The sequence below is a fragment of the Salvia miltiorrhiza genome, chromosome 8, assembly GCF_028751815.1.
Source record: "Salvia miltiorrhiza cultivar Shanhuang (shh) chromosome 8, IMPLAD_Smil_shh, whole genome shotgun sequence".
NCBI lineage: Eukaryota > Viridiplantae > Streptophyta > Magnoliopsida > Lamiales > Lamiaceae > Salvia > Salvia miltiorrhiza.
The window spans coordinates 6593606-6653417 of record NC_080394.1 but is presented as its reverse complement, the minus strand read 5'-3'; the positions used below and the strand labels follow the sequence as shown (position 1 = coordinate 6653417).

At 37.2% G+C, this 59812-nt stretch overlaps 7 protein-coding genes and 2 long non-coding RNA genes across 13 annotated transcripts; 7 read left to right on the top strand and 2 right to left on the bottom strand.

Annotated features, from left to right (window-relative positions):
- Positions 1-5502: 5502 nt before the first annotated feature.
- LOC131000486 (peptide chain release factor APG3, chloroplastic) lies at positions 5503-10962 on the top strand. The gene is made up of 15 exons (XM_057926406.1): positions 5503-5773; positions 5927-5983; positions 7030-7110; positions 7228-7285; positions 7391-7494; positions 7579-7630; positions 8039-8088; positions 8197-8262; positions 8332-8496; positions 8922-8994; positions 9111-9243; positions 9412-9469; positions 10110-10157; positions 10411-10494; positions 10665-10962. Exons 1-15 carry the CDS (start codon positions 5630-5632, stop codon positions 10734-10736), a joined length of 1245 nt encoding a protein of 414 aa, XP_057782389.1. The 5' UTR covers positions 5503-5629; the 3' UTR covers positions 10737-10962.
- Positions 10963-11746: 784 nt separating this feature from the next.
- LOC131000482 (uncharacterized) lies at positions 11747-16694 on the top strand. The gene is made up of 15 exons (XM_057926401.1): positions 11747-12148; positions 12267-12339; positions 12476-12497; positions 12603-12681; positions 12769-12801; positions 13235-13383; positions 13571-13727; positions 14223-14463; positions 14536-14774; positions 14839-15102; positions 15185-15295; positions 15404-15628; positions 15704-15904; positions 15974-16150; positions 16289-16694. The coding sequence occupies exons 1-15, from the start codon at positions 11882-11884 to the stop codon at positions 16472-16474; spliced, it is 2424 nt and encodes an 807-aa protein (XP_057782384.1). The 5' UTR covers positions 11747-11881; the 3' UTR covers positions 16475-16694.
- A 432-nt stretch (positions 16695-17126) lies between these two features.
- On the top strand, positions 17127-18165 carry LOC130997995 (uncharacterized). The gene is made up of 2 exons (XM_057923434.1): positions 17127-17732; positions 17782-18165. Exons 1-2 carry the CDS (start codon positions 17127-17129, stop codon positions 18148-18150), a joined length of 975 nt encoding a protein of 324 aa, XP_057779417.1. The 3' UTR covers positions 18151-18165.
- A 357-nt stretch (positions 18166-18522) lies between these two features.
- On the bottom strand, positions 18523-20234 carry LOC131000484 (chalcone--flavanone isomerase-like). 2 transcript variants are annotated; one of them, XM_057926405.1, is made up of 5 exons: positions 19522-19886; positions 19292-19450; positions 18993-19216; positions 18699-18927; positions 18523-18542 (listed from the first exon to the last, which is right to left on the bottom strand). In XM_057926405.1, exons 1-4 carry the CDS (start codon positions 19625-19627, stop codon positions 18739-18741), a joined length of 678 nt encoding a protein of 225 aa, XP_057782388.1. In that variant the 5' UTR covers positions 19628-19886; the 3' UTR covers positions 18523-18542; positions 18699-18738. The 2 variants fall into 2 exon arrangements, with proteins under 2 accessions (XP_057782388.1, XP_057782387.1); XM_057926404.1 differs by lacking the exon at positions 18523-18542 and adding an exon at positions 20219-20234 and having other exon boundaries at positions 18611-18927; positions 19522-19768.
- LOC131000483 (uncharacterized) lies at positions 19936-22863 on the top strand. 3 transcript variants are annotated; one of them, XR_009093746.1, is made up of 3 exons: positions 20071-21291; positions 21609-21684; positions 21789-22649. XR_009093746.1 is itself a non-coding variant. In XM_057926403.1 (2 exons), exon 1 carries the CDS (start codon positions 20089-20091, stop codon positions 21265-21267), a length of 1179 nt encoding a protein of 392 aa, XP_057782386.1. In that variant the 5' UTR covers positions 19936-20088; the 3' UTR covers positions 21268-21291; positions 22667-22863. The 3 variants fall into 3 exon arrangements, 2 of the variants coding, with proteins under 2 accessions (XP_057782386.1, XP_057782385.1); XM_057926403.1 differs by lacking the exons at positions 21609-21684; positions 21789-22649 and adding an exon at positions 22667-22863 and having other exon boundaries at positions 19936-21291; XM_057926402.1 differs by having other exon boundaries at positions 21609-22649.
- Positions 22864-31391: 8528 nt separating this feature from the next.
- On the top strand, positions 31392-32070 carry LOC131000481 (uncharacterized). The gene is made up of 2 exons (XR_009093745.1): positions 31392-31471; positions 31832-32070. It is a non-coding gene; the product is annotated as an uncharacterized LOC131000481 (long non-coding RNA).
- Positions 32071-32691: 621 nt separating this feature from the next.
- On the bottom strand, positions 32692-33179 carry LOC131000480 (uncharacterized). 2 transcript variants are annotated; one of them, XR_009093743.1, is made up of 3 exons: positions 33148-33179; positions 33016-33110; positions 32692-32871 (listed from the first exon to the last, which is right to left on the bottom strand). It is a non-coding gene; the product is annotated as an uncharacterized LOC131000480 (long non-coding RNA). The 2 variants fall into 2 exon arrangements; XR_009093744.1 differs by having other exon boundaries at positions 32692-32865.
- Positions 33180-43479: 10300 nt separating this feature from the next.
- On the top strand, positions 43480-46401 carry LOC131000479 (uncharacterized). Its single transcript, XM_057926400.1, has one exon. It carries the CDS (start codon positions 43509-43511, stop codon positions 44631-44633), a length of 1125 nt encoding a protein of 374 aa, XP_057782383.1. The 5' UTR covers positions 43480-43508; the 3' UTR covers positions 44634-46401.
- On the top strand, positions 44940-46401 carry LOC131000478 (transcription termination factor MTERF6, chloroplastic/mitochondrial-like). Its single transcript, XM_057926399.1, has one exon. It carries the CDS (start codon positions 44940-44942, stop codon positions 46125-46127), a length of 1188 nt encoding a protein of 395 aa, XP_057782382.1. The 3' UTR covers positions 46128-46401.
- Positions 46402-59812: the final 13411 nt, after the last annotated feature.

Sequence of the window (59812 nt, the reverse complement as noted above, 5' to 3'; positions counted from 1 at the left end):
ATTGCTATTTTTTGTGAGACCCTGAATAAAAGTGTTGAATAATGCAGTATGTAGTTTTGAATAACAATATTCGAAAAATTTATAAAATTTTCGTTAAATCCCGGATTCGAACCAAGTAAAAAAATTTCTTTTTCAAGTAAATATCAGTCATATGATACATTAAACCAACGCATATAAATCAATCTAATGATAGGTGACTAAAATCTAAAACGATTGTAAGGTTTTTCCTTTTTTTTTTTAATTAGGTACTGAAAAATATTAATTATTACCTAAACTACTTTTTTTACTTTGAAAATATTGCAAATGCTTCCTTCTGTGAAAGAGTGATACGTCGCTGACCATTTATAAAAGCATATTTGATCTTTCACGAACATAAGTACATAACTGACATTATATTTAATCCACGCCAGCATTTTTTTTAATATTATTTTTATTCTACTATCTTAAACATTATTATCGGAATCGTCAAATTTCAAAACAAATAAAAATCAAATCTCAATCTAGCTATTCTTCATTGTAGAGAGAGAGAGAGATGAATGAATTGAAGTTTGATTAATTTATGTACAATTTGTGATCTCATCCCAATAATAATGTATGAGATGTTAGAATAAGAAACAATGTTAAAAAAATTATTAATTCTACTATTGTCAACAATGCTTGGAGATCCCTCATCGCATTTAATATATACATATACCACATCTATATGTATATGATTAAATCTCTATATTAACCGAGGATGCCTTCATCGTCTGGATGTTCTCAAATAGACTAATAAAAATTACTCCATTATACACAAGATTTTTTGAGGCTCACAAATACATTAACATATAATGTGAATGTGCAGCAACTTATATAATCAGTGAAAATAAACCACAATTCGTATTTAAAACAAAAGTTGGAGATACTAATAACTCACGCAAAGCAACAATTAGTCGGCATGCATAGTTTATTAGAAAATAAAACAAACATTTTAGTGACATAAAGAAAATGACTATTTTAAATATAAAAAAAGAAAATAACTAATTAAATTTGATTATATGTTCATATAACAATGCAACATAAAATTCACAGTCGTAGACTCAAATCTGCAGTGGCATTTGCACGAGAGTATGATTAAAATTGCGTTGAAGACATGATAATTTGAGTGTTGGGCGTGAGTGTAATTTTGTAACTTTTTTTCTTATTTGTTTGGCATTCTATACTACTATTGTTTTATTGCTTCCTGTCGTTACTCTGTAACGCTTCGTCAGCCTTCAAAAAGGTTAACAGCAGTAGGTGCATTGATTGGGGGTGGGGGTAGGCACACCATACATGCTCAATATCGTCTTGCTCGCCTACGGCTTTGGGTACAACTTGTAATTTTTTATATCATACGATGCCCCACTTTGTATTTCATTTTTAATTTTATTTATTTTCTTATAAAAAAATTTAATTTTTTAAAATAAAAATCAAATATAATTCATAGTATCATAATAAATTATATTTTTAAAATAATAGATATAAGAATGGGACACAATGACACACATAAAATTGTGGGACACTGAATCTCATCCCTACGAATACACGCTATATATACGTACGAAATTAATGAATTACAATATATTGTATTTGTATTCTTATGACGTAAGAGTATAATAATTTTATACTGTGTTTGTATCAAATTCATATAGTTCTTATATAATACGATAATTAAATTTGTGTTTGTAAGTGTTATTTTTATACAATATATACTCTCTCAATTTCATAAGAGCGTGGACGACACATGTTTTAACAAATGTTAGGTGAACGCGTTATTAGTGGAAGAAGGACACACTTTTATGAAGGGCCCACTTTTATTGATAGAATAATGTTCTAAAATTGAAAAGTACACACTCTTGAGAGACGTCTTAAAATAGCAAAAAAATGCACACTTTTATGGGAATGAGGGAATATAATTAATATTATTTAAAATTTATTTTTATTATTACGGTTTGAATTTGTCATGTTGTGTCAGCGTTATATCATTAGGGCCCGTTTGATTTTCAGTATTGGATTAATCAGGATATAAATTATCCTGATAATTTAGTGTGGATTAGTCATGATTTCTAATCTCAGATAGGTGTTTGATATCATTGGTAATTAATCCCAAAAAGTGTTTGGTATCCATTGAAATAAATTGGATTAACATATCAAATACCTAAATTAGTAGCCTATGGAGGGGGTGGAATAATTAGTGTGGGTTAATCCCATGGGGGAGGTGGGATAATTAGTGTGGGTTAATCCCACAAAATAAGCTAGGGTCTTGGGATAAACCTAGAGTTGACCATATTAGTTTTTTTTTTTTGATTAGGAAAGATGGAAATTAAATTAACCAGAGGGAAAGTTTGGTACCAGCAGTACCAGAGAGAACAAAAGCAGCACAAGGCCTCAAAAAGAGGGAAAAAGAAATGAAACATGGGGAAGGAACCAAACAACATCACTCAGTCAAACCAGCGTGCATCAACCAAGATCGAAAATCCGGGGAGAAAATTTTCAGATTGAAGACATTCTTCCAGCTCCACAGCGTTGTCTTAATATCAAGAATCAGCTTTTCTTTACTCCAAGAGCCATTGTTGAAAATACATTCGTTCCTCGTTTTCCAAATACATCCCACAGTGCAAATCCACAAGCTTGAGAGCAGTAGAGTCGTTTCTTTCGTCCCAAGGCTCGAGAAAGCTCGGAGGTGATCTTTTGCGCAGCAGTGCAGGACCGACTGAATCCCAAGCCATTTGAGAAGATCAAACCAGATATTCATGACACTACATAAATCCATATTAATTTAACTTATCCTGCTAGTGTATCGTGTCAACACTATCAAATATGTGTCTTCTTCGTGTTACATGTATTAACGTTTGTGCAAGTCGTGTTCATCGTGTCAAGCATATCCTTAATAAATCATGTTTGTGTTTATTTTATTGTATCGTGTCGACACCATAACAACACATCACAACAATAGAATTATCCAAATTCAAATCAATTCATATATATTGAACAAGACATACGTAATTTTATTGATATCTTAATATTTAAATTCGAATAACGCATACGTCATTCGACGAATACTAATTCATCATGTTGTCTTACATAACATATTAACATCCACCTTCATTTCAGAGGGAAAAAAGTAAAAAAAAAAAAAAACACCTTAGTATAAATATATTTTTCATATAAATTTCGTGGAAGTTGAACTTGTTTATGCCGTTCGAATATATGAGTTAATTTGAATTTGGATGATTTGAAATTTTTTAAAAAAATGATTTACAATTTGAATAAAATTACATATGTTATTTTTTTAGGAGAAATTACATATGTCATTAGATATATACATAAGTAAATCTGAATTTTGATATTCGATCCATCTAACAAATTTTGACCCGTCAAACAATTCTGCAAAAAAAATTTGCATTATAGTTAAAGTGGGCATTGGTAAAATGATACTTTGTTCGTCTCTTAAAAATATGTTTTTTTTTTTTTTATATTATTTTTGCACGTTCTGTAAAATTATGTATTTTCCACTTTTTGACATTATCCCTACAATAAATCTCTTACTATTTTGTTCAACTGATGCTATTCCGGCACAATATGGCTCGCTGTAATTTTGGTTCAAATAAAAATTGATTCATTTGATTTAGTAAAATATTTTATTTACCTAAAAGCATTATATCCATGAAACTGAAAAAAAAAAAAATAATACCCACATTTATAAAAACGTATAAAAAATGCTCATGAGAGAGTGGAGTTTTTTTTTTTTGGATGAGTAGAATAGACGACTAATAGCTTTTTTTGTATTTTTTATTCATTAAAAGTAAAATATTTTCTCATACAAAAAATAAGTAATTTTTATATGTTTTTAGAGTGATGTATATAATTTATTTTTACTATATAAAATTGAGTATTTCTTAATATTAAACTTACTTTTATTATATTTTATATTTTATTTTCTCTATTTATAATACATTCACCTAATATTTTTTAAAATTCATCTTATTAAAAGCGATTAATATTTTTAAAGATAGATAAAGTATTTTTGAATAATTTAAAAGAGTGATGTGTGACTTACTCTTCACATTCAAATTGTCTCAAATTATTGCACATTTGCACCGACATGAAATGGGTCCCAATTTGTTAGCATCAACTGGTACGTGGACTACAGAGATATGATTATGATACAAATAAATAACGACGAAAATCAGATGCGGTCTGAATAAATTCAAGCAATTACAACTTTACAACATATATAATGGTTAAAGAAATATTATAATTTGAGTGATTTTTTTTTTGAGATCAATAATTTGAGTGATTGGCAACAAATAAACACATACCTCGTCGCGTGCATTTTAGGTGGATTTCATATGAGGGTATTCCATTCCCCCCTCCACCAAATCTTTACCCTTTTCAAAATTGTTAAAATTTGATTAACGGGTTTATGATGTAGCAATGAAGAAAAATAAAAAAAAATAATATTTAAAATTTTACATGATTCAATCGTAAAAATTCACATTCACATAAAATCATCAAAAAAAATTCACTATCAATAACAAAAAAAATAATGACAAAAAAAAAATACAATTACAAGATTGAGCAAAAAATGCTCTCAATATTATCTATCTCTAACTTTGCTCTATTTATCTCAAAGATTATTATATGATATGCACTCCATTTATATCTAATGAACCGTGGGTATGGTTATTAATAGAATTTAAAGTAATCGTCATTCAACAACAAATTTCATTAATTAGCAATCTCGTATCAGCATCCCATCAACATTCAACAATATTTAATATTATGTTAAGCTAACCCTTCAACAATCATAAAAAATATCAACATCAGTTGAAAACTTCGATTGTTTACCATCTATATGCTGATTCACAATTATTCTTTTAGTATTTCTCATTAGTTTGCCACCTGAAACTAATTTCTTCAAATTATTGTCAACAATTACAAGAATGATGCGAATATTTTTTTGAGGGAAGAATGATACGAATTTTAATAAAAAAGATTGAATGTATTTTGAGTGGAATAAAAATTCTACTTATATTATCAGTTTGTGTTAAGCAATTTTACTAAAATTAGAAAGGAGTATAAATTTAAGAGACATAACTAAAATAACAAAAGGAGTAAACATTTGAGGGAAATTGAAAATATAGTTTACTGTTATATATTTTGTGGGGTTCAGATTCAGTGAGAATGCTATATTATTTGAGAAATAAGAATAACGAATAAGCTATTTGTAATGCATGAATACCTATAATTCAATTAATGTGGTTAAATTTTTGCAAATCATTTGGAATAAAATATAAAATCTTAACAGATGCGAAAAAAAAATTAAACAATCAGCGGAAGAAATTATTGATACTTGGCGGTAGTTTGATCACAGGCTTCTACCCTTTCCAAACAACCCGACCCGCCTCTCAGGCCACAAATATCCTATCCGGATCCAACCCTTTATCTATCCACAGTTTACAAAATTCCGCTGCTTAATTCTAAAATCGCTACTGCTAACCTACGATTTATTCTTTAATAGTAGTATATAGTACGGAAAATATAAAAGATTGTGAAAATATTCATTCGCGCGTTTTATCCAATTATCCTAAACTCAGCCGCTAGCACGATGACCAGTTTAACGGCGAGCTTCGCCGCTCGTTTCTCCTCCGCCACCGCGCATTTGCCGGCGGGGAGTCGCGTTCCGCGGCGTGCGTTCTTCCTGCAGCCTCCGACCCGACGCTGTCGTTCGGGAAGAATAGTGTGCTCGGCGGTAATTAGTTAATAGTTCGTACAGTATAGTGATAGCTTATTTGTGTGAAGAAGATAGGGTTGAACTAGGGGGGTGGGGTTGATTTTTTCGGTATTTTTGTTGAGATTACTGTTGTTGCTCTGCTGCTGATGTTGTGTTTTGTTGGAAATGTAGGAACCATATTTAATATCGAAATTAGAGTCCGCTGAGAAGACGTGGAAGGAATTATCGGTACGATTTGGGTCTTTATATTTTCTTGCGAATATTTTTGAGCTTGATACCGCTTACGTGCTTTCGATTTTGATTGACTCTGTTTTTTTGTTTTTAGGATTTTAATGCCTTCTTTTGCCTACTAATTGGAAAATTTGTTACGTAGTTATGAAAATATGTTAGTAGTTGATTAGAGCCAGTGTAGTGACTTTTTAGTATCATGTATATGTATATGTATATAATGGTAACATCAATGTAAATCATTATTGATAATGCTAATTTGCTCAGGACCACTAATTGTGAAAGTAACTGTGGAGAAAACTTTTAATTGAATGGTATTAGCTAGGGCCTAGGGGGTATGGACCCTTAGCATCCTTGGCTGAGGTCTAATAGTGTTATAATCATCTTGAGTTCTCAAGTCTAAATTCATTAGGCCCTACCTGTAAGTATGCGTGGTTTGTGTCTTTCCCAATCTCTGTACGTGCACTTTTTATCAGTTTGTTGTGCTAACATGGTAATTTGACGTATTAGAAGAAATACCTAGAGTACCATTCATATTAGTTGCAATTGTTGCGAGGAAAAATGAATGCTTCTATTTGTTTTTTTTAATTTTATCATATTATCTGCTGATCTGCTCTATTTTGTTTGATGGTGCTCTAAGTTTTAAAGCCCTGTACACACTAAATACTAAAAAATGTTTTGGTAGGTAAAGATTTACGATCGAATCAGGAAAGGTGTATTTATGCTTTACCCAATTCTTAGATTACCTTTCTTTCCACGGAAAGGTCCAAGTAGAGATCATCTATGGTGAAATAAGCATAAGTGCATAACTACATTTGCATATCTGGAACTGGAACCAAGAGGCATAATCATTGTGGCTCGTGATGTGTCTTAGATGTTTTCATGTTTATGGTCATTTATGCTATGGCTATTGGAGTGCATCTTTATGTGATCTACTATTCATTTATTTCCAAATGATCTATTTGGCACTTTACTTTTTCCTCTTATTTGAGAACAACTTCCAAAGTTTGAATGAAGTTTTCTATTTACATGCAAACAAAAATTAGGTTAGACTGGCTGATCCAGATGTAGCCTCAAATCCAAGTGAGTATCAGAAATTAGCACAATCTTTGGCGGAGCTTGATGAGGTAACGTGCTTTGAAAAGTCTACTGAGATCTGTTTCTCAAGCATAGAGCTATTCAATCTAGTACTTTTTTTATTATGTATTTTAACACATTAAAAAGCGGATTCTTTGCACTAGTAGGTCGTGGAGACATTTAGAAGCTTCAAGGATTGTCAGAAGCAGCTAGAGGAAGCAAAAGGTTTACGTCGTTTTATGTTTCTCTTTGGTTGAAGGAATTTTGGAGATCCCCTTTTTGCTTTAGTTTGCATATCTATTTGCTGACTTAATCTAACTTTAAAATCAGCTTTGGCAAAAGAGGCGGGTAATGATGAAGACATGGTTGAGATGATAAATTCAGAAATCGCAAGTTTAGCCAATCAAATTAAAGAGCTTGAAGAGAGGCTAAAGGTTATCCATTCTTTTTGCTAGCTGGTTGTTTTCTAAAATTTTGTCCTAATTCATCAATTGAAACCTCTTTGCTATGTCATACAGCTCTTGCTACTCCCAACAGATCCTCTTGATGCAAGAAATATATTGCTTGAAGGTTAGTTATTTTATTTTGCTTTATGTCAATAGGTAGAAAATTTATGAACTGTAATCAACTTGTTAAGGTAAGGTTATTCTCTAACTTGAAGGGGAGAAGTTTTAGTTCAGCATAATGCAACCTTACAGTGAGTACAACCCTGTCATCAATTCTTCTTCTGGATAAATGGAGTATGCATATTTTTGTCATTTCTTATCCCAAGCGCTTTGCATGAGAAGGTTGCTATTCATTTAAGCGATCGTATTCAGTAGATGAAATATAATTGAGCAGTTCTGAGCTGTCTTATGTCTTTCTTATGGTTTTGAAGCTCTCCGAGCAAGATCATGTTCTGTGACCCCTTAGTGGTGTTTTCTTGGTACAGGTTTAGTTGATACGAGGTACTAAGGTGTTTGATGTTCTTATATACAGTGAGAGCTGGTACTGGTGGAGATGAGGCTGGACTTTGGGCTGGTGATCTTGTAGGTACATGTTTCACTTTTTCTTTGTGATGACTATGTTTTTTCTGGAATTTCCATTAGCATGAATATATGAATTAAATTTGTTTTTACCTTCTTAATCTATGATAGGTACGCATGTATGAGAAGTATAGTGAACGTAACTCTTGGAAATTCTCTCCTGTCTCCAGCTCCGAGGTATTGCATGTTTGCATTCCTGTTCTGATACTATCTTTGCAGATAGCTTAATTATCTTCTGCTTTCAAGGCTGAATATGGTGGATATAAGACATATGTAATGGAGATAAAAGGGAAACGTGTTTATAGCAAACTGAAGTATGAGTCAGGTGTTCATCGAGTTCAACGTGTCCCGAGAACAGAAACTCAAGGTCGTGTACATACATCTACAGCAACTGTTGCTATCATGCCAGAGGTAACTTTTATTTTTTCTGTAAACTGACTGAGTCATTCTGCTACAGAACTTTGATAGAGTTGCATGCTTATTTTCTAAGTCGACAACGTAATAAAATTTTGTGCCATTTATATGATCAATAAATAGAATGGACAAAGGCCATATGTCCTAAACATATTGATTGCATATGAACTGATCCAATTTAGTTTACTTGGTACCTGAATATTTCAAATTGTTTTTATCATATACCCATGTGGCCAATATTTTGGGGTGCGCCAGTTATTATTATTTAGCATCATCTGAAGCAGTAGCTGAATGCTGTCTGATGGCAATCTATGATAGAATTTTGTCTAATTTGAAGCTATTGCTATGTTTGTTGACTTTGATCTATATATTCTCTATCTGCGTTGAACTCATTCTTCGTACCAATGCTGCATGGGGGTCAGGCTGATGAAGTCGATGTGGAAATTGACCCGAAGGATATTGAGCTTACCACGGCAAGATCTGGTGGTGCTGGAGGTATGCTTCCCTTAAGTCTTTGTGATAAACTATTTACAACAGTTAGATTTTCTTGTGACAAGTCACCTTGTCTCTTTAAATCTCCCTTTGGTCTGATGCATGTATTCCTATTGCAGGGCAAAATGTTAACAAGGTGGAGACTGCTGCTGACCTTTACCACAAACCAACTGGAATAAGAATCTTTTGCACAGAAGAAAGATCTCAGCTAAAAAATAAGAATCGTGCAATGCAACTTTTGCGAGCAAAACTGTAAGGCGCAATACACTGAAGTCATGTTATATCTCCTAGTTTTTGTGATTCGTTCTAGATCGATGTCCTGGTCTCATGAATCAACTGTCTAAATGAAATGTGTGTGGAAAAACTAGATTGACTGTGTGACAGATAGCTGATGGCTCTTACTGGGTAACATTGTTCCAGGTATGAGATGAAAGTAAGAGAACAACAACAGAAGTTGAGCAGCCAGCGAAAGATGCAGGTTTGAAATATTCTTCATTTCCATCCATGCTTCATGCATCTTGTTCTCAAATCGTTCTCTATCGAAGCAGGGGCAGAACACAACACTAAACTAGTTCGATGATTTGTTATTTTATTTTTTGGAAAGACACTGGAGTAAATTTATTTGAACATGAACTTCCCCCACACCCCCTTAAGAAAACTAGAAAAGTCTCTTTCTTTTTTCCTTTATGAGGATTCTGCCTTCAATAGTGTGGTCTTTACTAGTAAAATGCTTCGGCAGGTCAACTGCCTTAGGTGACTTGTACAAGAGAATACCTAAAAATTGGCCGTTTTATACTATTATCATCATTGAGCTTTATATCCTGTTGTTATATGCTTTCTAGAGGTCTTCAGTGGGTAAGGAGTAAAGCAAACTGCCATACAAACAAAAATGTATGAAAACGAATATTTCCAACTTGGTGTAATTGATTGCTCCAATGGATTAATAGCATCTCCGCCCTCGTGTATAATTGCTGAAGTAACTTAAATTACCATATCCTGTATCATTGCATGCCCACAAGGCTTCTCATTCCTGTCATGCAGTATTATAACTGCAATAGTTATGCACTATTTTCTCTGGCTGTAAACCCCTAATTAGACTAATATCAAACATATGGCAGGTAGGTACTGGTGCTCGATCAGAAAAGATTAGAACATACAACTATAAGGTATTCCCAGCATTTTGCTACCTTGGGTTTGAATTGCTCAATTGCTTAGTAAATTTTAGGTATCTATAAGCAAAACTGAGAAATTCTGTAAATGATTGTCCTCTTTACTTCCATCATGCTTTATTGATGCGAAAATCTCTGGCAAGATTGATTTCCAGTAGTGTTCAAGGAAGCAGAAATCTTACGAATTGGTGGATATAACTTTAAAGGTTGTTGGGTGCCAAGTTAATTCTTTCTACTCCCTGAATTGCAGGACAATAGAGTTACGGATCACAGACTAAAAATGAACTTCGAGCTCACTTCATTTCTCGATGGGGACATTGAGACGGCCGTTCAGGTGCATGATTTTCACATGCTTTCTCTTGTTTATTTCTTGGCTTGTCTTCTCTGATCTAACTTGTTGAATCCACCATTTGTACTCTTCTTGACATAACCTGTGGGCTTCGAGAAAATTATGGCTGATCTTAATGAGCAGATGTTTCTCCGTGCTAATGCTTTTATATGCAGTCTTGTGCTACGCTGGAGCAGAAGGAATTACTGGAGGAACTTGCCTTGTCTGCAGGTGCCATGGCTACATGATCGTCGTGTTGCTTCACATCTCAACCTCAACGTGCTTTATAGAGCAGTTGCAGAGTTCAGTTCTAAGCATGTACCAGTTGAACTGTCTCTTCACTGCAACATTTTCCCTTTAGGTATATAGCCATCGATCGACCCAAATTTGGTTGCAACATATTGATGCACACGTGATAATGGATATGGGAATTTTTGTTCAGCCATCAATCTAAAAATGCAGTTTTGATTTCTAGCATTTGAGTTTGTATGGGATTTGTAGTTTTGCTAATTATAATATCTCGTTCACCACAAACTGATATGGTTCAGTATGGTAAGGAGGTTGATGGAAAATCGCAACTGAATAATTGTTTCTTCTCATGTTTGTCAAATCTTGTGCATCAGTTTAACAACTCAATATGGTTACAGATTACAGGCGGTAAAAGGTATATAGATAAGTGCAACTGAAGTAATTTTTATTTCAAATGTTAATTTTATAAAATGTTACTAAATTATGGTATTTTTGTTTCAAAATGAATACTAAATTTACTCATTTATAATGACACAATTTTATTTTTAATTTGTCTCATTTATAATGACAATTTTTAAAAATAGAATGTGATTTTTATCTACTTTACATTCTTATGAATCTTAACACTTTTGCTTAATCTCTACGCCTAGAAAAATTATCATTTTGTACACGACAGTGAGATTAATGTGGCCTACTTATTCTGTCAACCAGAATTTAAATTTTACTTGGCTCCTCGTTGTGGATTTGTACATCTACACCTTCGTGCTAAAAATAAATAAAATAATTTAAATGGGACAATAAAAATATAAATGCAATATTTATTTTTAAAGAATTTAAATTTACTAGTCAATTTAATACAATCCAATAATTTAATCACACATTTTATGAAATTAACCTAAATATTAACCAGACTAATTTAATGATATTATTAGTAATGGAAAATGGATTGATCTATGAGTGAAGCGCTTGGTAGTGGCTATATCCTAGTTCTAACTACTCCAACTGTCCATTTTTCTGCCACGTACAACATCAGCTTCGTCACCACTACCAAATGGCAATTGTCAAACTCCCTCCCTAATTTTCTTTCGGCAACTCTATAAATTCTCTACATTTTCGATCAATTCCTTTTCTTTTCTTCACTAATATGCTCAAAAGACTTCTCATTTCTCGCCGCTTCATCTGTCATTACAAACCCACCTATAATTCGGCGAAGAAACCCGACAATTCGGAATCCTTTCCATTTTCTTGGCCGTTATCGGTGGTTTCTTGCCGGCCCATCAACTTTTCTAGAGTTCTTGCCATGGCGGATGGCGGGTCCCCCCCTAAAACCGCGTCGTCGAAGCCCCAGAAGCACACTAACCGGCTTGCAGCGGAGCACAGTCCTTACCTTCTTCAACATGCCCATAATCCTGTAATTTCGCCTCAGAATTTTGTGAAATTAATAAAAAAATTGCATCTTTTTAAGTGGGCTCGCAGTTATGATTTCAGGTGAATCCGTAGAAATATGGTTATTTGTGTTGTGTGAATAGGTTGATTGGTATCCATGGGGTGAGGAGGCGTTTGCAGAAGCTCGTAAAAGAGATACCCCTATCTTCCTGTCAAGTATGGCGTGTTTTACAGCCTAGTTATTGAAAAATTAATTTATTTTTAGCGATAATTATGTTTTGTGGGAGTCATTAGAATAACGTGCTGGGTGTTTTGCATTGTTGCTGTTTACGCGGCTGGCTTGCATTTGAAGTTGGTTACAGCACTTGCCATTGGTATGTATTTTTGGATCAGTTGTGTGTTACATGGATCTTGAACTTTATCATTGAGTTGCAAGTGCAATAAATATCTGAAGGCTGCAATGATCTTTTAATTTTTAGGTGTCATGTAATGGAAGTTGAATCATTTGAGGATGAAGAGGTGGCGAAATTGCTTAATGATTGGTTTGTCAGTATCAAGGTGTGTTTCTCAACTCCTTAGAAGTTAGGAGACTCTTCCTCTGTTCTTTTTTTTTTTTTTAATTGACTAGAGATGTATGTTTGTCAGGTGGATCGTGAAGAAAGACCAGATGTAGATAAGGTATAATCTGTATTGCTTCATTTCTGTCTGCTTTCTTCCATTCGGATTACTTTATGATGGATTTCACTAGTTCCTTTATATACATATAAATTTAAGTGTGTGTGCGAGAGAGAGAGAGAGAGAGAGTCTTCCACCAGTGTAGATCATCATAACATGCTTACTTGGCGTATTCTTTTGTTAGTTAAGCACTAAAATGGCCAAAATTTTAATCTTACTTTTGAAACTATTGGTGTTCGACCAATGTTCCTAGAATAGAAATGTGATAATATCTTACGTCGTCATCCTCCATAGATCTTTATGTACAATTTCTTTAAATAAATTATAATATCTAATGTGCAAGATACTATTTGCCAAACTTGAGGTACCATTATGGGGCAATCATTATGTTTCAATGGTTCTTTATGTTGCTCAGTTTTCCCCATTACTTTTCTAGGTATACATGACTTACGTACAAGCATTATATGGTGGTGGTGGTTGGCCGTTAAGCGTCTTCCTTTCGCCTGACCTAAATCCTTTGATGGGTGGCACTTACTTTCCTCCAGATGATAAATACGGAAGGCCCGGCTTCAAAACTGTACTTAGGTAACAGATATCCGATCCAATTAGTTCTAGGTAGTTGAATATTTGTCTCAGTGAAATTTACCCGGTACCTTTTTTTGTTTATTTATTTAATGGAAAGAAGTACTTATTCTTTGTCCACAAGAACCCTTCATGTTTTTTGTATTTTCAAAGGATTTTCTGTAGTTTGAGGAAATATTTTATCTAATAGGAAGGTTAAAGAAGCTTGGGACACTAAGAAGGAATCCATGGTCAAAGGTGGGGCATTTGCTATAGAACAACTCTCAGAAGCATTAGCTGCCGTTGCGATGTCAGAAAAGCTTCCAGACGGACTTCCAGAGAGGGCAGTCCAGAAATGTGCTGAACAGGTAGAACTTTGGGGGACAAAATTATTTGTTTTGAGCTTTAACTTCTTCTTACATTCGTTTGACAGATTGAGCTCGAACCTTTTTCATCTCTATTTGTGATTTTAGTGTGGTGTCTTCTTCCACCTTGTTCTTTCTTTCTTTATCTTTCATCATTAATTGTTTGTGCTGTTTTTGCCTTTTGCATACATCAGTTGGATTCAAGAATACTCTTTTGCTTAGGTGGCTATATTGAGTCTGCTGCATCATGTTCTTCTTCTTGCTCATAATGTGTTGGCAGTCGTAAAAAAGGACCATGTGTTGTGGACGAGAAATTGAAGCAATATCTTTGTTTGTTTGACTACAAACCAACATCGTTAATTTTAAATGGTTCATTTATTATATGGCAACAAAAAATGGGACTCTAATGTAGCTTCTACTTTGTATTTCTCATCAGTTCTCAAAATATTATACATAGTAAGAGTTGAGTAATACCTAATTTTCTATATTCTGTCATAGCTTGCGGATAGTTATGATTCCAAGTTTGGTGGTTTTGGCTCTGCTCCAAAATTCCCAAGACCTGTTGAAATCCAGCTGATGCTTTATCATAAAAAGAAGTTGAAGGATAACCAAATGCGGGGCGAGGCAAAGCATGACCTGAGTATGGTGGCACTGACCCTGCAGTGCATGGCTAGGGGTGGTATCCACGATCACGTTGGAGGCGGTTTTCACAGATATAGTGTCGATGAATGCTGGCATGGTTAGTTTGTTAACGAGTAGCATACAGTTTTCTCTTCTGGTTATTTGATCAGCATCTTTTGTCTCGTTGCAGTACCTCATTTTGAGAAGATGCTATACGATCAAGGGCAACTTGTTAATGTTTATCTGGATGTTTTCTCGCTTACGAAAGATGTGTTCTATTCAAGCACGTCGAGGGACATTCTTGATTACTTGCGGAGAGAGATGATCGGCCCTAGTGGGGAGATATTTTCGGCTGAGGATGCAGATAGTGCGGAATTTGAAGGTGCCCCGAGGAAGGAGGGTGCCTTCTATGTCTGGACCAGCCAAGAGGTACACATTCGTCGTCATTCATTTGTTTTGTATAAATCTGTTCATATATTTCTTTTGTGTATAGATTGACAACATACTTGGAGAGCATGCTCCACTCTTTAAAGAGCACTATTACATTAAATCGTCAGGCAATTGCGATCTATCAAGAATGAGCGACCCTCACGACGAGTTCAAGGGTAAGAATGTGCTTATAGAGCGAGACAGTACTTCTGCGATGGCGTCGAAATCCGGTATGCCACTGGAGGTGTACCTAGAGATCTTGGGTACTTGTAGAAAGAAGCTTTATGACGTTCGGTCGAAACGCCCGAGGCCATCTTTGGATGATAAGGTAGCACATATCTTATATGTAAATAGACCATTAGCATCTTACTACATATAAGATGATGTCTATTTTATGTTGGATTTCTCAGGTCATCGTGTCGTGGAACGGACTGGCAATTTCTGCATTTGCTAGAGCGTCAAAAATCCTAAAGGACGAACCAGAAGGAACGCAGTTCCACTTTCCCGTCGTTGGAACCAACGTAAGTTGTGGGACTACAAATTTAAAGCATGCATCGTGCGAATTTCTGCAATAATTAATCACTTGAGTTGATTATTATATTTCCTTGATTTATCGTGGTGAACTACAGCCAAAGGAGTATATGGAAGTAGCGGAGAAGGCAGCAGCTTTTATCCGGAAGCATCTATATGACGAGCAGACGAGAAGACTGCAGCACAGTTTCAGGAATGGACCGTCTACGGCACCCGGATTTTTAGATGATTATGCCTTCCTGATCTCTGGTCTTCTAGATATGTATGAATGTGGGAGTTCAACAAATTGGCTAGCTTGGGCTATTGATCTTCAGCAAACCCAGGTAAGGTGTTGATAAATTGCAAAGTAACATGTTGTTTCCGGCTTCTCTAATCTCGTACGAACCCTATATTTTCAGGACAAGCTGTTTCTTGACAAGGAGGGCGGAGGATATTTCAATACCCCCGGGGAGGACCCCTCGGTCCTCCTCCGCGTCAAAGAGGACCACGATGGTGCAGAACCGTCAGGGAACTCTGTTGCAGTGATCAATTTAGTGAGACTGGCATCACTGGTAGCTCCAGCTTCTGATCGTTACAGGCGAAATGCTGAAGTTCTGCTGGTACTTTCTTTGCTTTTCTCTGCAACCCTCTCTCTCTTACTCCTTTGACACTCTCCGTCTCTCTTTCAGGCTGTGTTCGAGAAGAGGTTGAGAGAAACAGCAATGGCCATGCCTCTGATGTGCTGCGGCGCAGATATGCTTGGTGTCCCTTCGAGAAAGCAAGTCGTCGTGGTCGGACACAAATCGTCCGACGAATTCAACAAAATGATAGCTGCTGCCCACTCATCATATAATCCCAATAAAACAGTAAGTCATAAGTACCGCTTTGATATTTTCATGAGATGAGTTTTGCGTAAGACAGCAGATCCGTTACAGAATACCAGTAAAATTACAAATATGCCATCTGATACGAGCTTAAAGTCGCGTGCTTTGATGTTGACACAGGTGATTCATATAGACCCTACAGATGAAGAGGAAATGGGTTTCTGGGAGGAAAATAATGAGAAGATTGCGGTTATGGCGAAGAGCAACTTTGCATCCGACAAGGTCGTTGCGCTCGTGTGCCAGAATTTTACGTGCAGTCCTCCGGTGTACGACCCGAGTTTGCTGGGATCTCAGCTGGATAAGTGAGTAGAGATGTGGACACAGAGACTGCAACAAGTTAGGTCTTTGTTTTAATAAGATGCAGCTGTTTTCGTTTTTGTCCATAGTTTCTTGTATAGGTTGGATAGGAAGAAGCATGTCATGTAAAATTAAGGTTTCACCAAACTACATGTGCTCATCTACATTGCTTACAGTTTACTTATATTAAAACGATCTATACTATCTTAAACGTTTTTCTTTACTAAAATTTGCTTTTGTTAATTTAGAAACAGCAGATCATGCAATTGATATTAATAGGATATTCCTCAATAAATTGTTCATGTTTTTAAATCTTCTGCCAATGCCAGGTTCGTTTCTTCGGTATATGGATATCGGTGGCAATCGAGAATCTACAGATATTCAGATAAAATGATTTCTTAAAAACTTTTTGTTCAGATTTTTCGATTTCAAATTAGGGTTTCTATATTTTGTAGTATAGTACCTAAAGAATACATACTACGGGTAAGTAGGGGCACTTTTTCATGAGCAGCAATTTTTTAATTAAATTTTACAAATAAAATTTAAATTATTTAACAATATAAATATTCGATCGATTAATTTTCTTTATAGTATATCGAAGTCATTAATCAAAGATTCATTCCATTAGCGACCCCCAGATTTTCTCAGGTGTTAGAATCAAATGTTGCTTCGTTCAATTCTTTCAAGTTTGCTGAAAAATGAAGGCTTCCCCAGTATCTGGGTTTGTAGAAATGGAGTAACCACTCTCGCAAGCGCAGAAAACTCATTTTCTCCATCCGTTTCGGGAGAAGAAACGCTACAAAAAGGGTATGTTTTATCCTACCTTCTAAATTCATGTGGATTGTCACCGGAAAAGGCGATTTCCGCTTCTAAATTTGTTCAATTTGACGCCCCTGATAAACCCATCGCTGTTCTCAAATTCCTCGAAAAACAAGGGTTTACTAGATCCCAAATCGCCAATTTAGTCGCAAAATTTCCTGCGGTTTTAGTATACGATCCTCAAATGTCCCTCTCTCCCAAGTTCGAATTTCTGCGCTCCACCGGAATTTCTGAACTGGAAATTCCCACCATTGTGTCGAGATACCCCGACTTACTAACCAGATCGTTCAAACGTAGAGTAGCACCTGTTTATAACTACATTAAGGGCATAATTGGTGCTGCTAATGCTAATACTCTTCTAAGGAGAGGGTCTTGGATTTTTAATCTTGATATTGAGAGTAGGATTGTACCAAATGTGGATTTGTTGAGGGAGGTAGGTGTGCCCCAATAGTTTTATCAAGTTTGCATTGCTAAATTGCACCAACATTTTCTTCCAGGATCGTGTCGAGTTGAAGAGAGTTGCTGATGAGGTGAAGCAGTTAGGGTTTGATCCGTTGAAGTCGACCTTCATATTGGCAATAAATGCGCGAAAGGGGGAAGGAAGTGTATGGGACAAATGCAATGGAGTTTATAGTAAATGGGGCTGGTGGGAGGATGATATTCGAATGGCATTTAAGAAGCATCCCTCTTGTATGCTTTTATCCGAGAAGAAGATATCAGCAGCTATGGATTTTCTAGTTAACAAGATAGGTCGGGAGTCGAGAGTGATTGCAAAGTCTCCGCAAGTTCTTTTCTATAGCCTGAAGGAGAGGATAGTTCCTAGGTGCTCCGTTGTTCGTCTTTGGTTGAGAAAGATTGGAACTTGAGCAGTGTGCTTTCTCCTGTTGAGAGCAAGTTCTTGGACAAATATGTGTCGAGATACACTGAGAAAATGCCCAACTTTATGATGTTTATCTGTCGTATAAAGCGAGTGGCGTGCTTGCTTAACGCCTTCTTCAACTTGTGCAATGTTGGTTATATTCTGCAGCTCAATGTTTTGATTGTTCAATGCTTAGTTATTTCTATTAACACTATAATGTGAGAGTTAATTAAGAGTTCAATGACAGGCACATGCCCTACTTATGCTTCTAGTGTTTCTATTTGGTTTATTGAAACAAAAGGTCTGGTTCAGGACCATGCCTTGAGCTAATAATGTAGCTGTTGTTTAACGTTATGCTTTATGATTGAGAAGAAAATCTCAGTAGTCAGTTGAAGATGTCTGCATAAGAACATGCTCGTTGTCACGATGAAGCTTTGGTAGACGAAATCATCCGTGGAGAAATCAGGTAACAGCAGAATCACAATCATTGATTACTGATAAGCATTCAAATTTGAGTGAAAATTACAGAATACCAACATATGCGAAGCCTATTACAATTTTATTTATGGTGATGATCTTATTCATGTTTCTTGATTCATTGTGCCTCAGCAGCGAGCGAAGTCTGCTTCAACAACTTGGAAACTCTCGCGGCCAAGCTCTGCCTCGCGGTAGGCGATACTCCTTGCTTCCCGATGATGGACTCGAGAATCGCCTCTGCTAGCAGTTTGTTCTCTATCACAGCTTTGCCTTGCTCTGGAATGGAACCATCTTTGGAGAAGGCAATCTGCAGGACAAAACTCTGTTAAAAATCGGACGTTGAGTCGAACAACAACGGTGGGAAATGGTTACCGTGAGTGAGCCAGCAGGTGATTGAGTGAAGAGGATGGATGCCCCAGGTGAGAAGCTTTCATCCTTGAAGACTTGAAGAAATTCCTCTACTGCTTTGCCCTCTGCGTCTGTGTATTTCCCAACTGCTTTCCAGTAAGCAGTGCAGTTCTCTGCAACTTTCTCCGAGTATTGCTGCCCCGTTAGCGGCAGAATCATCGTCACTTTCGTCAGTTTCTCAAACGGACCTAACAAAATTTATGATTTTTCATCAAGTAGTGTTAAAAATGGTGGCAAACAATTGCTAGGGCTGTTGCCATTACCGGCGATGATTTCGCGAATGAAGTCGGCGGAATCGGCCAGTTCATCGACGGTTTTGGCGCCCCACTTGGGCGCGAGCGCGGGGATGGCGGTGCCCTCCATGTAGACGGCGATGGCGGTGAATTTGACGAAATTCCCTTGGATCTCCATCCCTCGCACCCCTGCGCACATTAGCCACGACCGCCGCTCGGAACAGTGAAAGTGTGATCGTAAGATGTGAGAGGGGACTAACCTGCGCCGCCGAGGAATAACGTCTTGTCGGAGCCCGGTGGCTTCGCTGTGGGTGGGAATACCACGGACTCCACTTGGAGCTGTGTTACGGTTGGCGTTGCAGACATTTTCTCGCAGTCGGAGTATGTTGCAGAGTTGAAGGTGAAGGTGAAGATGAAGGTGGTTAATAACAATGGGGTGTAGGGAGCTGAGGTTAGGTTAGTAACGTCACGCTAGGCGATAGCCACCACGAGTTTTACCTACCAGCCCTGTTCATTCATGAATACTCATTCAACCAATTAAATACTTTGGTGGAAATCAGCATTTGTTCAAATATCAGAAAGATTTGATTCTACATCATAATTATTCACTGGTACCACTAATTTTCATAATCCTTATCCTTCTTTCGATTCGATTGCACTTACCTCGAATTAGTGACCTAACCTAACTAATCATCCGATGTTACAAAGTTCTTCAAATAAAGTTAATTAGATATTGATATTAATAAGCTCATTCTAATTAAAATATTTGTTGAGTTGAAATTTAATAAGCTTAGAGGTCGACCGATTTGCAGCACTTTTGATTTTCCATGATTATAAATTATCAAGTGATTCAAATGTTTGCAATTATTCATTGCAGCAGGCTGATTAGGGTTCCGACGAGAGATGCCATTAACGTCGCCCCACAATTTGTCGCGCATTTCTCCTCTCGAAAACTACCTTCAGATTTCAGCCGCGGCGACGCCACTTTCACCATCAGTTACCTCACAAATTCATGTGGATTGTCGTTGAAAGACGCCTTCTCCATATCCGCGAAATTGTGCGTCAAATCGCGGGAGAATTCAGATGCAATATTGCAGCTGCTCAAAAGGTACGGATTCACAAATGCTCAGATCTCCAGACTGGTCAGGAAATGGCCGGGCGTTCTTCAATCCAGCGCCGACAAAACCCTATCGCCGAAGCTCGAATTCTTCCGCTCAATCGGCGTTCCGCCCGCCGCCTTGCCGCAGAAGCTCTCTGAATACCCGTTTCTGTTGCGGCGGAGCTTCGACAACTATTTCACCCCATGGTACAATTACTTGAAAAGCATCGTTCAATCTGACAAAAACGTGGTCGCCGTGTTTCTCAGCAGTCCAAGGGCGTTCACACACGGCTGGCCGGAAAGGATTCCTTCCAACATCGGTATTCTGAGAGAGAGAGGGGTACCCGAGTCTTCAATCACTTCGTTGATAGTGAACAAGCCATCGATGATGATTCTGAAACAGGACAAGTTCGGCGCCTGTGTTGATCGGGCTGCCGAATTGGGACTCGCGCCGTCGAAGGTTGTGTTCGTTCGCGCCCTCCAAGTGTTCGGTAGATTGTCTGAGTCGACTGTGAAGCATAAAATGGACGTTTACAGAAGGTGCGGTTGGTCCGAATGTGATCTAAATGCTGCATTTTTAAGGCATCCCCTTTGCTTGAAACTTTCCCAGAAAAAGATCAGAAGGAACATGGATTTTCTTGTGAAAGAGATGAGAATGAAGGCGAGTGAGGTCGCGCAATGCCCCTCTGTTCTTGATTACAACTGCGACACAAGAATGAGGCCGAGGTGGATGGTTGTGAGAGTTCTGAAAGCAAGAGGGTTGATGAAGGAATCAAGGAGCATCACCAGCTTGTTTCATATGTCGGAGGTCAATTTCTTCAACAGATACATCGCTCATCACCACAAGGAATTTCCCGAGCTGTTGGATATCTATCGAGGCTCAAATGCGATATCCAAATCAACTTGATTTTGCTGCTCATCACAAATGTTGGTGTGTTCTCGCTCTCAATTCTTATCATATTTCAATTTTTGACTTCTTTGATGATCCATGATTGAGAACCAAATGTCTAGTGGGACATTAATTCGTCATTCATGACAATCTGAATGGCATGTTGCTATGTAGCTTATTCTATATATTCAACATTTAAATTCCATCACCCAAACTAAAGGCTTTTTATGTTCTAAATGTGTTAATTTTGTTTGTTCACAAAAATATATTCCAACTCGTTCTTGAAAATAATCTCACTAATTTCTGAAAGGAAAATATGGTGTTAAATCGGGTTATCTTTGTGCTACCCATTTTTACAGCTCTCATGAGAATTCGTCAAGCTCGGGGTCAGAGAAATGGTGGAAGTTTTTCTGGGCTCTCGATCTCCCACCTAAGGTGCTCCATTTTGCTTGGAGAGCCTTACATGATTTGATTGCTATGAATGTGAACCTTGCCAATCATCATGTCCCTACACATGCTATTTGTTTTTGGTGTAACAGGGATTGGGGAACTACCTGTCATGGGCTTTTGTGGTGTTCGAGAGTTAGAGAGTACTGGAAGCAAACGGTTTTTTGGGAAGATATCAAACCTCTGCAACGTCTTACTCTGATGGATATTTGCCGAGCTGTGACATGCAAGCGGGGGCAGAAAGGTCTAGAACTTTGGCTTTTCCTTCTTTGGATGACTTGGAATTTTCTATGTGACCTCAAACATGGTAAGCGTAAGGCCACAAATTCTCTCAACTTGATCGAAGGACAGCGGTTTTTGGAGGCTTTTCAGCAAGTCCGAGACCGTGTTTTGATTGAGCATCAGCTGCTGCCAAAGGAGGGTACTCGTCACTGGTACCCGCCGCCTCCGGGGGTTCTTCGTGTTGATGTGGATGTGGCGTTTCAGGAGGCGGGCAGTCGTGTTGGAGTGGGCTTCATCCTTCGAAATTCTGGAGGATCTATCATTGCCGCTGGGTGTCAAAAAATCGGCTTCTCAGCTACGGTGTTATTGGGTGAACTTCATGCTTTGTTGTTGGCGGTGGGTTTTTGCTTGGAAATGGATTCGGGGCCGGTGGTTATGTTTTCGGATTCTCTTCTCGCTATACATGTTCTTCAAGATAACCATCACGGGTCGGACTCTCTTTGTGACGATCTCTATGAGGCCTTTGCTCATGCCCGTCAGTCCTTTGTTCTTGATTTCTTTCACGCTCGTCGTGAAGCTAATCGTGCAGCTCACGAGCTTGCCCGTTTTTCTTTGTCTACTTCTGATGTAATTATCTGGAAGGCCGACTTTCCAAGTTGGCTTCTTGATATTGTTGCTTCGGATTTGCTTGTATAATATGCTCTACTTTCCCCTCAAAAAAAAAATTATTACCTTTTTCTTGTGATAGGTTGATTAATTTTGGTCTTCTTTTGTCATCAAATTCTTCAAATACTCGAGACTTTGGCGGTGATTGGTGATAATTAATTAATTAATTAATTGTATTTTAAGATGAGATGGGCTGTAATGGAAATAAGAAGGCCCGAACTAAAGTGAAGAATTTTCAACACAATTTCAATCTTTCTTCGGTTTTCTTATTTATGTAAATGGGATTAATAGCAGATTTTTTTTTATTTATTTGCCTTTTTTATTTAAGCAAATGGGATGAATATTTTGTATGGCTAGTTATAAATTTTGAGCAAGTTTCTATTAAAAATAATAATAAAAGGAACAATTCATGGCTCTTCCTTTCCTTTTAATGGGTAAAAAATAAAATTCATAAAATAAAAATAGTTTACAACATACTAGGATATATCTTAGAAATTATAACAAAAGACCCTAAGATAGTTTACATAAAATAAAAATAGTTTACAACATACTAGGATATAGTTTAAACCCTTCATCTGAGCTGAGCAAAACCTCAAAAAACAAAAAAGACCAAAAAAAAAAAAATAGCATAGAGAGAGGCATGGATAGAACTTAAGAGAGAAACACAACACTCCTACGCCAGAAACATAAAGCAAAGGGAGCAACCTCCGAACAAGTCCCTCCTTATTATGGGAAGATGACGTAAACCAGGGGGCTTAGCCCACTGACCACCGGGTCCTCACTTAAGTGAAGTGACCCGGGTTCGATCCCTCTTGGGAACGAATTGGTGATTGGAGATATAAGGTGGAGTTTGGTGAATGGAGAGATAAGGTGGTTCTTGGAGTGGATGGAGAACTAACTACTAACATCTAACATGACTTTGACCGATCAAAAAAAAAAAAAAAAAATTATGGGAAGATGACGTAAGCTGTAATGGGCCCAGCCCAAACACAAATAGCAGTTCTACCACACCGAAAAAGCAGGAAATATAGACCACTTTATAAATGGGCTGGGTAGCTAAGAGGTTGCCGGGCCTGGTCGCGCGGGCCTGTGACCTAAGCAGGGGCATTAAGGCGGGATCGGAGGTTGAAGAAGTGGGCTGAACCCACCCAGGCTGAACTTGGCCCCGATAGAAACTCCCTCTCATAGAGAAGGGCCCAGCTGCGGGAAAGGCGTAAAGCCCAAGGACTGTGACGCAAAAGCTCGATTCTCGAGCGGATTGGATCAATCCTCTCATAGAGAGAGGCCCGTCTCGATTGACGAGTTGCATCAATGTGTCTGGGGTTGTGTTCTGTAACACGTAAATTGAGCTGACTTGGCAGAGCAGCGTGCGCCGATTTGGTGGGGCCTTGTTGATGATCCACAGCCGGGGTGGGTTAAGACCTCTCCCTTCAACCGAACCTCGACCTTTTGCCATCTTTACTTTAATACAATTTCAACTTTTTGCTATTTCGATGTTTCTCTTTTTTCTTTAAAAAAAAAATTAATAGTACAAGAGATATCTGAATATAATCAATTATGCAATTATACAATACATACGCAGACGGGACTTCAACACCACACAACGGTGAAAAAATAGCACCGCATGTAGATGGAAATACAACACTATCCCAAAGTGGGAAAACATCACCGTACGCGTGTGGGATTGAACCCCAGAGCTCTCACAAATGAGAATCTTTGGGTGCCTCAGCTTTATTTTTATTTTTTCCTTTCACATAATTAGATTATACTATATTACTAAATTAAAAAGACTATATGTTGGTAATAAATACTCCTTCAATTGTGACATTCTATTCTTTGTAAATGACCCTACAAACTTCTCATTTCAATATTTATAAAAAAGTATCATACTCAATCTCCACTCAAATACAATTATCATATTTTTTCTTAACACTCGTGTCATCTTTATTGGGTCACAATTTTTAGGAACGGATGGAGTATCTAATATGTTACTCCATCCATTAATAATGACTCATTTCACTTTTCATTTGTCCTAAAAAAAGAATCTATTTTTTTTTATAAAAAGTTGTGGACACTGCCACTTCTTTCTTTATCTTTGTAGATTTGTAGTCTCACTTATTTCTCTTCCTCGTAGTAGAAGTTAAATATCTAAAATTTAAAAATTCAAGTGACACATCAGAATTTTATAAACTAAGACGACACGGCTTAACTTCAAAAATTGAGAAGATTTCATGACACGTTTAGAAAAATAAAAAATTACATTTTTTGAAGGTTATGACTATAGACTATAGAGTATTTAATTTGAGGCCTATGAATTATAAGATATTTAATTTAGAAGCTATGAACTATAAATCAAAATGATAAATTTATAATAATAATAATAATTATTATTATTATTATTATTATTATTATAAATGATGGAATGTTATGGATAAATCGGAGACTAGGAATTGAATCGACCATTAACTAATTGCATTTCCAGATGAGATGGACTGTAATGGAACTAAGAGGGTGTTTGGCTAAGCTTATAAGCTCCTTCAAAGTGTTTGACAAAATAAGTTCCTAAACAGCTTATAAGCTCCAAAAATAAGCTTTAAGAGCTTATAAGCTCCCAAAAAAATAAGTTTCTCTACCCCAACTTATTTTTGTATAATCTCATATGCAACAATCTTTTTACAAATATTTTTCAACTATAATTTATTATTTTCATCATATATCATTTAAGTTCATTTTTCTTCGATTTTTTCTCTAAAAAAATATTTTCTCTCTCTAGCTTATAAGATCAATTATCTAAACACTTTGACAACTTATAAGCTCTTAAAAATGATATTTTATAAATTCTTGAAACATCTTATAAGCTATAAGAGCTTATAAGAGCATCAGCATCGCTGGGTGCGAAGGCCGGATCGAACCCGACCTATCGCACCCAGCGCCGTTGCTGCACCCGGGAGCGAAGGGAGGGGGGCGATGGGTCGCACTCGGCAATAGTGGGAGCGAAGGAGGGGGCGTGTAAACACGCGTCCCTTTTCAAACCACTTCTATTGCACCCACTATGGGTACAAGCGTTGCTGGAGTGGGTGCAAGCGTTGGAAGCGTTGGAGGTGCAAGCGTTGCTGGAGTGGGTGCAAGCGTTGGAGGTGCTCTAAGCTCTTTAAAATAAGTGGTGAAGCACAGAATCACCAACACCTAAACTAGAAACTAGAAAACAATAAACGGCACACAGATTTACGTGGTTCGGCCATCAAGGCCTACATCCACGGGAGGTTCTTCCTTCGTTTCACTATACTTTGAGAGAGAGTTACATATTACAAGTGTGTTGCTTGAATGAGTTAATCCCCGAGTTTTCCAATAGATGTGCTATTTATAGTTTGTGAGCAAACCCTAATTCTAAAAGCCCACTCATCTAGTCAATTGGGCCCAAAACTCAGTACAATGGTCTTATTCCCTGTGACAGCCCGCACTCAATTTATTTATTTAAAATTGTTTATCTTTGAATTATTTAAATTTTAATTGTTATGAAGTCATTGAAAATTTTATTATACTCAGTTTATGAATTTTCTAGTCGCGCTCCTAGTTGGATATAAGACTTTGAATTATAGATTAATGTCTATAAATATAGAAATTTATATCCTTACTTTTCTTTTAAATTTGGACCTAATAATCTACTATGTTAAGCATTTTATTTTACATTGGGCCTGATAGTGTACATTGGGCCTCTTTATATATTTGACCAGCTTATGTATAAATTTGGTGAATAAATGTTTGTTTGATTTTAATTCTGAGATGTAGTTTGACGTGCTGTTCAATTCCAATAGCCACCTGATCTTACTTCACCATTTTTCAGCCACGTATCACTCCAATTCTTATCTCATTTAAATTACCTCATCTCCATCAGCCCTTACCATTTCATCTCTGGAAAATTTCGTGAAGCCTCAAACTTGTTTCAGTAAATTCCTGCGATCATCATCTTCTATAGAACTTTCAGTTTGGGTAAATTTATCTTCGGTGATTTTAAAACATCAAAGCAAATTCTATTTTTCTGCCTTTCTAAGAAATTTCTGTTCTTGAATCAAATCCAGCATAGACATGTTTATAATCAAATATTTTATTCCTGAAACATTTATCTAATTCATGAGAAAACATAGATGTTGAGTATTGACCCTCGTCGTCGTTGTTGAAAGCTTCCTTCTCCGGGGCAGCAAAGCAGCGGCAACACAGCGGCGGAACAGCAGCAGGGACGGCGGCGGCAGGGACAGCAGCAGCGGTGGCTGTCCTCCGGCAACAACGCAGCAGCAACAGCGGCGCAGCAACGAGGTAGCAGCAGCCTCGACAACCTGCAAGGAAAAACACACAAAGAGAGGAACAAGGGGCGTCGATCTTCTCGGCTCAGGTACAGCTCTCTTCCTCTCGATCACGCACACACTAAGCCACGAAGAATCACAAAGGGGACGTTGCTCTCGCCGGCACCACAATCGGCCAACAAGCCTTACACCTTCACCGGTAGCACCTCCACACAAACGAAGAACACTAAGCAATTTTCGTCCACACTACAGCCACAGACCAAGGGCTCCTTAAATAGCCTACCATAGAAGGATCTAGAGAAGGAAGGTGAAGAGGTTCATGGGGGAGAAGAAGCGCAGGGGTCACAGCCCCAAAAGGGCACTAATTTTCGACTGGAAGGGGGGAAATGGGAGGGCTGCCAAAATAAGGAGGATAGGGCATGGGCTTGTTGGGCCAAATTTGGGCCAACTAACAATATCTCCACCTTTGGCCCAATCACGGTATTGTGTGCATCAAAGAGGAAGCTGTACCATAATCATCATCGCCGAGCCCCCTGTTAAATCACAAAGAAATAACAGGGAAACACAAGACCACAAAGGTCAACGGGTAAACTAACCAAGTCAATTCCTGCAAAACACAAACAAGAGAAAGACAACCACCAAGCACGAAGCACACTAACACAAAGTTAGTCTAGCACAAAGGGCCACAAAGAGCTAGCACAGATCACAAAGTACACATGATCACGAAGATAACATGCGACACAAACGGTCATCACAAAGTAAAACTCACAAAGCCACATAGACACAAAGCTACATAGTCACAAAGCCTAAACAATCACAAAGAACAACACTAAGGCATTAAGAAAGAGCTCCACCTTAGAACACATCACTATTGGTTTCATTACCAATTACATTAGCATGCTCTACATCTTGTTTTTTCTTAGGGTGAGGACAATCCTTAATATAGTGACCAGTTTCACCACAGTTATAGCACTTCCTAGGCTTATATCTATGATTAGACTTATCATTAAATCTCTTTTCACCCCTAACATGCATGACTTTGTCCGGTTCTTGAACACAAATATTAGAATTTAAATCTAATTCCTTATTCTTTAAAGCACTCACAACAGTGTCAAGCATCACATTATCTCTACCATACTTAATAGCAGATTTAACATCACTGTAAGAGTCAGGAATAGCATTTAAAAGAGCATACGGAGCATACTCATCAATATGTTTATCACCCGTCAGTTTTATATCTTGAACTAACTTAGTGAATTCATCAACATTTTCATCAATTTTCTTATTCAAATCAAGTTTGAAACGGAAAAAACCTTTCAATCAAAAATATCTTAGACGGCAACGAGGTTCCAGTGTACAACTCCTCTAACTTAGACCATAGTTCTTTAGCAGAAGTCATTCTCCCTACTTTTCTAAGAACACACTCAGACAAGTTGAGAACAATAGCAGACAAGGCAAGACGATTCAATTGAGTTTTCTTTTTCTCATCAACATCTTCATCATACGAATCATCAATTACTTGATAAACATTTTGTTGAATTAAAATACATTCCATTTTCTGCTGCCAAAAACCGAAGTCCGTTTTACCATTAAAATGAGCTAAACCATAATTTGCCAAAGAAGACATCGCAACACGAAGCAAATAATCACAAAGACTCACAAAGATTGACAACCACAGAGTTTACAGCGGAAGTAAAAATAAGAGACCAAAAACACTATTCACGAAATCACTATTCACGTGAATAGTAACAGCGAAAAAAAAAATTAGATCAGAAAACAGAATTCGACACACGAATCCTAGATATCTACCAGCAGATAAGCACCAAGCCTAAACTGCACCAGATGGCAGCAACTAGAAATTGAAAAACAAGAGAGGTTTAAGCCGCTTTACCAGAGCGGGATCCTAAGGTCAGGACCCCGACTTACCAATGCGACGACGAGGTCAACCGTGGCTCTGATACCACTGTTGAGTATTGACCCTCGTCGTCGTTGTTGAAAGCTTCCTTCTCCGGGGCAGCAAAGCAGCGGCAACACAGCGGCGGAACAGCAGCAGGGACGGCGGCGGCAGGGACAGCAGCAGCGGTGGCTGTCCTCCGGCAACAACGCAGCAGCAACAGCGGCGCAGCAACGAGGTAGCAGCAGCCTCGACAACCTGCAAGGAAAAACACACAAAGAGAGGAACAAGGGGCGTCGATCTTCTCGGCTCAGGTACAGCTCTCTTCCTCTCGATCACGCACACACTAAGCCACGAAGAATCACAAAGGGGACGTTGCTCTCGCCGGCACCACAATCGGCCAACAAGCCTTACACCTTCACCGGTAGCACCTCCACACAAACGAAGAACACTAAGCAATTTTCGTCCACACTACAGCCACAGACCAAGGGCTCCTTAAATAGCCTACCATAAAAGGATCTAGAGAAGGAAGGTGAAGAGGTTCATGGGGGAGAAGAAGCGCAGGGGTCACAGCCCCAAAAGGGCACTAATTTTCGACTGGAAGGGGGGAAATGGGAGGGCTGCCAAAATAAGGAGGATAGGGCATGAGCTTGTTGGGCCAAATTTGGGCCAACTAACAATAATAGAGAGTAAAATTCTGCTACTTTTCCAGTAAAGAAATTAGAAAACTAAGAAATGGAAAATAGAAGAAGTTGAAGTGGATTTTGGGGTAGATAGGGGAGGGGTGTCTGAACGGCGCCGGTGTGGAGAGAAGGCAGGCAGCGCCCTCGCCGGAGAAACAGGGGTGGCGGCGGTGCCAGATCTGGAAAAGGGGAGGAGGCACCGAAGCAGCTGTGCTGTCCGTCGAGGTGATGGCGGCGGCACCCGCTGCTTCCAGTCGAAGAAAGAAGGGGACCACGCCGGGCTGGAGGAGACGGCGTCGGGCGTAGCGGCGGCGATGGCTGGCTGGGGGAGTGGCGTCGTGGCCGTCTGGCCGAGAGGGTGAGAAGGGTCGGGAGAGAGGTTGAGGAGTCAGAAAGAGGGAGGCTGGGAGAGAGAGATAGGCTGGGAAAGAGAGGAGAGGCGCCGGGCGGCGGCGGCGGGAAGGCTGAGAGAGGGAGAGAGGGTGGTGAGCTGGTGTTGTGTGCGTGTGTGAGAGTGTTTGTGGGTGCGTGTGTAGTGAGTTGAGAGTGAAGATTTATGGATGAAGAAAAATGAATGTTGGGTTTTTAATTCATGGGCCTAACTTAATTAATTATTTGGGCTAAGATTTGTAGTTTTTATTATTGAATTGTTGGGCCATAAACTGGATCTTATATATGTTTAATAACTGGGCCTTATATTTTAAGGGTGTGTTTGATATATAAAGTGAGATAAGGGATGCTAAATAAGATCTAGATAAATAATATAGATTAAGTGAGATTGTTAATATTTTATAAGTGTTTGATAAATAAGATATAAATACTAAGATAACTAATATTATTGTTTGATACAAAAGATACAACTATAGATTAAAGAGTAAAGTACAATTTTAACCTTATATATAAATAAATAAACTAAATAAAAGAAAATTTTAAAAACAATTATCTAATCCCATCCCACCACCACCACCCCCTACCAGCCGCCCCCACCCGTCCAAAGTTTTACTTGATAGTAACAATTACCGACAATGGATCTCTTTGGAATTTCACGCATGCAAATTTCCAATGGAAAATTTGTTCATATGTATCAAATTGACATAAGTAAAAAAAGTGTATACAAAGTAAAAAATGGTAGTACTATTTATTTCAACAAATCATGAGTCAAAAACAGCTGCGGAGGTCGCCGGAGCCCATCAAATACGGCGACCACCCCCGTCACCAGACCACGCCTCCCCCCCTCCCCCTAAGTCTAACAACATCACCGCTCCTCCTCTTCCTCAGAATTCTTTCACCTTTTCCCATCCTCGCCGCGGCACCCCCAAATTTGCGAAAATGAACAACCCTTCAAATTTTGTTGCAGACCAAATTAATCTCTTCCCCCACCCTCCGACAGCCCAAATTTCTCCACCTTGGAAAATCGTTCCCAGCCACCGCTGCAAAAAGGGATCGGCGACCCTTCCCTCGAATTTCTTGCTGCGCCGACAACCCCTCAAAATCGTTCCCCTCCGTCCAAAAAGAAAAACCAGCAGTCCCCAACTCCATTGAAGTAATTTTAGGGAGAAAATTGGAAACACAAAACTAATCTAAATCACTGTTCAAAGTGAGAAAACCTATCTGGGAGGGGGGGCCGGATGTATTTTCTAAATGCTACAGTGGATTTGGTGTGGGCTTCAGCTTTTTTACGGGCCTGAAAGATTACCAGAATTGCCTATCAATCATACAGATATGGTGAGAAATATTATCTATCTCACCTAATAAACCCTATCAAACACACCCTAAGTATATATTAGGTCCAATTTTATTTTTATACTAAAAGATCTCTTATAAACTATTAGACCAATGATTTAAAATAAATTCTTAATATTTATATTTATATTTATATTTATATTATTTCTAAATTTCAAGTAGCTCCTTATATTGGTTATTTGAATGTTATCTGACTAGGTGCGGCGCGACTAGGACGTGGACTGTGATTTTGAATTATCGAAGTTAAATTTTCAAGTCAAGTTAAGGTGTGGGATTTATTTTAGTACATGCCGTGGTTAATTCTTGTCCATTTTAATAATATGTGTTTACCATATGTGTTGTGACGTATATTTTGAGGATATCGCTAGGGGCCCGTAAATAGGGTCCAGGACTTCACCGTCCTTGGGTTGCCACAATGCGATTTGAGGTATATTTTGAGGATGTCGCCAGGGGCCCGTAAATAGGGTCCGGGACTTTAATAGTCCTTGGATTGCCACAGTGCGAATATTGAGGATATATATGAAGTGACCGTATGTGTTACCGTTTTATTAACGTGGATAATTATTGCATGATATCCCACACTAAGTATACTTTGTATGCTTATTTCCCTTATTTAACATTTTCAGGTAACTGATGTTGGAGACGCGTGGAGGGTCGAATGGGCGCGTCGAATCTTTTTGAGTCAAAAGAAATTATCTTCTTTTGAACCTTGTACAGTATCAGATACTTTTGTTTTAGTAATAGCGTTGGATTTTCAAACTGTTTTCCAGGTCATGTTTGACTTTGTACGTTATAGTATCGTTGTGTTATGTATATATTAGGGTTTGATATTTTTGAAGTTATAAAAAATTATTGATTATACGATGTTAGGTGTTAAATAGTTTCTTTAATTTATATTTTATTCTTTAGTTAGATAGGGTGTTACATTCCCGAAGTTGAACTATCATACGTAGCTGCGCAGGAAAGGCACTTTGGTGGCGCTGCTCTGACTGCGCAGCGCTGCCGCGCTGCTTTGGTCTGCGCTGCTCTGCTCTGGTCTGCGCTGCTCTGGTCTGGCTGCGCAGGAAGGCACCTTGGCTGCGTGGGAAGGTTTCTGTGTGCAATCATTCTTCACTCCATCTACTTAGGTGGATTTCTTACTCTTTTATCCAAGATATCCGATAGTACCTGCGCTGTTAGTTTCTGTAATAATAATAATAATAATAATACTCCCTCCGTCCGCCAAGATTATGTAAAAATTACTATATTTGGCGTCCGCCAAAATTATGTCACTTTCCTTTTATGGCAATGGTCCCACCATCTTTTTTAATATTTTATCATTACTAACACTCTTTATTTACAAAAAACCCACTCAAAATTCAATCTCAACCACACATCTCATAAAGTGGTGGGACCATTTCTCCACTACATCAAAATCATCACCAATTTTATTAAATCTCGTGCCCAAGCAATTTTACATAATTTTGGCGGACGGAGGGAGTAATAATAATAAGGTAAAATAGGCTTAGATTGCTAAGCACAGCGCTGATGGGAATTACAGTCCTCATCAGCTACTCCCCCCTAGTCTAGTTGAACAGCGTTCTCTTTGTTCAACTAGTGGTGTGTGGTGTGAAGTCAGCGCTGTGCTGCTCTCCCGTGTCAATTAAGCATACACGATTCCCTGCGACTTATTAGACAAGAACTGTCAATCTTTGCAAAAATGATAAAGACAAAGTATTTTAATGCTAGAAATAAGCTGAGATAAAAGAGATAGCAATTATTCCTTTTGATTCGTCGAACATCATTAAAGATAATAAAGGGCTTAGATAACCTGTGCTGGGAAGACTCAAGTGATCTGCGTTGACAACCTCGCGCTGACTGCGCTGCACCGACTGCGCTGACAACCCCGCGCTGACTGCACTGCACCTACTGCGCTGACAACCCCGCGCTGACTGCGCTGCACTACCTGCACTGACAAAGATGATACACTCCCGCAGCGCGGCCCTTGCGGCCCTTAAGATGGTACATTTCCGCAGCGCGGCCCTTAAGATGGTACATTTCCGCAGCACGGTCCTTAAGATGGTACACCCCTGTCTAACTTTTGCGGCTTACGATATTCCTGCGCGGAGCATAGACATTCTGAACTGACAACGGCTCGGACATTCTGCGCTGAAAACTACTGAGATAACTGAGATAGCTGCGCTGAGATAAATGTCCTGACTGCGCTGAGATAACTGCGCTGAGGTAGCTGAGATAACTAGATAGCTGCTCTGAGATAGCTGAGATAGCTGCCCTGACTGTGCTGAGATAACTGCGCTGAGATAGATGCGCTGAGGTAGCTGCCCTGAGGTAGCTAAGATAACTGAGATAGCTGCGCTGAGATAGCTGCGCTGAGATAACTGTGCAGAGGTAGCTGAGATAAATATCCTGACTGCGCTGAGAAGACCCAAATTCTACTTAAGGTTTTCCCCTCCGAAGCGTGGCTGAATTGCCACTAAAGCTCATTTTCTGCCGAAGCAGGTTTTCCAGCATTGTTAACCATTACTGATGTGCTGTAAATTTTCAAGAAAAATACAGATGGCAACATATACCCTACTCCCTCCCTCTTAGTAACATGTGCATGATTAAAATAAACATGTTATGTATATGCTTGTGATTGGTGTTCCTACTTGTGATGCTAGTGACAGGGCTAGTATGACTCTATGGTCCCAAAGTATGTTATCCAAATTATGTTCCAAGCCCTAGCACGTATGCAGAAGGTGTGCAGCTTCGTATACTTAGTCAATTCATATTTTAGACCTAGGCACATATGCAGAAGGTGTGCAACTTCCAAGACATAATATCAAATTCTCAAATCCCTTCAAGAGATAATATAAATCGTGATTTTTCTCAAGTGGTAAAGTATAACATTTTCCAAATCCTAATCATGTTTTCATGCTTCGATGAAATAACTTAAGATCATGTTTCATACTTACATGCTTTGGTGGAGTAACTTAACATCACGTTTCATTCATACTTACATGCTTCGATAAGACACCTTAAGATCATGTAGTGAGAAATTTCAGTTATGCGAAGTACCTGGATCACCACTAGTTAGTGGGTTACCTTTGTTACATTACGGCTTAGACATTCTGTGCTGGGATGTAGAGTTCCTGTGTTGAAGACCAACTTAGATATCCCACAGCACCGCTTAGAAAATTATGCAGCGCAACTTTAGTAACTCTTCTTGCTTTCATTCCTGCGCAGCTTAATAATTTTACTTCATCTTGCTATTCCACTAATTCCTCCTTTTCCTTTGTTGTTGTATCTTTCTTCGCATGATCCTCGCATTCATCAACGAACAATCACAATTAGTTTTCAACTTCGTAACATATTCTCATATGAATAAGAAATAAATTTTAAATCATCATTCGTTTGGTCCTGTCCAGATTTAAGAGTTGAATTCCACCACAACAAGATATCAGCAATAACAACAATTACATTTCATTTACCCCAACCATGATCCATTTTCACAAGAAAATGCGCTGCAAATTCAGTTGAATCCCAAGTTAAAAATTCACGATTTCATCAACTTACTAAGTACCCAAATAAGGTAAGAGATAGTGGCACAATCCCAAATTCAGTTATTGAAATTCAAATGGCATATTCAATGAATAATATCAATATATTTGAACAAAAAATCAACCCCAAAGACAGTAAAAAATTATTCATCATTATGATAGATTGATAGGGTGACTCTAAACGCGGCAATTGGTTTAATCCATGCTGCCATTTACTCAAGGCAGCTGCGCTGCCCTTCGGTGTATCTTCCAACCTGCGCTGCTCGAAACCCCGGCCCTTGCCCAAATTGAAGGCTGAGTGGTTTATGCATGTAATAGCGCACATACTCATGAGTGTTAAAGAAGACAACATTTCCAATAGATTCCTTGGAAAACGTTGCGCTCCCTCCACGAAAAATACCCTGCGCAGCCCTGAATTTGTAAAGAAAAGTAGAACAAAGTCAGTCTAAAAAACGAGACATGGATAACCCCAAAATCAGCAGATGCAATCCCCAATTAAAGCAAAATTAATCCTGAAATATCAGGATTTTTGAAACGGCAGAGCTGGAATCCCGCTGTGTTGAGAGAACCCTGTGCGGGGCTGAAATCCCCTAGCGTCAAAAAAAGTCCTGCGCAGGCCCGTTCACCCAAAGCAGCTACGTTGCCCTTCGGATCCAAAAATTCCCTGAAAAAAAATGCAATATTTTTTATGCAGCGCTGCAAGCGAAATGAACTACCCTCTCCCTCCCTGCGCTGCTTCGGCGAGCTGATGAACTACACCTCTCCCTACTTGCGCTGCATCAGCGCAGTTGGTGAACTGCCCTCTCGTGCGTCTCCATGAACCCATGAACCTGCGCTGAATATTGAGAATCTCTTCCCAGGCTGAGCAGCAAGACTGAATCTTCCTTGTGAGCCTGCGCTGCCTATTTAGTCTTTTTTTTTTTTTCGTGAACCTGCGCTGCCTTCAAAGACTATCGTATTGCGCTGCCCTCGAGGATTACCGCCATGTCTGCGCTGCCCTTAAAGGCCCTCGCCTGCGCTGCCCTCTCCAGCGCTGAGCTAAGATCAAAGCCAAATCATAGCCGTCAGTCCAAACTTTGAGCCAAACCACAGCAATATCTGGCCCGAAACCAGAAGAAAACCATAGCAATATCAGGCTCACAAACTCAAGAATCTGTACACAGATATATATAATTCCTGCGCTGTACTATTAAAAGAATGTCAACGTCGATATTTAAACTACATATTCAGATCCTAAATAGTAGACTTCAAGCAACGTAATCAAACATAATCCCACAGATCGATATTCATGATAGACTGACAATAAATAGCTTAGCATAAACGTATAAACAAGATTACAACCCCTCTCAAGCAATATTGAAACTATAGATATAGAAACAAAAATAGAGATATATGCCAACACTTAATGAAAGATTCTTCCCTGATATAATTTTAGCATAGTGAATGTTGTAAGTTTAGAATGTCCATCGGCTTGAACGGCGCAGGGTAGCAACAGAGAACACCAGAGATTGAATGGTGGCGCTGGCGATTGTGGCTATCGCCACCGTCCTTAAAAGAGATTGAAAGATCCGTCATCTTTGTCAATCCGCATTGAGGGCTACATCAAGAGTGTCCAAACTTCAAAGGCATTCCATGACTGTTTTTATTGCGTTGTATCCCTTCTCACGTCAAAGAAGCTTCACGTGATTCACAACATAATACACATGTCGCTAATCAGCTATATCAGTCGAGCCATCTTCCTTGAAAACTCATCCAGCATCGATAGTATTCCAAAATAATGCAATCTCGGGAATTGAATAAATACATCCATAGGATTTAAAAGACTTAGCTTATGATAGGGAGAAAGGCAGCTGTTCTGTTCGGTTGAAGCCAAGACAATGCTGACAATGGCAGGCCCTTGCTGCCTCGTCGGACTCTGGTTAATCCGCGATAGATATAACTTGGTGGCTAGCGTTTGTCACCCTCAAGGTATTGTGAAGCGCATATAGCCCTTAACTTATGGTTTTTCTAGTGATTAAATCAACAATAATTGATCTCCAATTAGTATCTCCAATTAGTCCCAACAGCAGCAGTCTCAGGCAAACTACAACAAATAGAGCAAGATTATAATGAATTTTTAAGTTGGTTACTCAAGGCTTAAATCAGGAGAAGAGATCATCGGCAAATATATAAGTGAACATAGCAGACGATATTAAAAAAAAAAATTCTCAAGAAAATTCACAGCTCAACCAAATATTTAATAGCCACGTTCTCTATAAAATTAGGATAGTCACCAAAGCATGAATCATCATTCTTCAATCGGATATATCATGATGGGATGATCCCGATTGGACAAGTGTTCGAAATCAACAGTATTAGACCCAAAATTAACCCAAAAATCACAGCAATATCAGCCTCAATTAAACCTCACAAAATCAGATGTCATTCACCCCATTTTTCCTGACTAATTCCAATAGACTGATTCAATGTTAATGTCTCTAATGATCAGAGCATTAACATGAACTCCCTTGACTCAGATAACTATAGCATGAATTCCAATAATAAATATGCATAATCCAATTATTTCCTGGATTTCAACTAAGAAAGATAACTCGTGATTTTTCAAGAATTCCCATAACTGGTCTAGTAATCGGCCCCTTGATGTGCCCATACCAACAAAAGAGTATTCACATATGCAACTTCGTAACATACGCAAGCATAATCATAATGCTATTTGTCCTAAAATCAGAACCAAATTGTAACAGTTTGAACCAAATCAGAATTTTGTGTAAACTCAAATGAAAAGTTTAAACCCCTAAGAACGCAATTAAGTTCACCCAACACATATCAAGATCCCACATCAGAGAAATGAAGCATCAAATACATAGCAGGTAGCGGACTTAGCTTAGGGAGAGGCAGAGCGGGCTGCTTTGTTCAATCGAGCCCCCACACTACGGTCCGATGGCGCATAGCGGCGACCGAGCCCTGCTGTTCTTGAAGCTTGGCGAAATTGTTGAGAAGTAGCTTTTGTTTTGAAGGACTATCAGGCTTAGTTTTGTGGGCTAGGACGACAAAATCTGGAGCTAGCAGGCTGTGTACCCATTCCTTCGAGTTGAGAGGGGTGCCTGCCCTGCTCCATCAAACCAGGGAAGCAGTAGCTTCGACTCCGACATGAGAGATGAGAGAACCTGTTGGTGCGGCTGTCGGTGATGCAGCTCACGTCTAGAACTTCGTCGGCGGCGGAGCTTATTGTTGTAGTAGCGATGGTCGAGTCCAAGAGACATCCCCAGATAGGGATGTCAATCGGGCCAGCCCACCGGGTTTTCGGGCTAGCCCTATCGGGTTTCGGGTTAGTCGGGTGCGGGCTAATCGGGTTGGAGATTTTTTCAGGTTGTAAATCTTCAACCCTAACCCTAAACTTTCGGGTTTCGGGCTAGCCCATCGGGCTAATCAGGTTAAAGGCGTAAAAATAAAATTATCATTTGTATTTTATTATTCCTAATGATCTAATGTATAATGTATAAAATATACATAGATATTAAAGATATAAATTATATAGCAAAGCATGAAATGCAAAAATATAAGATATTCAAGATTACATAAACAAAATTATATTAAAATGAGATAGTAAAATTTAACATGTATCAATGCACTAGAATCAATCTGGATTATTACTGAATAATTAGTGGATTTGCCATGCACGTCTCATTGACAGACAAAAAAAAAAATGGTAATACTTTAAAATGAGATACTAATAATTAATTTCTAACTAATGAGATACTAATAATCAATTTCTACAAAAAATCCAAATTAATTTCACTTTTTTTAATGAGATTGCACACACACACATATATATTCTAACTAATTAATTTCACTTTTTTTTAATGAAGCTACATATATATATTTAAGCAAATACCATAGATCTAAACATAGCAGAAGTTGTAACTGGATGCATCAGTCACAATTCCGTCAGCCCATCGGGCCAGCCCATCGGGTTTTCGGGCTAGCCCTATCGGGTTCCGGGTTAGTCGGGTGCGGGCTAATCGGGCTGGAGGTTTTTTCGGGTTGCGATTTTTCAACCCTAACCCTCTAATTTTGTCGGGTTATTCGGGTCGACCCACGGGTTTCGGGCTGCATTGACATCCCTATCCCCAGATGGTATTCCCCTTCGTTCGTCCGGTGAGGATAAGTGTATCGCCCTGGCAGTAATTTCCCGTGTATATTTCCATCAGCTATTAAGCAAAAAGAAGATTAGAATCCCACCCAAACGCACTAACATAGAGAATATGAGAATAAGGGTTGAATAGTTTCCCTGTATATTTCCATCGGCTGTGAAATGCCAACAAATCTTCTTCAATTCCTTCTGAGGTAGGCCACAGATCGGGACAACCGCTGATCTGCGACTGGTGTTGTTTGCACACCCAGGTAGTGGCGACAACAATTTATGGATTTCTGGAATTGGGGCTTAGGGACGGATGCAGCCGTCTTTTTACCGGAATCCTTGAAGATAAGTTGGGAGATCGAGATCTGCGAGCTGCACAGGGCTCCGGCGCCGCCTCCACCGGCGCGGCGAGGCAAAGGGCGGCCCCCATCTGCGACCCTGAATCCTGTTCGTGGAAGAACCAATTTCCCAATTTTTCCACCTTGGGGGAAGATTTCCTGTCGATCTGGACCATAAAAATTGGAGGAGCAGATTTCCTTGGGGCTTCGAGATTTGGTAAAGATTAAGAGCAGAAGAGCCCCCGGGAACTCCTTCGAGAAACCGATCTGAAAACAAAACCCCCCATTTTTCCCTCCGTGAACAGTAACCAATCCTGATTTTTTTTGCGATGAACAGTGATCTGGCTTCGATGAACAGTACTTTTCCCCATTACTCGATGAACAGTAACCGAAAACCATGAATCTCACGCCTTAGCTCGACTTTCCACAGACGGCGCCAGTTGGTGAAGCACAGAATCACCAACACCTAAACTAGAAACTAGAAAACAATAAACGGCACACAGATTTACGTGATTCGGCCATCAAGGCCTACATCCACGGGAGGTTCTTCCTTCGTTTCACTATACTTTGACAGAGAGTTACATATTACAAGTGTGTTGCTTGAATGAGTTAATCCCCTAGTTTTCCAATAGATGTGTTATTTATAGTTTGTGAGCAAACCCTAATTCTAAAAGCCCACTCATCTAGTCAATTGGGCCCAAAACTCAGTACAATGGTCTTATTCCCGAAGTTGAACTATTATACGTAGCTGCGCAGGAAAGGCACTTTGGTGGCGCTGCTCTGACTGAAAAAGGGTGTCAGCTTCAAAGAATTTGTAAAATAGCCAAATTTTATCATGGATTGAAACATGTAGGAAAGACAACATATAAAAACAGGAAGAAAAACATTGCTCAATTCAAAATGTATTTTCCTAAGGTTTTTCCTCCAAAGAAATACTAGCATAAATTAGTGTATCTTTTTTCGAAGCAATAAATTAGTGTATAAAAGTTAATGAATCTACAACCGGGGTGGTTTAAGCCCGCTCTCTTCGATCACCTCCACCACTTCAACCGAACCTCGACCTTTAGCAATTTTCATTTTTACTTCCACATAATTAGATTATACCATATAATTATAGTTATTTTTATTGAGGGGAATCTTTTTGGTTCTTTTAGTTTGCTTCAACAATTCGTTCTTCCATGGAAAATTGAATTATTGCACTGTTATGAATTGAATTAATTTCTCTTTATTAATTGTGGTTAAAACGAATCAATTATATTTGCACATGTCAATCTTTATTGAGGCTTAGTTGCTTTGTGTTTAATATGAACTCCAATTCTATATAATATCCCTTTCTTCTTCATTTTTGTAGATTTGTAGCCTCTCATTTATCTCTTTTCCTCGCCAATTTCATTTATCCCAAAAAGAAAACAGAAATAAAATTACAATGCGAAATTAATGGATTATGTCGTTATTGACTTAAACAAGTAAAGCGACAAAGAGTTAGGGCGTTATAATGCATTATACATACTAACAAAAAGTAATTAGTAATATAAAAGAAATTCTAAAAAATATTATTTTTAATCATAATAATAATTATTTTGAATTATTTGATCCAAACCCGCGATCCGTATCCAAATCCGCCCTGACCCGCATCCAAACTTGCTCCCCAGTTCGACCTGACCCATCTCACCTATATATAACTGTGATATTAAATACTCCCTCCGTGCCGCGAAGCGTGACCCACTTTTTTTTTGGGTTGTCCCACGAAGCTTGACCTGTTTCTAAAAATGTCAAAAAATTTATTCTTTATTCACATTTTCACTTTTTCACCTACCACACTTAACACACAAAATACCAATTTCTTAATTCCCGTGCCGAAAAAAAATGGGTCACGCTTCATGGGACGAAGGGAGTACAAATTTTTTGTATTTGAATTTTATAAAATACAGAAGATGTATATTGATATGTATTCATGCTCGGATTGTTATCTCTATTTATCATTTAATTCTTCTATTCCATTTACTTATCCTACAATCTTCAAATCTTCTCCAATAATTTTAGTTGTAATATGCGAATCAAATTTTATACTATAAAAATAAGACTTTATTAGGAGAGGTGTAGGCTGTAGATAATGTAATATGAGATTCTTTCTCCAAAATTATTTCCAATCTTATGTTGGTTGCAATTTTGTGTAGGAGAATAGTGACCGCGCCCAGAAAAGATGGTATCTTTTCCCTCTCCTCCTCTCGCAAATCGCACTCCGACGGCGGCGGCGGCGCAACTTTCACCATTTCTTACCTCACCAAGTCATGTGGGCTATCCTTGAAAGACGCTGTCTCCGTCTCCAAGAAACTGCGCATCAAATCACGACACAACCCAGATGCGGTGTTGGATCTCCTCACCGATTTCGGATTCACAAACGCCCAAATCTCCAAACTCGTAACCAAATGGCCTCTCGTGCTCCAATCCCGCGCCGACCAAACCCTATCGCCGAAGCTCGAATTCTTCCGCTCAATCGGCGTTCCGCCCGCCGTTTTGCCGCAGAAGTTAAATATCTAAAATTTAAAAAAGAGAGAGCAACTGATTTTCTCGGAACAAGTGCGTCCTTATTTATGGGAAGATGGCGTAAATTGTAATTGGCCAGCCCAATAAGCTGGCCCAAACACACAATAGCTATTCATCCCACATCGAAAAGACGGAGAAATATATGCCTCTTTATAAAGGGATGGCGTAGCAGACAGATTGCCGGGCTCGGTAGCGTGAGCCTGTGACCTAAGCAGGGGCATTAAGGCGGGATCGGAGGTTGAAGAGGCGGAACGAGGAGGGCGGTGTCTAGTCGGGGAACCCGTGCTGAACTTGGCCCCGTCAGAGATTCTAGCTCGATTGTGTCGAGTCGAGCGGATTGGAATCGAGGCTCTCATAGAGAGAGATGCACGGCTCGTTTGACGAGTGAGTTGCGGGACGGCGTCGTAGTGCTCGTGACCTTTTAAGGTTAATTGCTGGCTTGGCAGAGCAGCATGCGCCGATACGGGGGCCTTGTTTGACGACCCACAGCCGGGGTGGTTTAAGCCCGCTCTCTTCGATCACCTCCACCACTTCAACCGAACCTCGACCTTTTGCAATTTTCATTTTTACTTCCACATAATTAGAGAATTTAGATTATACCCATATAATTATAGACGTTAGCTCTACTAGAATTTTATCATTTTGGTTCTTTATTTTTATTGAGGGGAATCTTTTTGCTTCTTTTAGTTTGCTTCAACAATTCGTTCTTCCATGGAAAATTGAATTATTGCACTGTTATGAATTGAATTAATTTCTCTTTATTAATTGTGGTTAAAACGAATCAATTATATTTGCACATGTCAATCTTTATTGAGGCTTAGTTGCTTTGTGTTTAATATGAACTCCAATTCTATATAAATATCCATTTCTTCTTCATTTTTGTAGATTTGTAGCCTCTCATTTATCTCTTTTCCTCGCCAATTTCATTTATCCGAAAAAGAAAACAGAAATAAAATTACAATGCAAAATTAATGGATTATGTCGTTATTGACTTAAACAAGTAAAGCGACAAAGAGTTAGGGCGTTATAATGCAGTATACATACTAACAAAAAGTAATTAGTAATATAAAAGAAATTCTAAAAATTATTATTTTTAATCATAATAATAATTATTTTGAATTATTTGATCCAAACCCGCGACCCGTATCCAAATCCGCCCTGACCTGCATCCAAACTTGCTCCCCAGTTCGACCTGACCCGTCTCACCTATATATAAATGTGATAATAAATACAAATTTTTTGTATTTGAATTTTATAAAATACAGAAGATGAATATTGATATGTATTCATGCTCGGATTGTTATCTCTATTTATCATTTAATTCTTCTATTCCATTTACTTATCCTACAATCTTCAAATCTTCTCCAATAATTTTAGTTGTAATATGCGAATCAAATTTTATACTATAAAAATAAAACTTTTTTAGGAGAGGTGTAGTCTGTAGATAATATAATACTCCCTCCGTCCACGAAATGAGTACCCATTTGTGGACGACACGGGTTTTAAGAAATGTATGGAGTGTAGTGTGAATAGTTTAAGGGTTCCACTTTTTGAGTGTATTAATTAAAGAGATGTGTGGGGTACATTTGCCAAAAAGGGAAATGAGTACTCATTTCGTGGACGAACGAAAAAGGGAAATGAGTACTCATTTCGTGGACGGACGAAAAAGGAAATATGGGTACTCATTTCGTGGACGGAGGGAGTATGAGATTCTTTCTCCAAAATTATTTCCAATCTTATGTTGGTTGCAATTTTGTGTAGGAGAATAGTGACCGCGCCCAGAAAAGATGGTATCTTTTCCCTCTCCTCCTCTCGCAAATCGCACTCCGACGGCGGCGGCGGCGCAACTTTCACCATTTCTTACCTCACCAAGTCATGTGGGCTATCCTTGAAAGACGCTGTCTCCGTCTCCAAGAAACTGCGCATCAAATCACGACACAACCCAGATGCGGTGTTGGATCTCCTCACCGATTTCGGATTCACAAACGCCCAAATCTCCAAACTCGTAACCAAATGGCCTCTCGTGCTCCAATCCCGCGCCGACGAAACCATTTTGCCCAAACTCGAATTCCTCCGCTCCATCGGCGTTCCCGCCGCCGTCGCCGCGCAGAAGCTAACGGTGTATCCCATGATTTTACAGCGCAGTCTCGAAAATTCTCTCATCCCAACTTACAACTACCTGAAAAATCTCCTACAATCCGATAAAAAGGTTGTCAATGTGTTCGCGCGAGCCCCAAGGGCGTTCGTCCACGGCTGCTGCGGCGAGATGTCTCGCAGCATCGCGATCTTGAGAGAGCGAAGAGCGCCGGAGTCTTCAATCGCGTTATTGCTCAACAACCAGCCGTCACTGCTGATGCTCGGCGGAGAAGCGTTCGCGGCGCTGGTGGATCGCGCCGTTGAAATGGGATTCGATGTGTCGAAAGTGATATTCGTTCTTGCACTCCAAGTGTTTGCGAATATGTCTGAGTCGACTCTACAGCGGAAGATGGGTGCTTACAGGAGGTGTGGTTGGTCCGAATCTGAGGTGATGGCTGCATTTCTAAAGCATCCGCTTTGCATGAATTTGTCGGAGAAGAAGATCACGGCGAGCATGGAGTTTCTTGTTGGTGAAGCTGGATTCGAGGCGGGCGATGTTGCTCGATGCCCCGTGCTTCTCGGTTACAGCGTGGACAAGAGGATGAGGCCGCGCTTGATCGTTACTAGGATGTTGGAGGGGAAGGCCTTGTTGAAGAAGTCCACTAGTTTCATATATTTGTTGATGATGTCTGAAGACAAGTTCGTCAAGAGGTATATTCTTGAGAATCAAGACCACATTCCTCACTTGCTTGATGTATACCGCGGCAACGTTTCTGTCGAGATTTAGTGTTGATTTCATGTTTGGGACTGGTGTTAGGATATTCACTCATTTTTGTCTCTGAAAATGGGAGTTTGTTGTTTTGATTTCATTTATGAAAACTGAGTTAGTAGAAGACATTCTTGGATTTTCTGAAAGCGGCTTATTTCTTGAAGTGCATTAATTAAAGATTTATTTTTTATTCTATAAATCGCATTTTTTCTTAAAAAAGCGATCTTGTCTTCACTTATAACACCACTCTGTTTCCTTCTATGAAAGGCGAAACCCTTCAGGCAGCGGCGAATTTATAAACCTTGAAACAACTATTTGAATCCAATGTTTGCAATTATCTGTAGAAGAGGAGTAATTAGGGTTCCGGGAAAAGATTCAATTTCTGTTGCCCTAAGATTCCTCGCGCATTTCTCCTGGGTGAACTCGTATTCAACTTCAGATGGCGGCGGCGGCGATGCTGGAGGCCAATCTTTGACCATCTCTTACCTCGTCGGCGCGTGTGGGCTGCCGGAGAAGGCCGCCGTCTCTGCATCAAAGATTCTGTGCATCAAATCCCGAGAAAATCCAGACGCGGTGTTGGAGCTCCTCAAAGACTACGGATTCACAGATTCCCAAATTTCGAGGATCGTTAGTAGATGGCCGCGCGTTCTGCAATGCAGCCCCGACAAAACCCTGATGCCGAAGCTCGAATTCTTCCGCTCGATCGGCGTTCCCGATTGTATCGCGGCGCAGCGCCTATCTGTCTTCCCTAGGATCTTACAGCGCAGTCTCCGAAACCATCTCATCCCCTCGTATAATTACTTGAAAAGATGGGTGCGATCCGAGGAGAGGGTGGCGCTCGTGTTTAAACGCGCTCCGTTGGCGTTTTCGAGCGGCTGGCCGAAGGCGATTCCGTCGAACGTGGCCATGTTGAGAGAGAGAGGGATGCCCGAGTCGTGTATTGTTTCGTTGGTGGGGTGGAAGCCTAATATGCTGCTGCTCCGCCGCGATAAGTTGTGTGGGTTTGTGGATCGAGCTGCTGAGATGGGATTCGACGCGTCCACAATGGCGTTCGTGAGTGCACTCCAGGTGTTCTACAGTATGCCTGAGAGGGCTCTGCAGCGTAAAATGGAGATTTATAGAAGCTGTGGGTGGTCCGAAGACGCGGCCACTTCGGTCTTCCTAAGGTTTCCCGCTTGCATGGCGTTGTCCGAGACCAAAATAAGAGCGAATATGGATTTTCTGGTTAAGGAGCTGGGATTCAAGCCCGTCGAGGTGGCCCGATGCCCTTCGCTTCTGAGCTACAATCTGGAGAGGAGGATGATGGGGAGGTGGATGGTGGTCAGGGCTTTGGTTGCGAGAGGGTTGTTGAAGAAGGAGCCCATCGCCGCCACCGCCATCTCCACCTTGTTCAAAATGGCCGAGGACAAGTTCGTCAAGAGCTACATTGTTGATCATCAACAAGAGATTCCTCAGCTCCTCGACTTGTATCGAGGCAACTTGAGCCTCTCTCAACTTCTAACGTCTGATTGAAAGAGCGTCGCGTGTTTCGTTGATTGCTTAGCTTATTCAATCCTCAACTTCATCTGTCGCGAATTTGGATAGTTGAGCTAATTCCTATATAGATTAGACTATGGTTTAGTTTAGGAGCATATAGCTCATATTCTACCAAACTTGATGGCTTTCTTTGCTTCTGTGATTTCTTTTGCGCCCATATTGGGAAGTAACGATGGGTCAGTTAGTTATGATTCTATTCATATGCCTTATTTGACTCGCTGTATAATTATTAATTTACCCTATTATTAAAGACGTGTCCTTTTTTTTTCTAGCAAATTCAACATTTTTTTTATAAGAACAAAAATAAAAATTTGTGCATGAAAATATGCGAATTAGAGCATCCGTAGTGGAGAGCTCATATGGATTCTTAAAAGTGGTCTCCACCATTTAAGTTTCCTTTCCTCATATAGTGCCCAATCAAAATGACTTATACACCTACGGCGGAGGGGATGCCCGGTGCAGTATTAGGGGCTCCGTTGAGCCCCGTGCTCACCAGCACCCAAGTCCTCCACTACGGATGCTCTTACCAATTTTTCAGCCATATGCTACCTCAATAATCCTAATTGAGGAAATGATCATAATTATTCTATAATTATATTAACCGGTGAAAATAAATTATCTTACAATTACATTAACCAAAGCAGTAATACATCATACCTTTAATTCTATTTTGCCGATATGATATGAAACCAACACTTAACAAAAATGGGAAAAAAATTAAATTGATGATGAGTATTGACAGTCAGCCATTACGACATCCAGATAGATTATTATGTCAAGACATCAATGTGCTCACAGCCTCACACGGTCGCACACAGCACACGTGTGATCTAAGCATTGGACTGCTTAGAGCATCTCCAATGCATTGGTGCTTAGGGGGTGTCTTAGAAGGTGGTCCCCACCTAAGACACACCCCTCTCCAATGCATTGTGTCTTAGATGGGTGCTTAGATCCTCATTTTCACAAAATTCACATTTCTACACTTTTATTTTTAAAATTCATATTTTATTAAAATTAAAATTCTACATTACAATAATTTAAAGACATAATTTAAATACAATAAAAAAATAAAAATTACAATAATTTTCTAGGGCTCAATCGGACCAAAACGAGACCAAATGTGCTACTTCAAGTCCAAAGTGAGGCGAGCATGTATCTCCGCGTCTCGCATGGATGCTTGTCGTGCAACAAATGCACGAAAATCCGGCGGAGCACCGGCACGAGGTTGAGATGCAGCGCTACTTGAAGCTTCGTCGGCGTCTTCTTCCCACTGTGTTGCGTGCTCGCCTTCATCTTCGATGATCATGTTGTGCAAAATGATGCACATCAACATGATGTCGCTCATCTCCTCCTTGCTCCAAAGACGCGATGGGCCTTTGACGATTGATGAGGAGGAAGACATTTTTTGTAGAGAATTTTATGATGTGGAGATGATTTTTAGATAATGAAATGAATGGAATTAAGTTGGGATATATATAGATAAAGGGGAAAAAAGAAATTAAAAATCGGCTGAATTCGACCGTTGGCCCCAATGGTCAATTTAAAAAATATATAAATATAAATATATATATATATATATATATAGGGGTGGGCTACCGTGAGAGCGCATCTTAAAATAAGAAATAAGAACAATTTTTAATGTATGAATTTTATGTAGAACACGTATGAATTCGCTGTATAAAGGTATGAATTGTGAAAAATAAATTTTTGCTACCTTTGGGATTGGAACTCAGGACCATAAATTCATCCAACAGGATTACGAATCAACCGTAGATCTTGATTATCTAAGGGCTGAAAATGATTCTTATTTTATATCTTAAGAAATGCTCTTATTTTAGCCCTTCCCTATATATATATATATATATATATATATATATATATATATATATATATATATATATATATTTCAAACGGTTAAATTTGTAAAAAAACCGAATTTCGATTTTTTTTTTTAATTGGGCGCGTCCTCCGACGCGCCACACATTTCTGCCCTTCGCCCCGAGTCGCCGCTACGACACGGCCTCGCATCAGGCCGGCCCTCCAGTGCAGCGCCCCTCCCTTCGCCCCGGATCGACACTCCACTCGACACGCCAAGTGGAGATGCTCTTATGTACGTTCATGCGCTTTAGTTTTTTGGAGTACATGATATCCAAAAATACAAATTATACAAAAAGTTTCATTTCTATTTCCAATATCGTAACATTTCCAATTGAAAACGACAATAATGTGTAGAGTAATATGCATGAGATTTAATTCGATAAATACTTTCCAGATTGTAATACTTTATATGAACTGAGTATAGTTATGACTTAGGAGTATTAAAATAATTAGCAACGGAAAAATAGTAGTAACAATAAAATTATGTACTAATAAGTCTTCGGACTTCGAGTTCTCCAATATTTAAAATCATTAATTTATTAGTAAAAATAATTATTTACTAATAACAAATTATTTGTAAAACTATCTTGAATTTACATAATGACAGTTCAAGGTTGCGATGTTAGAAAGTGATCATAATTTAATTATGTAAGCTGAATATTACTCCATATGTAAAAAAAATATTATATGTAAGTTTGTTGTATTTATATGTAAGCTGAATATTATATGTAAAAAAATTATTTACTAATAACAAATTATTTGTAAAACTATCTTGAATTTACGTAAGGACATTTCAATGTACTAATACTAATTACCTAGTTTTTGCGAATAAATTGTGGAGTTTTCAATGTAAGCTGAATATTATATGAGTTTATTGTTTTCCTTCGTATGTATATATGATCATGTGCATTTACATTTACCTTAACAAAAAGGTGTTTTTTTTAATGAGAATATAAAGGTGTATTTATATTTATAAGAGTGAAGTAGAGAGAAGATTCCGATTTTGTCAAGGTATCCCGACTTTGACCAATTAAGAGCACATCGAGATTATTATAAGCATACAAACTACTATACACGGAGAGAAACCAAAATTAAGATATGGGAAGACAAAAATATTTTTTTTTTAATGCAGTCCTAAAAGGCTAAAAGTAACAATAAATCTATGCAGCCACATTATGATCACCCACACACTCTAGTATAATAAGGAAAATCTTAATTTATTTAATTTATTTTTTAAAATAAAAATAAGATTTAGTTATTTTATTATATTCTCTACATTGTACTTTTTTTTTCATTTCAAATTTTCGTTTCACCTAAATTTTTTAAATTGCGTAAACTTTTTCCCCCTTTTGGATAATAAAAATTTCGTGTTTGGTACTATTTTCTTCATCCCACGCCACTTTAATAAACTCACTTCTTTGAGCACGGAAATTAAAAAATTTACCTTTTAGGAAAAAAGTGGTGCGGTGCACACCAATTAAATAGGACGAGGAGTATTTTTTTTTCACTTAAAATAGACAACGAGAGTATTCTAGTAACACATCCCAAAAAAAGAAAACGAACCTATTAAAGTGTATATTAACTCTTAAATCAAAAGGCCGGACACTACAATTACGGCTTTAAGAAAAATATCAAGTGTATATATTTATATAGTTGCACTTTTATGCCTAAAAATTATATTATAGCTTTTATATATTACTAGTATTTAAATAATTTATTTCGTTTTCAAATTAGAACGATTCGATTTTTTGGTATGAAAAAATTTCCACATCATTATTTCATATATCTTGTAAAATATCATTAATTCAAGTGTTTACTTCAATTTTTGGGTATCGTATAAATCACTCATTTTAGATTTGAAAATGAGATACAACAATATAAACATATATATATCGAAGTAGTAGTACTTTGGGTTTACCATCCAATAGCATGGTTGGTGTTGGTATTTTGGTTTCCGGTGGGTTGCAATATTAAAATAGAAAACAGAAATTGGAAATTAAATTGTAAAGGAATGGGGATAAGTACCAAAATAGACCCTAGCAACTTGTCTGACAACCAAAGCTCAAAAAATAATTTATTTACGTGAGCTCTAGTCAACAATGGATGGTTTGTGGAAAGTTCTCGTTTTCTCTTAAAAACTGCACTATTTTCACTCTAAAAAAAAGTGCGCTATTTTAAAAATGAGAAAAATTTACATATAAATACATTAGAGCATCCGCAATGGGGTTACATGATAGCCTACTTTATGATGGGGGACCACATGGTGTAAAGATGCTGCAGTGGGGTTACATGATAGCTTACATGATAGAATTAGTTATAAAGAGAAGAAAAATTGAAAAAAAATAAAAATAAAAAAAAAATCAAACGGTTTAAAGGGCTACACGATAGAACGTGTAGCCCTCGTGTAAATCTCTCCCGCAACGGTTACACGATAGCACATTTACACGATAGCCCTATCGTGTAATGGCTATCGTGTAACCATTGTGAATGCTCTTATACATGGATTTTGCTCCTCTTCCATTTTGTACATGATTTTTGGAATTTTTTTTCTTCTTCTATAAAATCACTAAATTTTAATTGTGTTTTTCACAATTTTAAATTTCATACAAATTAAATATAATTTGACATTTAAGTGAAAACTAAATTACATTAACGAATATCATTTATAAAATTTGAATATATGACGTTTTGGATTTATTCTCATTCCTCATTGTAATGATCTTTCTAACTGGGGGTGGGGAGTTTAAATACGAATCATTATATAAAATGAGAATGAATTTATTTTATTGTATTTGTGTAGATTTTGAGAAAGATAGAATTTATCATTTTTATAATAAATTTATTATATTTCAGCATTTTATATCCAATCAAAATACCCTGTTAATTTTGTGGTCAAACATGGTCTTATGGTGGGCAGCAATATTATTAATGTTAATTCATCATGGGCAGTAAGTTTTATTTGATACTTTAGGTGCACGTTTACTTTTGCATGATTAATTATATATAGGTGAGTGAATATTTTTATTTTTGAGATAATGATTTTTCAATTATTTTTTTTTCATGAAATATAAATCAAGTAAAATTAGTATAAATGATAGAAATGATTAAGGGCCTTGAAATATCTTAAATTGAAGTTTCAATTTATTTAAATAAACAAGGAATTGATTTTATTATTTTTATCTATCAAAACTAATATTATTTCAAATAAATGCTCCTAAAAAGGCCTTTGTAAGTGTTTTTAATTTATACTTAAGCAATTTGACACATTTATTCGTGGTCAGTCGTATGACCACTAATTTCTTGGCTTATGAATATTGTTTTAAATACCATTATACAAATAAATTGATTGTTTTCTGCCTCAAAAAAGGGTTTTGTAGTATAATTTTACCATATACAAACACATAATTACTTCTCTGTATATACTATATACACACACATCTTATATTTCTATTCAAATAGACCGATGATACACATACTGCAATAAAATCGAAATGGCGTAAATTAATCATTATATAACTTGCAAAGAAAGAAGAAGAAAAATATGGCATTCCACAGAAAACAATAAAATGCGTGTTGTTTTCATTTAATGTTTTCTTCGCACCCAAAATATTATACTTTAAATAAATAGTGACAATAGTTAAGATTAAATTTGTAATGCCGTATCTAATTAATGAGTATCTTGTATTTTAATGTTTTTATGAATAAGGGCAACGTATTCCCTCTATGTGTAGGTGGAACTCAATTAAATGGGAGTACTGAATAAGAAAACATATCTGGTGCCTTAATGCGGTGATAGTGCACGATAATAATAGAGATTTTAAATCTTGCAAGCAAATCATTGATGAGTATTTGTTAAATAAAAACATTAATTCGCCCCTTATTTTATTGCCTCGGTCAGAACAAGTTTGGGCATATCTGGGGAATGTATAATTATTTTTAAATATATTAATATATATTCTTTTTTTATTATTGAAGCAGAAAAATGAATAATTATTTATATCGAAAATGAGCATTATCCAGAAGCCATGACGGAAAGTCACTCTTCCAAATCATTACATTCCGAGAATTAATAGCTAGGCTAGCCAGTTCATGGGTCGTCGCATTCACGGTCCGCCTCATATGACAAAAATCAATCACCAAATTTCTCCATGCAGTTTGAAGGCTCTTCAGAGACCATCTGTCAGCAATTCAGAGCCCTAAATAGCGTGGAGCACATAAATAGCCAAAATGGTATCCGAGAACAAAACAATCGGCCCCAAATCATTCTCAATGCAGAAACTGATGCCAAGCAACAATGCAGAAACTGACTTTACGTCTAAAAATCCGAGGTAACTTATATTCAAATCGATCATGATTTTGTAGTTGGAGGATCCTCGAGGCAGGACCAGAACCTGAACATTAATTAGCAGAGCTGGAAAGCCAAGACTTAACATGAGCCCAGGTCAAGTCATGTGTTATCGTTGTCTCATTGTACATTTTCTCTGTCAATTTGCGATTGCATGTTGGATATATTTTAGAGACAAAGTCTGCGACGCAAATATTTGAACTTTCAGTTGGTACAATCCAACTAACACCTCTTTCATCTCCAAAAATCTAAAAAATATGATATAACACTTACGCTCTTGTTGCCATTATCATATATATATATATATATTGATCGATATATAAGCACAGATGTAGTAAGATACAACCACTCTTACATAATGATCACTACAACATTGGAACACACAACGTTTTGAAGGAGTAATTTTGCATTATTTGAGCGTGAGAGGGTGTTATCGAAGACAACCTTTTTGAGTCTTTCGCTTTAGGAGGCTCGCATGTTCGGAATTGGGACATGGATCTCCACACCACTTCGTTATTTTTATATTTTTTTGATAAATTAATAATATTGAATAAAAAAATTTAAAGACCGCGCTACAAGAAACTCAAACTGATTTTAGGTATTAATCTCTTACTGTTTGATCAACACACGCACACTACCACTTCGTTATTAATATGTAATGTAATGACACTAGGACCTTTGGGAGATGGGCTAAATGTTGCGGCCGTTTTCCTAAGGTCGCATTATGTGGATTTTTTTAATATATTTTATTACAATTATGATTATCCTATAACTAAAATACACTTCTCAGGTTTGAAATAGAATAGAATATTATATTTATAGAAACCGAAATGAATTGCAAATAAGTACCTCAGGTACAGTAGGATAAATATATATGCCAAAATAGAATTCTCGTCCCACCCGAATTTATTGGAAAACCTTCTAATTTAGTGGTTGGTAAACTTTTAACTTTGAAAAAAATTTAGGATCATTCACTTTATCTAAGAATATATAAAGTGTATCGGATATTGAAGCATGATGTAATAATATATTCTGTATTCGACAATATGCACAAAAATTGCATTCCTTCGCGAATAAGTATTTGTTTAAATTTTAAATTAATTTTATATGAACTATCAATTTGTATATTAATTTGTCTAAAAAAAATTGTATACTAATTATATTTTTTTATTTAATTTTTAAATTTGAAAAATTATTGTGGTTCATTGAATGACTCGGTGCATTAAAAAGTTCAGTTTTGTATATTTATATGGCACACAACGACATCGTTTTATACCTTACTACCTTACTAATTAAATACTTTTGTAAAATTTAACGTGAGCTTTTTAAGTAGTAAAGCATAAAATAATATAGTTTTGTGCCATGTAATTTTTTTTTTAAAGAATAATTTTAAATACACTACGACATCCGGCAATCACTTCAACTTTCTGGAAACGAAAAAATGGATGAATAATACAATTGATACAATCTATAATTCATGAATATTTTTTATAATTTAAAATATAAATGATACTTTAAAAATAATTTAAGGTTTAAAGTGATATTTACCTCTATTAATTTAATAAAGCTAGAGCTTTATCAAAATTAAGGTAATTACAATTAATTTAAACCTCAATATTGTTGTGTACTTACACTTGGCCACTCAATTAATGGGTGAATAATTGGTGTTGTGATTAAATAAAAGTTTGTATTGTAATTGATTAAGTGGATACTTGATGCTCATTAAGTAATCAAAAGATCCCAAACTTGTCGAGTTTGCTCTCAAGTCGAGCTTGATGAGCTCGAAAGATTTAAGTTTGGTCGAGCTTCAGTTTTTTCAGTTGAGTTCAAGAGCCAGATTTTTTTTTTTTTTTTTTGAGAAACCAAGAGCCAGTTTATTGTACCCCTAATTTGACATCCAAACTTAATTATTTCAGCCACGTATCTCCAAAATATATAATAAATAAATAAATAAAAATAAAATAAAATTGGGCCACTAATAACAATATTTATTTTGTTTTGAATATGATTTCAACATACGTTACATACAAGTCAGCTTAGATTGATCGTTTCGATAAATAAATGAGAAAAAACAACTCAAACAAGTCATAATAATACTCGATCGTGACTTGTTATTATGAAACAAATCCCAATAATATATATATATATATATATATATAGAAGGGTTCAACAGAGAAGCTAATTAAATATTGTGGAGAATAGAGAATTCGTAAAATAAAAACGAACAGATCTATAATTTTAATGAACAGATGAATGTACCGCATGAACAACAATTTGACCCGGGTTCGAATCCTGCTGGTGGCGAGTTTTTCTATATTTTTACTAAATACGTCTGTTCATTAGTTATGTTGATCTGTTCGTAAAATATATAGATTTGTTCATGATGAATAAAAAGATAATTCTCTGTTGAACTCAACCCTATATATATATATATATATATATATATAAAAGTCACGATAATAAATTAAGTACTAATTAATATTTTTAGGGAATGTATTAACTAATTAAAAACCATCTCAGGTGATCTTTCTTTCTTTCTTTTTCCTCTTCTTTTTTTAAAAAAAAATGTTACGCTGAAATAAAGGAAAAACACACTCACAATCTAGCCTTCTAGGTGATTCGAACCATCGACCTATTAATTGAAGGAGAAGCGTCTTACCAACAACAGACTGCGGTTCATCGTCTCATCTTAGGTGAGCTTAGTAAAATTGAAACTACAAGGATATATATTAGTGCGGATACATTCACTTAGGTTACTAGAAATGGAAGTAAAAACTCGAAAATAACATTTAATCTTGAGCTGTATAATTTGGAACTTTAATTTTTAAATTATTTGTTGTATGGTGAATTGCTACTTCTATTTTATAAATCCAAAACCAAATTCAGTTTACAATTTTATTAAACCACGGTCATCTCCATTAATTAAATTTTAGTTTACTTTATATGAATCGATTCATTGTAACCATTAAATTTTTAACTAACCGTTGTTCACATGCATACAAAAATTTAAATTATGTTCAAATATTTCATTAGACAAAAGCATACCAAATATTAAGTTGGTTTGTTTTCGAATGTATCAATCCTTCGAGTCCATGACCAGTTGACCACATGGATGCAAGGATATTACAGTAAATTCATATATAACTTTGTCAAAGACCCTTCTAGATTTCAAGCCGACCTTCAACCAAAAGTGGGGCCCGTTTGTAATATGCCGAAGAAATTCCACTTTTTTCTGAGAACTCTACTGTGTAGGTTATACACCCTCCCTGTCATTGCAAACATGCAGTGTCTCATTTTTTGTGATCAAATATTCTATTACATCGTTCCTTTTTTATAATATATTCTTTATCTATATTTAATATTAAATAATTTTTGTTAATCTATTTTATATATTAATTACATATTTTTTAATTTTCATGTCTAAAAATAATAAGATATTTGTAATAAGACGAAGTAATTATTTTAGACAATTTTTTTTTTGAGAATACAATAGTAATTTTTATTTACTATGAGCTTTTAATTAATTTCATAATTTATTTCCTTTTTCTTTTGTTACGCATAGTAACAACTTAAAATGAACTTTGTAAGTGTTTAGACTCAGTTATACTTTATAGGTAATTATATAATCAAACAAACAACGTGCACTCAAGCAGGACCTCTACACACCATACAAAAAATGGAAAATAATTAGACATGCGAAATCACTATCCACACAAAAGTGAAAAATAGATGTGAATTCACTAGAATAGAGAAGTTTTTACATATCAGATTTATAGTCTAAAATAAATTTACTATAAATTCACTATGAAACACCTGAAATATATTTTATAATATATATATATATATATATATATATATATATATGAATTCATGTGAACTACTTCATGAGATCATTGATATGTCTATAATCTCTCTATATATATATAGTGGGAAAAAGAGAGCTAATTAATTATAGGTTGGATAATACTCATATAATTTAAAGTTAATTGTTTGTAAATACACATCATATAATAAATTTTGGTAAGATATATGTGAACTTTCAATACTTTAGTATTTGATCCGATCGAATTAAAATTCCGGTAATAATTAATCATGCATGGATGTCATAATTAGCTTACGTGGCATTTCAACCGATAATTAAAATATTATAATATAACGTAACAACATTTTCTTCCTCTAACATCCCATTCTCTGAATCATACTGTTTACAACATAACACATAAAAGATGAAGAATACTATATCATTTTATGTTATACAAAAAGTACAATGTTTTATTTATCGGTTGCCACTTCATGTAGGATTAATAATTGTTCCTGTGATTTTATTCGGGTCAAATTTTAAACCGTTGAAGTTCATGTATTAATTAATCAAAAAAGTACTCCCTCCGTGGGACACGTTTTCCTTTTTGGGCCGTCCCACAAATCTTGACACGTTTCCTTTTTGGGCAATAATTATTACATTCTCTCTCCTACTTTATCACATTTATTATATTCTCTCCTACTTTATCACTTTTATTACCTTCTCTCTCCTACTTTATTAATTAAACACTTAGGCTGTGTTTGATTTATTAGTTAGGATAAGCCATTATAAGCAAACCCAATAAAATATAACTAAGTTTTGGGTTGCTATGTTAATAGGCTGCGCATTTGATATCCCATTTGTAGCACCATGTAATTTGAAGCTACATGTTTGATAGTAGTGTATAATGATGAGTCTGGACAATGAAATGACTTAAATACCCCCACTATAATTTCAGAATACCAAGCAATATTCTCACCCAGAATACGAAGTGTCACCTTCTGATCTTAATTCCCGCCTAATCGTGATTTTGGGGGGAAATTTTGGGGGTTATGATAAACTCCAGTCATTATATATATGCCTCTAGTTCTCCCATTTTCAAGAAATGAATATTATCGAGAAATGAGAAAGAGCGGCATAGTCAAAAAATTCAAACAAAATGGGGGTAAAGTTGTAAGGAATATTTTAGACAAGAGGCAGTGTAGCTCTCGAGATAAGCTAACCAAGGGTCACCCCTGGTTTTGTTTCAGCTGCTTTTCATGCTTATAGGCCCGGGCCGAACTCATAACATGGGCTTCAGGTGAAATGACACTTTGTTTTCAAACGCATAAATTAGCCTAGTTAAGGAGCTAATATAGCCTTAATTAGGATATCAAACACGCCCTTAAAACACTAATCTACAACTCCTTAATTCCCGTGCCGAACCCAAACGTGTCAAGACTCGCGGGACGGAGGGAGTATTATTGATTAAAAATAAAATTTAAATATACTTTATAAATTTATATATAATTAACCCTATAATCTATTTATATATTCATACACACTTGAGTTACATAATATTACTATTTTCTTTTTTGAGACGGATAATACTACTATATATATTTCCATTTTAAGATGATAGAATACCACAGTCGCTATTGACATTGTGTATTTGACAACCCCAATAATCGCGAGAGACTCGTAGTTCGTAATAAAATTGGAAGTATTGAGATTAATGTTTAAAATTAAAAAACAATTTAAAACTCCGAGTATTGAAAACAAACTTGAAAATATATGTGATGAGGAGTAATATATGCAGAGCATAGGAATGGACTTCGACAGAGCAATCGTTCGGGTCAGAGGAATGGGCTCGGTCAAAGGAATCGCTGAAGTCAGAGGAATGCTCTACCCACAAGATAGTCAACGGTAGAAATGACCACCTTACCCGGGAAGCGCCAGAGCAGAGGAATCACCCGCTCGCAGCGGAATCCAGAGTTCCTCCATACATACGTTTCTCTGTCGCTTAGCAGAGAAATGAGCGAAGGAATGCGAAATTACCATCGTACCCCTGACCACGCGGGGAACATGACTCTCAGACTGAAGTTACTATTTTGCCCCTAAAGTATACTCTATAAATATCCATGCATCTGTATCATGTATTTTCACGTGCTTTTCTCTCAATACAACAGCAAGCTCCTTATTTCTCGGCAATTCAACTCTACTCTCTTTCGATTTTCACGTTCAACACTAGATAAAACTCATAATCTAATCATAATTCACCGGTTAAAACACTACTCACTCAATCACGATTCACCAATATGGACTTGAATATGCCCTATTTAGGACATCAAAAAATATGCTCTATTTAGTAACACAACTAATCTGAATATTTTATAATTGTATAAATTGCATGGCCTTTAAGATATTTAGAAAAAGAATTAGAAAAAAAAAAGTCAAAGTTTTAAAAATTGTAAATATGATACGTGACAAAAAAATTAGTCATTAAAAAATTAATTGGTCATTCAACCAGAATTTCAAAAATTATTTCCCTAAAAAAAAAAGAATTTCAATAATTATGTGAAAATGGTAAATTGTACCTTATGTTCCAACTGCTACGTCGAGTTGCAAAATGACATTAGATTAATCATCCAAAAAGAATTTGACATTTCAAAAATCGTGTAAAAATAACATGAGAAAATTTATGGCATCAAAAGATCTGTCTGGATCTCTATAGTCCAATGTGGATATTCTACCATATGTAGGAATAATCTCTCCCATCCATCACTCTCTTTCGATTTTTTAAAGATAAATATGAATTTTAAAATTCAAAGCTAGTTCCCAATTAATTTCTCCATACCAATATCGTCTTCATCAATGGAGAACACAATACATCCGTATTCTTTTTTTTTTTGTTATAATTTCTAATATTTATTGAAATAAACTGAATATTTGTTGTTGTCCATTATTAAAATGCGATTTTATAAAAAATGGGAAAAAGAAAAAAGAACAAAGGAACCCTTGAAAGCAGTTGTTGTCCATTAACCAAAGGATGTTTTTATGGAAAAAATCAGTAGTGAATCAATTTTTGAATCTCTAATTGCAGATTTATTTTAAAAAACCGCGAGAGACATATATGGGAGGGAAAAAAAGTTAATTTTATAAAATTTGGTGGAATATCCTTGATGGAATGTACATGCCCATCTCATTTTTATGAGGATAGAAATTTTGTTTCTTATCATATTTATAACTTTTTTGATAGGTTATGATTGTTTTTTTTTACTTTTGAAATTTAAAGATTAAGTCATTTTTACAATTTGACTCAAATATGAGACTATTTGATATAATTAGCCCTAAAAATATATATATAAAAACATAAAGGTTAATTTAAAAGAGAAATAATTTAGATTTTTTTTATAATATTAGGACAACACGATCCTACAAAAAATATACGAACATGTACTATTTGAATAAATGTCAAACTATTTAAATTTAGTATTTATGCACGAGAAAAATTATAATCCATTGGTCCCCTAAATATGTATAAAGAATATTTTGATATGTGTTTTTGTTAAAAGTTGTTTGAGTGTACTCATAGTAGAAAATGATCTCATATTGAGAGTATTGCTTAGTTGATTATGACTAAATAAATGTAAAATTATC

Excerpts from the sequence above, each read along its gene's own strand:
- LOC131000479 (XM_057926400.1), top strand. The coding sequence starts at position 43,509 with ATGTTGGTTGCAATTTTGTGTAGGAGAATAGTGACCGCGCCCAGAAAA.
- LOC131000484 (XM_057926404.1), bottom strand. The coding sequence starts at position 19,627 with ATGTCTGCAACGCCAACCGTAACACAGCTCCAAGTGGAGTCCGTGGTA. Across the intron at positions 19,217-19,291 it reads CATTCGCGAAATCATCGCCG|GTCCGTTTGAGAAACTGACG; the intron begins GTAATGGCAACA and ends AAATTTTGTTAG. Across the intron at positions 18,928-18,992 it reads CACCTGCTGGCTCACTCACG|ATTGCCTTCTCCAAAGATGG; the intron begins GTAACCATTTCC and ends TTTGTCCTGCAG.
- LOC131000478 (XM_057926399.1), top strand. The coding sequence starts at position 44,940 with ATGTTTGCAATTATCTGTAGAAGAGGAGTAATTAGGGTTCCGGGAAAA.
- LOC130997995 (XM_057923434.1), top strand. The coding sequence starts at position 17,127 with ATGTTGCTTCGTTCAATTCTTTCAAGTTTGCTGAAAAATGAAGGCTTC. Across the intron at positions 17,733-17,781 it reads GGGAGGTAGGTGTGCCCCAA|GATCGTGTCGAGTTGAAGAG; the intron begins TAGTTTTATCAA and ends ATTTTCTTCCAG.
- LOC131000486 (XM_057926406.1), top strand. The coding sequence starts at position 5,630 with ATGACCAGTTTAACGGCGAGCTTCGCCGCTCGTTTCTCCTCCGCCACC. Across the intron at positions 7,286-7,390 it reads GCAGCTAGAGGAAGCAAAAG|CTTTGGCAAAAGAGGCGGGT; the intron begins GTTTACGTCGTT and ends CTTTAAAATCAG. Across the intron at positions 10,158-10,410 it reads TTAGAACATACAACTATAAG|GACAATAGAGTTACGGATCA; the intron begins GTATTCCCAGCA and ends CCTGAATTGCAG.
- LOC131000483 (XM_057926403.1), top strand. The coding sequence starts at position 20,089 with ATGATTATAAATTATCAAGTGATTCAAATGTTTGCAATTATTCATTGC.
- LOC131000482 (XM_057926401.1), top strand. The coding sequence starts at position 11,882 with ATGCTCAAAAGACTTCTCATTTCTCGCCGCTTCATCTGTCATTACAAA. Across the intron at positions 12,340-12,475 it reads TACCCCTATCTTCCTGTCAA|TTGGTTACAGCACTTGCCAT; the intron begins GTATGGCGTGTT and ends TTGCATTTGAAG. Across the intron at positions 12,498-12,602 it reads GGTTACAGCACTTGCCATTG|GTGTCATGTAATGGAAGTTG; the intron begins GTATGTATTTTT and ends TTTAATTTTTAG.